General features: G+C 38.9%; 1 pseudogene; it reads right to left on the bottom strand.

Annotated features, from left to right (window-relative positions):
- Nucleotides 1-52,149: 52,149 nt before the first annotated feature.
- Nucleotides 52,150-62,848, bottom strand: LOC148001907 (vomeronasal type-2 receptor 116-like; annotated as a pseudogene).
- Between the last annotated feature and the right edge of the window lie 9,241 nt (nucleotides 62,849-72,089).

Raw genomic sequence — 72,089 nt, 5'->3', positions numbered from 1 at the left:
TTCTTGTTCATAAGATCCCTAAATGGTCCCCCTCATTCTTCTACTACCCCGTTTACTGCTCCTTGACATTAACTTGAACCGACAGTCAAACCTAAGGAGGACCAAGAACTCCTCCTTCCATTTTTGACCAACAAGGCCATCCTCTGCTAAATATGTAGTTGGAGCCGTAGGTCTGTCCATGTACAGTCTTTAAATATAGGTTTAGTACCAGAAAGCTCCGGTTCATTTGCATTGTTGTTCTAATGGGGTTGAAATCCACTTCAGCTCTTGTAATCCTTTCTCAAAATCTAACAGCCAGAGGTCCGTTTTCAGTTCACAAGTATGCCACTAGCACTCACTTCTGTATTTGACATGCTCTAGCTGTGTCTCTCAGGAAAGATCTATACCAGTACCTGCAGCATGCACTTTTTAGCTTAATCAATCTTATCTAGTTTTGGTGGCTGTATATATATATATATATACCTTGTGGTGGCTCCTATAAATATGAGGTTAAGTGGAATTTTAACACAGATTCTGGGCAACTAGGTCAGGAATGAAGAATACACAAAGGACAATGCCAAATAGACTCCCTCCGTTCTTTGAATTCATTGAAGTTGAGGTTTCACAGGACCTCAACCAATTCCACTCCCTGCCCATCCTCCTGAATCTTATGATTGTTCTGAAGAAAGAATCAGGGTAAAACATTCAAAAACCCTCAACAATGGCTCTGGGAACACAGGAAGGTAAATATTAGAAAACTGATTTATAATGAAACCATAGAACCACATTCTATAGTTCTTGTTTTCCTTTGCTTTACTGATCTCTGGTAATTTTTGGATTAAAATAAGGATTTGGGAGTTTATCATTTGAAGTAGGTACAGAGTATTTACACTGTCATATTCACTCTTTAGCTGGCACTCCTTTGTTGCCAAAATCATTGCAAAAAAGGGAATTAGAAAACGGAATTTGTGACTACACATTGAATATATATGTGTCCTATCAAGGAATGTACAATAAGAAAAAGTAATACAATATTCACTCAATTACAGGTCTGAAGGGAAAATACTGGCCTTTGGGAAACAGAGAAAACCTAGGAAATTGAAGTGTATGTCACAAGAATGGAACTTGGATTAGAATTATTATCCAGAAGAATCTCTACTCCACTCCTTGTTCTTAGATCTTTCCTACACATGCCAGCCCCTGAGTAACCTCCTTTCAGAGCATGTAACCACTAATGAATAAAAGAGAAGTGTCTAGCTTTAGAGAGATGTGATATGTAACAGTTTCCACTGTGTCACAGGAGACACTCCTGGAAAGGGCACCCTTGTATCTGGTCAATGTAAGGAAATCTGTTCAGCAGGTAGGCCATGGCCGTTCTCAGTGACATCATCATTAGCCCCTCCCTGAAAAATCTCTTGTATCCTGGAGAGCCCTAGCTTCTTCTGTGAAATCACATGTGTTGTTGTGACAGAATCGGCCTCATGAATATTCCTTCAGTACCTCTAGGGTTTACGAATTGGCCTCTAATTCAGAGTAAACAGCCATTTTGGAAGGAGACAAGGTGGATGAAGAGATCAGAAATGGGGAGAAGGAAGCTGGCCTTCTGTCTTGGTTTAAAAAAAAGGAAGAAATTCATGGTACATGGGAAAGTTCAGTGAGAACTGAGTAGGGGATGGGTGGGTTCGCTGCAGAGATAGCCTTGATCTGAACTTTCCACATTTGGGAATCAGGAGCTGGGAGCCTCTCACTAGCATCTGGCCTTCCCTGCTTGTTATGGTTCCTGGAAGTCAGAGAGTTTATATCATTATTTTTTTATTCCAAAGCCAGGTGTTTGGAAGGGCACAGTTGTTTTCCTGAGAGCTCAGGACTTTTATTCTTTTTGCACAGAAGAGACAGTTCCTTAGGATGAAGGGAGATACAAGTATTGTGTCCTCAGCTCAGAGTAAACTCCTCCATGCTTTGGATTCCTATAATGCAGTTTGTGTCTGACACTGATATCTGGGAGAGAGAGGTGCTTCTAGTTGAGACTTCATCATTTCAGTCTTTTCACTAGTATGACTCTGACTACCATTCCCTGACAGTGACCCTTTAGATTTCTGAGTCAAGGAGAGATTAGCTGGCAGTTTTCTTTTCTTTTATTTCTCTCACTTATCTTTATTCTTTGGCAAATTTTATTGCTTTTTTAAATTGGATATTTCTTTTTTTTTGACCCAATTGATAAGATATAATGGCCCACTTAAACATACAAAGCCGGGTACCATCCATCCCTTAAGAACATTGACAACAACCTGTAAATACACAGAGCAGAATCTTAACATCCCCTGCCATGGCTTCTCCCTTCTCTCCGTCTCCTGTCTCCTCCTCTCTCTCCTCTTCCTTCAAACTTCTCTCCCGCCCATCCTTCCTTCTCCTCCAATGACAGGTCTCCTTCTATCCTGTACCTGCCCCTCACCTGTACTTTACAAATTCAATGGCAAGGTTCTGGTGAAGTCACGTGATTCCTGAGTATGTGACTAGGCAGCTGTCCTTGGGGCACTGGAATTAGCATCAAAATACAGATAACTTCAAGACAAACCACATTTCCCCTTTTTGTCCACTTAAAAAGCCTTTTCACTTATATATAAATTGAGTACAATTATTACCATTCTACAATTTATAAAGCATATGATATTCTCAACACCCAGTCCATCACTATATCAGTTAAACAGAACATTTAGTTATCCATTCCAAATTAAGAAAGCCTTAAAATCTATATCTTGCATAGCTTGTATACTATCTGATAACTATCCAATAAAATATGTATATTCAGAGTTATACAGCCTGATAGGCTATGAGACTATAATCAGTCTTCAACCCCGTCAGAAATCTTGGAATGACCAAATATTTATACACATAGGAAGCCTGACAGGGCTTCCAGAACTGACAGGTTGTAGAGACAAATCTCCACTAGCACAGTCCCCTGTTAGCAGCATGTGAGTTCAAGTCTTCAGCCTTCTGGCCCTAAATCAACTGACAGACTCTTGAAATGCAGATTTTGAAGGGCTGATCACCTTGTCTTGGCAGGGTTTATCAGTCAACTCTTCTGCATAATTTGTCCTTTTCTGGACAGTATTAGTCTGCAGATGAAACAGGCAGTTTTGTCCAGTGTCTGCCTAGCCACAAAGTATTGCCTCACCTGGATGTAGAGATGTTCATATTCTTCGTTAAATCCACCAAAGGGGAACTGGTAGGAGCAGATATGTCTCAACAAAAGATAAATAACTTTAAATCTCAAATTTTGTGGATTTCTGACGTTTTTGAAAACCATCTATCTATAGAAGACAATCTGGACTGTTGTCTCCATATCTTAATATCTTGAAAGTACTCCCACAATATGTTTGCTATTTGGCCCTTAACTCACATGTGTAATCAACTCAGAAGTTTGTAATGACATCAATAGAAAGACTGGCTCTAAACCTTGTACTTTTAAACTTTTTTAACAAATAAATTCTATATCAAAGCAAAGGTATGATTTTAGCTTAGTTAACAAATGAGATTACAACTGTATAACTCATACTACCTAATTCCCCCCTGTTAAATTACAACCATTATTCTCTCTTTCAATGTCATGAATTAGAAATATATAGCTCTGACAAAAATTGTCAGATTCAGTTGTGTTTTTCTCTCTGTAACTTTAGGAACCACTGAAAATTAATTATAACATCGATCAGTATTTTAATACTTTCAAATATGTCACAGTTTAGCTTAGCTTTACTACACTGCGTTCTAGTTCACAAAACTGGAAAATGAAATATCTGTTGACTCTTTGTGGATAACATATGGTGAAATATGTGTTCTCATTTGCCTTGAATTCCCATTTCCCACTTTGGGCAAAATTTCAGTGCGATGAGACTGCACCACTGCCTATCCTCCAATGTCTGTCAATGATTCCTGTCTGCGCGTGCATCAAAGGCCCCTATAAAAAGCTTATCTTATTTTGGTCTCTAAAAGTTGTGAATAAATTCATATACTGAAATATATATGTGTGCAAGGGAGGGAGGTCTACTATACTTGATTCGTATTATTATTGCATACACACTTGTGAATACACATATATTTTGCTTTTTAAAATACTCTTTAAATGAGCCCCTCCTGTCATTCTGGAGTTGTCACTTAATATGGAAAAAGCCTACTGGGCTTCATACTATTTTACCAGAATATTTTTGGTCTAATCATGAAATACTCAGTGACATATTAAACTTATTAACCGTATGAGATTGATGTTTACTATTTCTTTTAACTTTTGAATAAATGTAACATTAGGGATAATCTAGGACGACAATTGTACTTCTTATAGTACAAACTTAACTGCAATTGAAATTTCAAGTTTCGAACACCTCCTTTAATCATCACTATGCTTTGTTTTAGAATACCAGCAAGAAAATTCGAGTTTTTTCTGGTTATGTTTATTGCTACTGATGAGATCAACAAGAATTCTTATCTTTTATCCAACATGTCTTTACTATTTTCCATCATTTTTGGCATGTGTGAAGATACATTGGGAATTGTGGATGAAGTATATTCACAATCAAGCAAAGGTCTGGCTTTTACAGTGTGACTCTAAACAAGCAATCAAAGAATCTGTATTACAAGAATTTCAAGTGTCTCAAAGAAGGAAATTGAAGGTCTCGAAAAATGGTAAGATCGAACCTTGCTGATCCCCGCCTGCAGCCCACTGCTCCCAAACACCATGGGAGAGAGAGCTCACTGCCCGGACAGGTGGGCATTCCTGAGAGTGCAGAGCGGAAGAGACCACCAATACTGCCCACCCCTGCCCACATCCCCGGCCCAAGAGGAAACTGTATATGGCATCTGGGAACCAGAAGATAGGGGCACTGGAGCTGCAGGTCCACTGTGCTGTAGACACTGCCGGGACCTGAAAAGACCAGATCAACAGTTCTCTGCATCCAAATCCCATGGGAGGGAGAGCTAAACCTTCAGCGAGGCAGACATGTCTGGGAAACCAGAAGAGACTACACTCTGCCTACATTTCTGACTCCAGAGGAAAACACCTAACGCCGTCTGGAACCCCGGTGCACGGGGGCTGCCCAAAAAGGTGGCTTAGGCCCTCCTGGTTGCCGCCATCACAGAGAGCTCAAAAGCAACACCCCATGAGCAAACGTGAGCCATGGGAGCACAGATAAGACCAACTTTTGTGCTCCAAGAGACCTGTCTGGTGAACTCAAGACACAGGCCCACAGGAACAGCTGAAGACTTGTAGATAGGAAAAATTACACGCCTGAAAGCAGTTCCCATAACTGGCTGAAAGAAAACAGAAAAACAGGTCTACAGCACTCCTGACACACAGGCCTATAGGACAGTCTAGCCACTGTCAGAAATAGCAAAACAAAGTAACACTAGAAATAATCTGATGGCAAGAGGCAAGAGCAGGAACCCAAGCTACAGAAACCAAGACTGCATGTGAAAGGAAAATTATACAAATTTAAGGTTTAAAAATATAAAATTAAAAGAGTAAGCCCCAAAAGCCACAGACTCAGGGCTAAGCCCTACCGCCAGGAATAACAGGCCATAAAGATAAAGAAAAGGAATACAAAAACCAGCTCAGGCTATCAAGGACTGACCCATAAACCATCCAAAGACATCCCCCCAGCTTACTCAGAGTCATACTTTAACCAGATGTCCTCCAGACCCTGATAAGCCCCTACTTGTGCTTTTCAGCCATTGTGTCCTGCAGAGAGCATTCCAGGAAACCGGGCAGCCCAAGCCTAACCAGAGGTGTTTCAAATACAAATGCTTCATCAATTTTGACAAACTTTTAAAAATAATGAGGACCTAAAGACCCAACCGTTCTCCTGATTTAGTAGCTCTGTTCCAGGAACCAGGGGGCCATAAAACCTTCTGGCGTCCCCTTATCTCCTGGAGCCATAAAACAATCCTGTAACTTGTGGTGCATTCCCCTTTGACATTCCCCCATCCCCTGGTGCTCACAGCCTCTGCCTTTAAATACTCTTTCTCCCAGCCTCTCGGGGTCGACTCCTCTGTCTCCTGCGTGGGATATGTGTCGGCCCGGAGATCTCTGTAATAGGTCTCTGTCATAAATCTCGCCTTTGCTTGTTACATCCAAAATGGTCTCTCTGTGTCTGGGGTCCGCGATTTCCCAAGACTTGAGTAAGGGTCTCTCTGCGTGGGATCTTTCAAATGGGGACTTGTCCGGGATCTTTGTGACCACCCCAGACTCCGAAGACCCCTTGGAGGTGAGTTAGATGTTTGTCTGAGTGTTTCTGTGTGAGCGGCGCCGCAATTGTAAGTCTGTGTCTGTCTCTGTTTTGGTTCTGCCGTGTGTGTATATATGTGTGTCTTAGTACTGGTCAGTGTTAAGAGGTTAGATGTGTATTCCTGCCCTGTGCTAAGAGGGTGGAAGTGCATTCCTGCCCTGTGCTAAGAGGGTGGATGTGTATCCCCACTCGGTGCAGCTGCCTTTATGGTTCGTGATGACCCTCTGCCTGCGGAAGCGGGGGACGCCCCGGGGCCCACAAGGCTACAGCCCCTGGAAGACGTTCCACGGGCGGAGAACAGTCGGGAGAGCCCAACTGTGGGCAGTCAGGAGGACCTGACTGTGGTTTTCTGGAACAAAGGAGACGGAGTGCTCCTTAGTGTCTGCTGTCTGTGTTCTCTTTCTGTGTTTGGTGTTCTTTTTCTTTGCCATGGGGCAGACTGTGATAACCCCTTTGTCTTTGATGGTGGACCATTGGACAGATGTTAGGACAAGAGGACACTCTGGAATCCTGTTGGGAGGTGGAATCAGATGGTTCATCTCATCCCAAAAGCAGCTAAGGTTAAGCTGCAGTTTGGTCCAGGTACTGAAGGTACTAGGCATCTGTGGAAATTGGTTATAGGATGCTTTGTCTTGGTCTTGTTTGTCTGGTTTGTTTTCTGTGGTATTGTGGAGTGTCTTTTTGGCTTTTGTTTCGTTTTTGAATTTGGACTGACGACTGTGTTTGAAATCTTGGACTGACGACTGTGTTTGAAATCATGAAACTGTTTGCTTTGTTCGTCAAAGAGTTTTACTTGGTCCTCTTGGTGCTTAAGTTAAAAGTTAAAAATAATTTGCTTGAGAAAAATTGTTTTCTGCTAGGAGTTTTGTCTTTCTCTCTTGAGCCTCCTCCCCAAGGAGAGATGCCCCTCCCTTTACTCTCCTTGATCAGCCTAGCTGCTGTTAACAGTTGTGTAAACAGACATTAACAAAAAGCTTGAGGAAGAAACCGCTCATAATAAAAAAAAGTTCCCCAGATTAGGCCGCTGGCTATAGAACAAGTATAGTGAGTAGAAAACTTAATTTTATGGACCCCGCTCTAGTAGCAGTGTGTTGGTTGATAGCCAACGTTAATTTTTAAAACATAGTGTTTTATCTGTGCTTGTGCTTGCAACACACAGTAGAGGGGAGTGAAACTAGCTGTGGAGCTGCTACAGCGAGCATGGGGACTTCTCAAGTCTCACCAAATTTTTCTGGCTCTTCAGGCGCTGTTTAAAAGGAAAAGGCTTAAGATAAAAAGAAACACTACAAAGAGATTTCTTAGTGAATTGCTACACCTTGGTTTGCGATCTCTGGGAATCTCACAGTGGACAGCTGAGATAAGCTGAGAAAAGATTTAAATTTTTCTTGGGAGCAAGGAATCTTAAAGGTGGAGTTTCAGCCAGTATGGCACTTAGTACGTAGCTGCCTAAAAGATCAGAAATGCTGTCAACAGGCTATAAAAAAGGGACAGGCTGTGTTAGAAATGCTACAGGAAGAATGATCTAAAAAAGCTAAGAGTGAGGTGGGAGAGGACTCTAAAGAAAACAAGAACAAGAAAGGAATTTCTGCTTTTAGTGGCCAGACCTTCAACTCTTGCTCACAGAAAGAGAGTGCTCATTAGGAAAAGTTCTTTAAGGAGCCTGCCTTATCTGCTGGCCCTATTCCAAGAGAGGAGTCAGTCTCCAACATTAAATTACTTTCCTCACTGGTCATCATTAGCATGGAGAATGCCTTTGATCCTATCCCCACAGCAGCCAGTTCCTGCCCCTGTGGTGGAAATGCCCCAGGTTGGGGGGCAGAGAAGCCCCTAAAATAGTTTCAAAGAATCTACAACAAACTATGAAGAACTTTGTTTTGCCAGTCAAAATTTAAAATTCAGGCTTTGGCTGTGGCCAAGGTCAGGATTAATGTTTTCTTTTCCATGGGCCCTTAGCCCACTGAGACAGTTTGGTGATGGACTACTACTACAGTCCTGATATTCAGAGACATGGAGAGAGCTATAGTTTTTTTTTTTATTAAAGGTTGGTACTATAGTATTAACAATCTCTTTATTAGATATAAGAGACAAGAAGCCCCAGGTGAACTGGTTACAATTCTTTTGTCAGATGCTTAGTATCTAACACCCAGGTTCTAACCATCTCTCCATCCTTTTGTTATTAGTTCTTACTAGAAGCCTAGTGCCATTTAGAGGATGGATCTCTTGAGCGATAAAGCCACAGAGCTGACACTGTAGGGAGGTACTCCTTAAGAGAAAATCTAAGTCCATAGAGACAGCCGGTAACAGATAGGCTGCCCCTCTGCTCACTTTTCTGTTTCACAGACACAAGGTTTTTTTGTCCCAAGAAAGCCTCCTGGCTTAGCTGTGTGACTAAATGCTGTTTGTCCTCTTCAGTGGACCTCTATTCTCAAGATTCTCTTGTTTTCTCACCTTCACATTTGAGATGCTTGTTAGTAACTGTTACAGGTCTTCTTTACCACCGAGGAAAGATGGAATCCTACTAGAGGCCAGAAAAAATTGTTCCAGACATGGATGGAAGGCCCTCACTTCTGCCTGCTCTCTTCAGACGCCTGAAAGTAGGGAGTGCTCCAGGTCTGCTGCCAGACTCCAAGGGTGGGTCTCTGAGGGGCTGAAAAATGCCCCACCAACCTGGCTAAGATAAAGAAAGGAGATGAAGAGAAAGTTACAGAAACTTAAAGGGTTAAGCTAAGTCACTGAGAGTTATTATATATTGCTGAGAGTTAGTATAAGTTACAGAAAAAGTAAGGTTAAACAGAAAGACTAAAAAAAAAGAAGCTAGAGAGCTAAAGAGAGATAAAGGACAAGAGAGGAACATATACTGGCCACAGAAGTTAGAAAACCTAGGAAGACAGTACCTGGCAACAGAAGAGAATTCCTGGCTAAAGATCTGTTTGCCTAATACAAAGAAAAAGGACATTGGGTCAGGGACTGCCCCAGAAAGAACAAGAGGGGCCACTGGAGAGCCTCTCAGTCCTAGAGTGCTGGCTATACACAGAGATAGAAGAGAAGCCCGCCCAGTTGTTTTATGGATACAGAGACCCAACGCTCTGTGCTCTTATGCCCCAGTGGGCCAATATCCAAAGACCTTGAGTGCAAGGGGCTACTGGCAATGAACAATACTTATGGACTACCCCCATCCCTTGCTCATGAAAAATTTGCTCTCCAAAATGGCTTACATGCGCTGAAATGGCTGGGTGAGGCCATTTGTATACATATCTACAGACTGTGTATGTGGAGCTTAAGACCTGTCTCGGTACACCAGTACCTGATGCTGAGAGATATATAGATTAGTGCTGTTCTGCCTAGAACACATCACTCCTGCCAGCCGGGCACTAACAATTATCAACCAATCCAGGACTTAAACTGTGGTAGAGTGGCTGATGTTTTCCCTTTAAATAAAATGTCCCAGAGGATGGGACCACTGGTCTAGATTCTCCACCGGTTGGGGACAATCTGGTCACCTTGCTGCCCAATCCTGACCTGGAGCCACCACAGCACGAGTGTCAAGCACTGGCAGAAGCCCATGGGTGGAGGAAAGACCTCTGCGACTGGCTGATTGACCCCTGCTGAAAGCCGAGGACCTTGTCTACAGATGGGAACAGTTCTCTTCATGAAGGTCAGAGATAAGTGGGTGCTGCCGTGGTGGACAACACAATGTCATCTGGGATGGCTGAACCTTAACCCCCCAGCACATCAGCGCCACAGATGCCTTTGCCATTTCTTAGATGCACTGATGAAGCCAGCAACTGTATTATTCATTGCTCAGGATATCAGAAGGAAGAGATTCAGTGACATGGGACAGTAACAAAACAGATAAAGTGGCTCGGGATATGGCTATACAGGAGCCTATCCTGGGTACAGGCATACAAGAGACAGCCACTGGGAACTGAGATTGGACTAAGGGATGGTCTCACTTAAAATGTACAACAGAAGAAAAGGCCCAAGTTGTTTAAAAGATAAAAGGACAATGACACACTTGGGGAGAAAGCTATACCCCCCAGAGAACAAACAAAAGACTCACTTTGCCAAATAAAGAAATGGACTCATTTAAGAGATAAGAAGTTTGTCCAAATAGTTAAAATATATGTAATAGACTTTAAGATTTTAGCCAAGAGAGACAGTAAAAAAGTATAAGGTATGTCAGTAAGTGAATGCTTAACAAATAAACAAGACAAAGAGACCTAGAGAGTTTAATAAAAAGTGAACTTCACTGAGATAAAACCAGAAAAATATGATCACAAGTATCTCCTAGTGCTTGTAGATACCTTTCCAGGAATAGATAGAAGCTTTCCTCACCAAGCAAGAGACGGCCTCCGTAGTCATCAAGAAGATACTAGAAGAAATCTTCCCCCGGTCTGGAGTGCCCAAGGTAATCTGGTCAGACAACGGCCCTACTTTCGTTGTCAAGGTAAGCCAGGGTGTGGCCAAGTATTTAGAGGTCGATTAAAAATTACATTATATTTACAGACCTCAAAGTTCAGGACAGGTAGAGTAAATAAATAAAACTCTAAAAGAGACCCTGAACAAATTGACCATGGAGACTGGCACAGACTGGGTGACACTCCTTCCCTCTTGCTCTCTTCAGAGCAAGAAATATCCCTTCCAGATTCAGCCTTATCCCCTTTGAGATCTTATATGGGGCCTCAGCTCCCCTGACTGTATTAGATGATGTTACTGAACCAACATGTCATAGTAATAATGATTTATATGCCAGGCTAAAAGACCTACAGGTGATACGAAAAGAAGTTTGGTCACAGCTGACAACAGCCTATACCCCAGAGACCCCTGAGACATCTGATCAGTTCCAGGTTGGAGACTACAGCTACATACAATGACACGGAGCCCAGACACTCGAGCCTCGCTGGAAAGGACTGTACCTGGTGCTGCTGACCACCCTGACAGCCATCAATTCTCAGCCCTCACCAGCCACATACTAGCTGTTGGGGCTGAGAGCTGGGACCTAGAGGGACACTCAACATGTTTGCCCTGCGTTCCATCGGGATAGGTGTGGGAATAGGCTTGATTTCTATTACAAATGATTATTACATATGTTAGTACTCCTAACACTTCTTGGGACTGTGCCTCAGGGATCACAGTCTATATGAGTTTAAAAGTTCTAAAAGCTAGTCATGACCTTGATATATAGGTTTAGATAGTGTCCAGATTAAAATCCTGATGCTAAAGACTTAATAAAAAAAGAGTTAAAAATTACTTAAGACTATCTAGGTGCTATAAGGGCAGCACAAAGACATCTGCTGTTGCCCTACAATACAAGGCTTATAGAGAATTCAGAACTGCCATTGACTCAGATATAAAAAGAGGAAAAGACTTTTTAGCTGACCTCCAAGAATACCTAACCTCCCTCTCAGAGGTAGTCCTTCAAAATAGAAAGAGATTAGACCTGATATTCCTTAAAGAAGGAGTCTGTGTGCTATACTGAAAGAAAAATGTTGCTTCTATACAGACCATTCAAGAGTAATTAAAGACTCCATAAATAAACTTAGAAAAAGGTTAGACAAAAGACAGACAGAAAAACACATCAGAGATGGTTCGAGAGCTGGTTTAATAGATCTCCCTGGATGACTACCCTACTCTCTGCTACAGCTGGGCCATTATTAATAATTTTCTTGGTTTTAGTTTTTGGCCCCTGCGTGACAAACAGGTAAATTGCTTTTGTTAAAAATCGAGTGGGTGCTGTGCGGTTGATGGTTCTGAGACAACAGTACAGTCAGTTAGGACAACTGGTGAGACCAAATACGAGACTTGATATCAAAATTCTAAGATTAGAATTATTTAGTAGAAGAAGAAGGGAATGAAAGGAAAATTATACAAATTTAAGGTTTAAAAATATAAAATTAAAAGAGTAAGCCCCAAAAGCCACAGACTCAGGGCTAAGCCCTGCTGCCAGGAATAGCAGGCCATAAAGATAAAGAAAAGGAATACAAAAACCAGCTCAGGCTATCAAGGACTGACCCATAAACCATCCAAAGACATCCTCCCAGCTTACTCAGAGTCATACTTTAACCAGATGTCCTCCAGACCCTGATAAGCCCCTACTTGTGCTTTTCAGCCATTGTGTCCTGCAGAGAGCATTCCAGGAAACCAAGCAGCCCAAGCCTAACGAGAGGTGTTTCAAATACAAATGCTTCATCAATTTTGGAGATCTCTGTAATAGGTCTCTGTCATAAATCTCGCCTTTGCTTATTACATCCAAAATGGTCTCTCTGTGTCTGGGATCCGCGATTTCCCAAGACTTGAGTAAGGGTCTCTCTGCGTGGGATCTTTCACGTGGCATCATGGGAGCCCAATTCTCCTACCAAAGCAAACACTGAATAGCCAAACACAACAGAAAAGCAAGATCTACATCTAAAATCATATTTGATCATGATGCTGGAGGATTTCAAGAAACACATAAAGAACTCCCTTACAGAAACGCAGGAAAACACAAATAAAAAGTAGAAGCCTATAGAGAGGAAATCACAAATATCCCTGAAATATTTCCAGGGAAACACAATCAAACAATTGAAGGAATTAAAAATGGAAATAGAAGCAATGAAGAAAGCAAAAAGGGAAACAACCCTGGATATATAAGCCAAAGGAAGAGACAAGGAGCCGTAGATACAAGCATCACCAACAGAATACAAGAGATAGAAGAGATAATCTCAGGAGCAGAAAATTCCATAGAAATCATCGACTCAACTGTCAAAGATAATGGAAAATGGAAAAAGCTACTGGTCCAAAATATAGAGGAAATCCAGGACTCAATGAGAAGATCAAATATAAGGAAAACAGGTATAGAAAGGGTGAAGACTCCCAGCTCAAAGGACCAGTAAATATCTTCAAAAAATCATAGAAGAAAACTCCCCAAACCTAAAGAAAGAGATGTCCATAAACATACAATAAGACTACAGAACTCCAAATAGATTGGACCAGAAAAGAAACTCCTCCCGTCATAATAGTCAAAACGCCAATGCACAAAATAAGAAAAAAATATTAAAAGCAGTGAGGGAAAACGGTCAAGTAACATAAAAAGTCAGACCTATCAGAATCACACCAGATTTTTCGCCAGAGACTATGAAAGCCAGAAGATCCTGGACAGATGTCATACAGACCCTAAGAGAACACAAATGCCAGCCCAGGTTACTGTATCCTGGAAAACTCTCAATTAACATAAGTGGAGAAACCAAGATATTCCATGGCAAAATGAAATTTACACAATATCTTTCTACAAATCCAGTGATACAAAGGATAATAAATGGTAAAGCCCAACATAAGGAGGCAAGCTACACCCTAGAAAAAAGCAAGAAACTAATCGTCTTGGCAACAAAACAAAGAGAAGAAAAGCACACAAACATAACCTCACATCCAAATATGAATATAACAGGAAGCAATAATCACTATTCCTTAAAATCTCTCAAAATCAATGGTCTCAACTGCCCAATAAAAAGACATAGGTTAACAAACTGGATACGCAATGAGGACCCTGCATTCTGCTGCCTACAGGAAACACACCTCAGAGACAAAGACAGACACTACCTCAGAGTGAAAGGCTGGAAAACAACTTTCCAAGCAAATGGTCAGAAGAAGCAAGCTGGAGTAGCCATTCTAATACCAAATAAAATCGATTTTCAACTAAAAGTCATCATAAAAGATAGGGAAGGACGCTTCATGTTCATCAAAGGAAAAGTCCACCAAGATGAACTCTCAATCCTAAATATCTATGCTCCAAATACAAGGGCTCCTACATACATAAAAGAAATCTTACTAAATCTTAAAACACACATTGCACCTCACAAAATAATAGTAGGAGATTTCAACACTCATCAATGGACACTCCCAGTCTCATCATAGACAGGTCATGAAAACAGAAATTAAACAGAAACGTAGACAGATTAAGAGAGGTCATGAACCAAATGGACTTAACAGATATTTATAGAACAGTCTATTCTAAAGCAAAAGGATATACATTCTTCTCAGCACCTCATAGTACTTTCTCCAAAATTGACCACATAATTGGTCATAAACAGGCCTCAACAGATACAAAAAGATAGAAATAACCACATGCGTCATATCAGACTACCACGGGCTAAAGCTGGTCTTCAATAACAATAAGGTAAGAACGCACACATATACAGGGAAGTTGAACAATGCCTTACTCAACGATAACATGGTCAAGAAAGAAATAAAGAAAGAAACTAAAGACTTCTTAGAATTAAATGAAAATGAAGGTACAACATACCCAAACTTATGGGACACAATGAAAGATGTGCTAAGAGGAAAACTCATAGCTCTGAATGCCTGCAGAAAGAAACAGGAGAAAGCATATGTCAGTAGCTTGACAGCACACGTAAAAGCTCTAGACCAAAATGTAGCAAATACACCCAGGAAACGTAGAAGGCAGGAAATAATCAAACTCAGAACTGAAAGCAGCCAGGTAGAAACAAAAAGGACCATAGAAACAATCAACAGAACCAAAATTGGTTCTTTGAGAAAATCAACAAGATAGATTAAACCCTTAGCCAGACTAATGAGAGGACAGATAGAGTGTTTCCAAATTAACAAAATCAGAAATGAAAAGGGAGACATAACTACAGATTCAGCGGAAATTCAAAAAATCAACAGATCTTACTATAAAAGCCTATATTCAACCAAACTTGAAAATCTGCAGGAAATGGACAATTTCCTAGACAGATACCAGGTACCGAAGTAAATCAGGAACAGATAAACCAGTTAAACAACCCCATAACTCCTAAGGAAATATAAGCAGTCATTAAAGGTCTCCCACCAAAAAGAGCCCAGGTCCAGACGGGTTTAGTGCAGAATTCTATCAGACCTTCATAGAAGACCTCATACCAATACTATCTAAATTATTCCACAAAATTGAAACAGATGGAGCACTACCGAATTCCTTCTATGAAGACACAATTATTCTTATACCTAAACTACACAAAGAACCAACCATGAAAGAAAACTTCTGACCAATTTCCCTGATGAATATCAACGCAAAAATACTCAATAAAATCTGGCAAACCAAATCCAAGAGCACATCAAAACAATCATCCACCATGATCAAGCAAGCTTCATCCCAGGCATGCAGGGATGGTTTAATATATGGAAAACCATCAACGTGATCCATTATATAAACAAACTGAAAGAACAAAACCACATGATCATTTCATTAGCTGCTGAGAAAGCATTTGACAAAATTCAACACCCCTTCATGAGAAAAGTCCTGGAAAGAATAGGAATTCAAGGCCCATACCTAAACATAGTAAAAGTCATATGCAGCAAGCCAGTTGCTAACATTAAACTAAATGAAAAGAAACTTGAACTAAAATCTGGTACTAGACAAGTCTCCCCATTTTCTCCCTACTTACTCAATATAGTTCTTGAAGTCCTAGCCAGAGCAATCAGACAACAAAAGGAGATCAAAGGGATATAGATTGGAAAAGAAGAAGTCAAAATATCACTATTTGCAGATGATATGATAGTTTATTTAAGTGATCCCAAAAGTTCCACCAGAGAACTACTAAAGCTGATAAACAACTTCAGCAAAGTGGCTGGTTATAAAATTAACTCAAATAAATCAGTAGCCTTCCTCTAAACAAAAGAGAAAGAAGCCGAGAAAGAAATTAGGGAAATGACACCCTTCATAATAATCCCAAATATTATAAAATGTCTCGGTGTGACTTTAACCAAGCAAGTAAAAGATCTGTACAACAAGAACTTCAAGACTCTGAAGAAAGAAGTTGAAGAAGACCTCAGAAGATGGAAAGATCTCCCATGCTCATGGATTGGCAGGATTAACATAGTAAAAATGGCCATTTTACCAAAAGCGATCTACAGATTCAATGCAATCCCCATAAAAATACCAATCCAATTCTTCAAAGAGTTAGACAGAACAATTTGCATATTCATCTGGAGTAACAAAAAACCCAGGATAGCTAAAATTATCCTCAACAATAAAAGGACTTCTGGGGGAAATCACTATCCCCGAACTCAAGGAGTATTACAGAGCAATAGTGATAAAAACTGCATGGTATTGGTACAGGGACAGATAGACAAGTGGAATAGAATTGAAGAAACAGAAATGAAACCACACATCTATGGTTACTTGATTTTTGCCAAAGGAGCTAAAGCCATCAAATGGAAAAAAGATAGCATTTTCAGCAAATGGTGCTGGTTCAACTGGAGGTCAGTATGTAGAAGAATGCAGATCGATCCATGCTTATCACCCTGTACAAAGCTTAAGGCCAAGTGGATCAAGGACCTCCACATCAAACCAGATATAATCAAACTAATAGAAGAAAAAGTGGGGAAGCATCTTGAACACATGGGCACTGGAGAAAATTTCCTGAACAAAACTCCAATGGTCTATACTCTAAGATCAAGAATCAACAAATGGGATCTCATAAAACTGCAAAGCTTCTGTAAGACAAAGGACACTGTGGTTAGGGCAAAACGGCAACCAACAGATTGGGGTAAGATCTTTACCAATCCGAGAGCTGACAGAGGGCTTATATCCAAAATATACAAAGAACTCAAGAAGTTAGACCACAGGGAGACAAATAACCCTATTAAAAAATGGGGTTCAGAGCTAAACAAAGAATTCACAGCTGAGGAATGCCGAATGGCTGAGAACCACCTATAGAAATGTTCAACATCTTTAGTCATAAGGGAAATGCAAATCAAAACAACCCTGAGATTTCACCGCAAACCAGTGAGAATGCCTAAGATCAAAAACTCAGGTGACAGCAGATGCTGGCGAGGATGTGGAGAAAGAGGAACACTCCTCCATTGTTGTTGGGATTGCAGACTGGTACAACCATTCTGGAAATCAGTCTGGAGTTTCCTCAGAACATTGGACATTGAACTTCCTGAGGACCCAACTATACCTCTCTTGGGCATGTACCCAAAAGATGCCCCAACGTATAGCAAAGACACATGCTCCACTATGTTCATGGTAGCCTTATTTATAATAGCCAGGAGCTGGAAAGAACCCAGATGCCTTTTTTTTTTCTGGAGCTGGTGACCGAACCCAGGGCCTTGCGCTTGTTAGGCAAGCGCTCTACCACTGAGATAAATCCCCAACCCCTCCAGATGCCTTTCAACCGAGGAATGGATACAGAAAATGAGGTACATCTACACAATGGAATACTTACTCAGCTATCAAAAACAATGACTTTATGAAATTCATAGGCAAATGGATGGAATTGGAAAATATCATCCTGAGTGAGGTAACCCAATCACAGAAAAACACACATGGTATGCACTCATTGATTGGTGGATATTAGCCCAAATGCTTGAATTACCTTAGATGCACAGAACAAATGAAACTCAAGAAGGATGATCAAATGTGGATGCTTCACTCCTTCTTTAAAAGGGAACAAGAAAACCCTTGGCAGGGAATAGAGAGGCAAAGTTTAGAACAGAGACAGAAGGAACACCCATTCAGAGCCTGCCCCACATGTGGTCCATACATATACAGCCACCAAACTAGATAAGATGGATGAAGCAAAGAAGTGCAGGCTGACAGGAACCGGATGTATATCACTCCTGAGAGACACAGCCAGAATACAGCAAATACATAGGTGAATGCCAGCAGCAAATCACTGAAGTGAGAATAGACCCCCGTTGAAGGAATCAGAGAAAGAACTGGAAGAGCTTGAAGGGACTTATGAACAACAATGCCAAGCAACCATAGCTTCCAGGGACTAAGCAACTACACAAAGACTATACATGGACTGACCCTGGGCTCCAACCTCATAGGTATCAATGAATATCCTAGTAAGAGCACCAGTGGAAGGGGAAGCCCTTGGTCCTGCCAAGACTGAACCCCCAGTGAACATTATTGTTCGGGGGAGGGTGGTAATGGGGGAGGATGGGAAGGGGAAGCCGATATAGAAGTGGAGGGGGAGGGGTTAGGGGAAAGTTGGCCCGGAGACCAAGAAGGGGAATAATAATCGAAATGTAAATAAGAAATACTCAAGTTAATAAAGATCAAAAAAAGAAAAAAGATTTAATGCCAGGCATGTAATAGACTTGCTAGTAAGGGAGAGCCAGCAGGATAAGAGCAAAAACTTCTTTCTTCCATGTCCCTATATAGGCTTCTGATAGAAGGAATTGCCTACATTGTAGCTGGATTAAATACCTGGAATTCAAGGTGTGTTTTTGTATTTTACAAATTCAGACTAAAAGTAGATCTTCTAACTTTGAATGAAAGTGGAAGTCCTTCAAAAGTATGCCCATTATTTTATGGTTTTAGATAATTCCAGTTGTAGTCCAGTAGGCAACCAAAAATAGCCATCACGAGTCTACATCTTGTCAATTTGAAACAATATCATATTTCCTTATATTGTGAATAATTTGTAAATGAAAATAATAACCATATTATAATGGTGCCTTGAGAAAATAGAATGATCCTACATACAATTAGAAATACACTATATATTTAAAAAAGTCATAGGTATACTGAATGAGATATAATTATCAATTCTACAATCTCAAGCACGTAATACATTTAGAATAGGTGGAAATGGTTTTTATGGCACATTCTTTTAGTATCTCAAATTTGAAATGAATATGAAAACCATTGATATTGTCTTAATTACTATTATATTGCATGATAAAGAAATTGATGAAAGAAACAAAAAATCTATAGAAACACTTTGTTAACAAAATACGAAGAATTATTGATTTCAATTATTAATCTTTTTTCAACATCAGGTTATGGTTATAAAGACAGCCATGTGTAAATACAAACTTAGGTTGTATTTATAAATACCTTCTTCACTACCCTGTCTTATTTTCTTCACCCATAAGAAGCACCTCATTAGATACCAATCTCCATGCCTGATGGGTTTGCAGGCTTTGTCATTCTGCATGGGTTTGCTATTTTCCCTTGACTATGACGGCAAAGATTTCTTCATCTTTTCCCAGCTGAAGCTGTCTCTGGTGTCTACCTCCTGTTCTGAAAAGTTTTGTGGGAGAGCACCCAACTCTCTTCTAGAAACTCAGAGTCAAAATGACCTAGCTGACTGCATATTCTTGACACTTGTTAAACTGCCTTCTTGTTTCTCCCTGCATCAGCCAACCGGGATGTGGTTTTTTTCTTGCATACTTTGTCTTTAAAAAGAAATATGATAATTTGCATTTAGAGTTAGTCTATTGAAAATGTTTCCTTCCAAGCCTTGATGATTCTGAGTAGTCTTTCCATTTTACCCTATAATATCATGAAGCCACAGCTTTACCTTTTTCAAATTCGAACAAGTTTGAGCAACTTATACATTTCATCATGGACTATGACCCTGATGTGTGTAAATTACTTTCAAGCGTGCAACCTGAGGCATTCTACAGGGAACCAAGACAAAGAAACTCAACACAACATTTGAGGCCCCTGTGATACACTTGTGTAAATTTCCTATACAAATTGTCATCTATTTTGTCACTTCTAGAAGTAATACTGGATATAGCACCTTCTCTTTGAACTCATAATGGTCATTTTTTTGATACTGGTAACAGAAATCAAGGTTCTAGTGAGATGTCACCAAATGACCCTTTACTCAACTGTATGGTTGTATTGTAGCCACCATTAATTTGTCTCTTTATATTCATTTTTGTTTATGTGTTGTTTATCTCTGTCCCTTCTGATCATTCTGTTACATGTCATTGTGAATTGAGAATTAGGTATTAAAACTAATAAGCAGCTCACTTCTTTGGGATATTGTCTTTACTAATTCTTGAAGAACGATAAAGACAAGGAGGTGTGTGTGGATTCTACGAGTTAGAATGGTCTTCTTTTGATGCTGAATGGCTGAGTGCAGGGACATAAAACCACTGGAAATCTGGAGAAGTACGGCTGGGTGTCATAAGAACTCCTGGCCATTCTAATTAGTTTCCTTACATAGATGTGTGCTTAGGTTTATATTGACAGGTTCCTCTCTGGCCTGGACCTGTTTCCTTAAAATTATATCTGTGACAACTTTAGAAATAACCTTCCTCCAAAAAATAACAGGGACCAAACCACCATCACAAGAGTACACATGGATGGACCTATGACTCTTGCCACATATGTAGCAGAGGATGGATTTGTCAGGAATCACTGGAAGGAGAGGTCCTTTGTCCTGACAAGGCTCAATGACCCAGGGTAGGGGATGTCAGGGAGTGGAGTGGCTGGGTAGGAGTTTAAAGGAGAACCCGCAAAGAAACAGGGGAAGGGGAGTGCGATAGTTGGTTCCTGGAGGTGAAACAGGGAAAGGGAATAACAATTAAAATGTAAATAAAAATAAATAAATTTTATCAGTCTTCCAGTAACCAAGCCTGAAGGGGAAAAAGCCGTAAAATTCTACACATTTATTAAGACGAGGAAGCACTACACCTATCCTCTTTCTCTTTAGGATTGGTGCCCTCATCCTGGGCATCAGCCATGCCCCAAGTGACCTTTCCTCCTCGTTTATTGTCTCCTTGAATAACTACAGTTGATACAATTATGCTCCTTGTTGCCTGAACACCACCAATATGCCTTAAATCTGTCCAGTTCCTGCCATTATTTGCCTCCAGTTATCCTCTGATTTTACTCTTTTTGGGATCAAAATATCTGAGTGAGGAGCCCCTATACTGAGTTATGATATGTGTTTCCTTCTGGACCAGTGTCCAATACTGCTAGAGCACACAGAAACCCCCTTTCTCTGAGAAAAACCAGAGACTCATCTCTATCTTAGAAAATGTTTTTTATGTTCATCAGCACAATGACAATTATTGTCAACAGTTACTGGCCACCCTGTTCATATCAGAAGAGAGGGCCTGAAAAATTTTGGACGGTAAAAACATGGTTCAGGGTCCATATATGGATCTCTGACTGATAACACAATTGTATTGAGAGTCTGTCTCCATTCAACTTACCTCCCTTACGAGTCTGACCTTGATCAAGGTACTGGGTGCTGGACATCTATTTCCAGACTTTCTGGCTGGGCTCCAAGCAGCACCTCGGTGACCAGAAAACATGTAAAATGTAAGTGTGTTCACACAGGGTACCTCAGAACAACCTTCTACTTTTATAAAGTAGTTCCTATGCACATATCATATCCCTATACCAATAGTCCCAGATGTCGTGGAGACTAGGCAGATGTTCAAGAGTGCTTTTGTCACTCAGTTGGCACCAGATATTTGATGTAAAAAGTTTAGAGGGATGTGCAGGTATGGATGAGTCTCAGTGGTTAGTGGTAGCTTAAAATGAGTGTGATAATAGAGATTTGATTGAGAGCCAGGAGGACAAGAGATTTACCAAGGCCATTAGTGGCAATCCTTGCAGTAAATCTGAATGATATACAAGTTTGGTGAAACAAACAAGAAAAGGACCAGGAGACTACCAAGAAACCATTGGAGAAAGACAAACATGCCTCCTGAAAATAAAGTGTACATTGGAAAAATAAGTCCTGTAATTGGAAGTAAAAGGTAAAGTGAGTACTACAGTAAGAAGAGTGTTGGGGCCCAGGCTACAATACTCCAGGAGCCTATGGTAAAACTTAAAATTGTGGAAAAGCAATTGAGTTCTTACTGGTCACTGGATCGACATATTCAGTCCTCAATAATCCACTACGACAATTACCTGATCAAAAGATAGCATTCAAAGTATCAAAAGGAAAACGTCCTTAATGTCTCTGAAGCAGCAAACATTCCATTGACATAGGCAAGGGGATAATAACTCACCTGTTATTGATCATTCCAGGTTGCCCCCACCTCTTCCTGTTTCCTTCTGGCATGAGAACTTTGCATAAACTGAAAGCAACCATCATCTTTCCTAAGAATAAGACACAGTTAGACTTCTAGACACTAACAAAGAAAACACTGTTTTTGTTTACCAAAAGAATATCTTCTTTGTGAAAGTCCTGCTCCCTATACAAAAGGTAGTTGGGCTATCTTTCAGATTTGTAGTGAAGAATCCTAGGTATATTGGCAGACACTATCCTCCCAGACCAGGCCCTAAACACAATCCCATAATTGTTCAACTGACCAGTTCATTTGTGCATATGCAGATTAAATAATTCACAGTCTGGAAACAAAGGGGGAGTTACAGTCTATATCACCCAGGTAAAAAAGATGGGAATCCTGATATCCTGCCAATCTCACTGGTGTATGCTGTCATTACCTGAGAAGAAACTGTGACCATTGACTATGTAACTATCCAAGATCTGAGGGACTTGCACTAGAGGGTAGAGACTACCCACCCCATAGTTCCGATCTCATATGCACTCAGAAGTCTGAATCCTCCAGAGAAAAATATATAGACTGTCTGGTACTTGAAAGATGCATTCTTCAGGTTCTCTTTGGCAGAGGAGATAAAATTAAATTTTGAATGACAGTTACAGAGGAAGGTAAAAGTGGACAAATAACTTAGACCCTATTCACCCAAGGTTTTCAAAATTCTCCAGTCCTGTCTGTTCTGGCCTCAGAAGTTTCCCAGGTCGATACTCTTACAACAGATAGATAACCTCCTCCTCTCTCCTGAAACTCAATATAATTGAACAAGGGCCACTGAGGCACTGCTCCAAGAGTTATAATCACTGAGCTAGCAAGGGTGAGCTAGGAAAGTTCACCTTTTTATATTAAGAGGACACCCATCTTGGCAAAAATCTGGGGGAGGCAGAAGAAACCTGTATCAGAGAATGGTTGCTGTTGTCCCACTGGTCCCTACTCAAAAGGTTGATAGACAGGTTTGAGAGATTCTTGGTATGAGTGGGTATTGCTCTGCCTGGATACCATGGTTTTGGAGAAATAGCAAAGCCTGAATACCCCAGAACACATGAGGGTACTAGGACCAAATCTGCGTGGAGACAAAAGGTATGGAATTTGATACTTGATAGTTCAATTTGGTTACAGCCCTAGCATTTCAATGTTCCTCAGAGTGTTTTCATCTGTTTATCCATGAAACAGATGAAAAGACACTGCATGAGGGATTTACAAAAACACTTTAGGGCCATGAAAATACCTTGTAGTCAACTGTCCAAACAACTGGACCCTGTAGCCTCAGGATGGATCACTTGTCTAAAGGCTACATTAGCTGCCCCTATTCTGTGAAAGAAGTAAAGAATTTAATTCTGGGTCAGCATTTTATACTCCTGTCATCCCAGAGAGTTGAAGCTTTTCTACAAGGAACACCAGAACCTGGCTTCTATTTTTTTATTATCTTTATTAACTTGAGTATTTCTCATTTACATTTCAATTGTTATTCCCCTTCCCAGTTTCTGGGCAAACATCCCCCTAACACCTCCCCCTTCCCTTCTCTATTAGTGTTCTCCTCCCCATCCTCCCCCCATTACCACCTTCCCCCCAACAATCAGATTCACAGGGGGTTCAGTCTTGGCAGGACCAAGGGCTTCTCCTTCCACTGGTGCCCTTACTAGGCTATGCATTGCTACCTATGAGGTTGGAACCCAGTCTCAGTCCTTTGTGTAGTTGCTTAGTCCCTGGAAGCTATGGTTGCTTGGCATTGTTGTTCATATGTGGTCACAAGCCCCTTCAAGCTCTTTCAGTCCTTTCTCTGATTCCTTCAACGGGGGTCCCTTCGCACTTCAGTGGCTTCCTCCTGGCATTCGCCTATGTATTTGCTGTATTCTGGCTGTGTCTCTCAGGAGTGATCTACATCTGGTTCCTGTCGGCCTGCACTTCTTTGCTTCATCCATCTTATCTAGTTTGGTGGCTGTATATGTATGGACCACATGTGGGGCAGGCTCTGAATGGGTGTTCCTTCTGCCTCTGTTCTAAACTTTGCCTCCCTATTCCCTGCCAAGGGTATTCTTGTTCCCCTTTTAAAGAAGGAGTCAAGTGTTCGCATTTTGATCATCTGTCTTGACTTTCATGTGTTCTGTGCATCTAGGGTAATTCAAGCATTTGGGCTAATAGCCACGTATCAATGAGTGCATACCATGTGTGTTTTTCTGGGATTGGGTTACCTCACTCAGGATGATATTATCCCGTTCCATCCATTTCCCTATGAATTTCATAAAGTCATTGTTTTTGATAACTGAGTAATAGTCCATTGTGTAGATGTACCAAATTTTCTGTATACATTCCTCTGTTGAAGGGCATCTGGGTTTTTTCCAGCTTCTGGCTATTATAAATAAGGCTGCTATGAACATTGTGGAGCATTTGTCCTTGTTATTTGTTGGGGTATCTTTTGGGCATATACCTAAGAGAGGTATAGTGTCCTTTGCCTTACAGAAGCTTTCCAGTATTATGAGAACCCATATGAACATAGAGAATGTCTTGGCTCTCTGCGAAGATATTTGGATTCCCCTATGATTTGCTATGCTTCCCTGATATGGGCATCAAAGAGATGTCCACATTGAGACTGAAGGTAACTAGATCACTGACCTCGATGCCCAGCAAGTGTCCCTAAGACCAGTGATGCTACTGACCTTCTGGTGACAATCCCAACCTGAGACTTCATGATATAAATAACATGTGAGTATGCAAAAGAATCAAATGGATACCTTGTAGCCACAGGTTGGTACTGAACAACAGAAGGAAAGATCATTCTTCCAGAAACAATTGGCAGTTTTCTGGTAACTCAGCTTTACCAGGCTACTTGTCTTGGTTCCACAGAACTCTATGAATTGCCAGGACCAATGTGTGGTATACCCACCTACATTGGACAGCATGACAGGAGATGTCTAAACCAGATGTCAAGTTTAAACTTATATAAATACAAGACAGAGTTCGTTTGACAGGAGAATTCCATATGAGTGGCCAACAATATGATGAATTATGGGAACGTGATTTAACTGGCATATAGACTGCTAGGATAGGATAAAAGTACGTGCTTGTTTTTATTGATACCTTTTCTTTGTGAGTAGAATCTTCTCCAACAGATAGAAACTGCTGAAAGAGAAACTAAAAAGCTCTGCTAGGAACTTTTTCCCTAATTTTCCCTCTAACTAAGAATGCTGTCATGAAATAGCCCAGCTTTTATAGCCAGAACCTCTGAATTAGTAGTCAAGTTTTATAAATATTGTGCAATCTTTGTTGTGCATACATAACTCAGAATTCTGGGCAGGTGGAAATGATGAACATGACATTAATTGAAACACTATGAAAATTCTCAGTAGACTCCAGGGAAGTATGGAAAGCAGTTTTTTTTCTAATTGGGCCTGCTACATTCCATGAGGGAGGGATTCATCCATATAACAGTATGTTTAGAATACACCCCAGATTGTTTCTAATACTCAGAGATTAGCAGTTGGAAGAACTCTTCAACCATTTCATTCTTAAAATTCAGGCCTTCCAGTTTTCCATGAAATCTATACTTTGTCCTTCAGGGAAAGGCAGTGAATGTGTAAATCCACCAACAATATCCCATTGTTTGGGCCAAGTGGTAGTCAAACTGCATGAGCCAAATGGTCATTCAAAATATAATGAAGTCAATTTGCAATGAACCTATGTGATGATTTTTTGGACTTCTACAGCTATGAAGGTAGGTGGAATCATAACATGGATTCTGGAAAACTATGTCAAGAATGTAATATCCACAAATGACAATGACAAATAGACTCCCTCCTGTTCTTATGAACTTGTCGAAGTTGAGGTTTAACTATACCTCAAGCCATTCCTCTCCCTACTCATCCTCCTGAATCTTATGTTTTGCCTGAAGAAAGAACCACGGTAAAACATCCAAAACCCTCAAGTCTGGCCCTGGGAACACAGGAAGGTTGATATTAGAGAACTGAAATCTAATGGGACTACAGAACAGCATTCTATAGTCCATGTTGTCTTTGCTTTATTGATGTCCGATAATTTTTGGAAAAAATAAGGATTTTGGAGTTTAACATTTGAAGTAGGTACACAGTATTTACACTGTTATATTCACTCTATAGCTGGAACCACTTTGTGCCTAAAATCATTGAAAAAAATGGAAGTGGATAATGGAATTTTTGAGTACACGTTCAGGAATATATATAAAGTCCACTATCTAGGAATGTACAATAAGAAAATGTCATAAAATATTCAGTCAATTAAAGTTCTGTAAGGAAAATTCTGGCCTTTGAGAAAGAGAGATATCCAAGGAAATTGAACTGTAGGCCACAGGAATGGAACTGGAAATAAAATTATTATCTAGAAGAATCTCCTCCAGTCCATGTTCCTTGATCTTTTCTACGCATGCCAAGCCACTGACTAACTTTCTCCATTCAGAGCTTGTAACCACTAATGAAGCAAAGAGAAGACCCTAGCTTTAGAGAGATGCAGTACATAAAGGTTTCCACTGTGTCACAGGAGACACTCCTGGAAAGGGCACCCTTGAATCTGGTCAATGTAAGGAAAGCTGTTCAGCAGGTAGGCCATGGCTGTTCTCAGTGACATCATCATTAGGCCCTCCCTGAAAAATCACTTGTATCCTGGAGAGCCCTAGCTTATTCTGTGATGTCACAAATGTTGTTATGACTGCAACTGCCTCTCAGATGTTCCTTCATTACCTCTAGGCTTTACTAAGTGGCCTCTAATTCAGAGTATACAACCATTTTGGAAGGAAAAAAGGAGGATGAAGAGATCAGAGATGGGGAGAAGGAAGCTGGCCTTCTGTCTTGGTGTAAAAAAAGGAAGAAATTCATGGTACATGGGAAAGTTCAGTGAGAACTGAGTAGGGGATGGGTGGGTTCGAGCAGAGATAGCCTTGATCTGAGCCTTCCACATCTGGGAGTCAGGAGCTGGGAGCCTCTCAGTAGGATCTGGACTTCCCTGCTTGTTATGGCTCCTTGAAGTCAGAGAGTTTATATCATTAATTTTTTTTATTCCAAAGCCAGGTGTTTGGAAGGGCACAGTTGTTTTCGTGAGAGCTCAGGTCTTTTGTTCTTTTTGCACACAAGAGAAATTTCCTTAGGATGAAGGGAAAGACAAGTATTGTGTCCTCAGCTCAGAGTAAACTCCTCCATGCTTTGGATTCCTATAGTGCAGTTTGTGTCTGATACTAATATCTGGGAGAGAGAAGTGCTTCTATTTGAGACTTCATCATTTCAGTCTTTTCACTAGTATGACTCTGACTACCATTCCCTGACAGTGACCCATTAGATTTCTGAGTCAAGGAGAGATTAGCTGGCAGTTTTCTTTTTTTTTTATTTCCCTCATTTATTTTCATTTTTAGCAAATTGTATTGCTTTTTAAAATTGGATATTTCTTTTTTTTTTACCCAATTGCTAAGATATAATTGCCCACTTAAACATACAAATTCCGGTACCATCCATCCCTTAAGAACATTGACAACAACCTGTAAATACACGGAGCAGAATCTCAACATCCCCTGCTATGGCTTCTACCTTCTCTCCGTCTCCTGTCTCCTCTCTCTCCTCTTCCTTCAAACTTCTCTCCCGCCCATCCTTCCTTCTCTTCCAATGACAGGCCTCCTTCTATCCTGTACCTGCCCCTCACCTGTACTTTACAAATTCAATGGCAATGGTCTGGCGAAGTCACCTGATTCCTGAGTATGTGACTAGGCAGCTGTCCTTGGGGCACTGGAATTAGCATCAAAATACAGATAACTTCAAGGCAAACCACAACATTTCCCCTTTTTGTCCAGTTAAAAAGCCTTTTCACTTATATATAAATTGAGTACAATTATTACCATTGTACAATTTATAAAGCATATGATATTCTCAACACCCAGTCCATCACTATATCAGTTAAACAGAACATTTAGTTATCCATTCCAACTTAAGAAAGCCTTAAAATCTATATTATATCTTGGATAGCTTGTATACTATCAGATACTATCCAATAAAATATGTATATTCAGAGTTATACAGCCTGATAGGCTATGAGACTATAATTAGTCTTCAACCCCATTGGAAATATTGGAATGACCAAATATTTATACACATAGGAAGCCTGACACGGCTTCCAGAACTGAGAGGTTGTAGAGACAAATCTCCACTAGCACAGTCCCCTGTTAGCAGCATGTGAGTTCAAGTCTTCAGCTTTCTGGCCAAAAATCAACTGTCCAACTCTTGAAATGCAGATTTTGAAGGGTGGATCACCCTGTCTTGGCAGGGTTTATCAGTCACTATTCTGAATAATTTGTCCTTTTCTGGACAGTATTAGTCTGCAGATGAAACAGGCAGTTTTGTGTAGTGGCTGCCTAGCCACAAAGTATTGCCTCACCTGGATGTAGAGATGTTCACATTCTTCGTTAAATCCACCAAAGGGGAACTGGTAGGAGCAGATATGTCTCAACAAAAGATAAATAACTTTAAATCTTAAATTTTGTGGATTTCTGACGTTTTTGAAAACCATCTATCTATAGAAGACAATCTGGACTGTTGTCTCCATATCTTAATATCTTGAAAGTACTCCCACAATATGTTTGCTATTTGGCCCTTAACTCACATGTGTAATCAACTCAGAAGTTTATAATGACATCAATAGAAGGAATGGCTCTAAACATTGTCCTTTTAAACCTTGTACTTTTAACAAATAAATTCTATATCAAAGCAAAGATATGATTTTAGCTTAGTTAACAAATGAGATTACAACTGTATAACTCATACTACCCAATTCCTCCCTGTAAAATTACACCCATTTCTAAATTCCTCATAAAAAAAACTTCGAATAATCAATTTCAGCCTACCAAAGTCCAGGGAACTGGGGCGACGACTCCCCATAACTTAGCTGTACATGGGGGTTGAGATATCCTTGGGGGTAGGAGGTAGGAAGAATGAAGGAAATGCTGTAGCCAATGTGTCCTGACTGGACCCAGCTGAAAGTGCTTGAGACCAGAATTCCAAGTAGTCACACTGTGTAAAATACAACTCTCAAGACAAAAGTTAAAATCGAGATATCGTTTTGTTTGATTCTCCTGAATAAATTTTTCAGGCAGTCTACCGCTATCAAATCTGACCAGTATGACTCTGTGAGGTTTCCAGAGCCTAATCACACTTTTTAAAAACAGAAAGACAAAATCTTTCTCCCAAAATACTGTGTTCCTTAGTCTGTAACCAGAAAAGCTTGTATCTTGCACTGTCTCCCAGAGTAATAATATAATCCTAAAACTCAAAGTCACACCCATCATGAAGACTAAACAATTTTTTAAAAAGGAAGTCCCAAACCTTTCCCTAAATTCATGTTGTTTCCTTCTATTGACTTCAATAATTACCAATGTATAAAATATCGACTTTTGGCCTTAGCATCGTATAGAAAACAACTGCACTGTCCTCATGAGTCAATGTTTATGCCATGGCTTGGGGACAGCATTTTACTACATGCCTCCATGACTTTATTAATCTGTTTTAAAATCAATACCTTGTTAGTGATTGTATCACCTCACTGTTGCACATTTAGTCTATTAATATGTTATTTCAATATTTGCAGTTGTTATTTCTATCTGAAGATATAGTTAAATATATTTACATTAAACATTTTATTATTTATCTTTGAACAATTAAAACATTTTTTTCTCACAGAAGGACATGTGAGCTATTGTAAGGTTGATCTTCTCTCTTAAGTATTGCTTACATTTCTGTGGTTCATCATGAGTCAAGAAATATTTTAACATTTATAATAAACTACCAGTTCTATTTTAATTTTCATGCTTTAGAAAGGTTATTTGGAGAAATATTTCATTTAAAAATTTGAATTGTCTTGAAATCTGTCTTACAAACAAAATCAATATCAGGAAGAGATGGACAGATCTTTCCAATCATTAATTAGATATTAATATGTTTCTAATGCCCTGAAAACAAAATATTTAACAATAATGTGAATTAAAGTCTTATGTGAATTATTAGTATATCTCATGTGCAGAATTTATTATAATAAAGCTTTCTTGTCCTAAAATTATACAGATGTTTTCAGATATCCAAAATAATATCAGAAGCTTTACTTTTCTTTAAATGTTCTATGCTCACATTCTCTCTCTCTCTCTCTCTCTCTCTCTCTCTCTCTTTCTCCCTCTCTCTCCCCCTCTGTGTGTCTGTGTTCCTGTGAGTATGTGGTTTAAGAATATATGCATATATTTCAGTGTGCCATATTAGTTTAAGAAGGAAACTTCCGGTGTCTTTTTCCTTCTAGGATATATGATTTCTGAGCCCTGATCTATATTTTGACCCATAGATGATTAATTTTACATTCTGAACAAAGCCTTACATTTGTTTTTTCTTGTTACATTACAACCATTATACCAGGGCTGTTTTTTTTCATATTCTAAGATGCTTTTGCATAATTGCTAGCCTCTGCATAACAAGATACAAAATCCACTAGTGTAAGTTGTCCTTGTTCATAAAATTCAACTGAGCTGCAATATAACATTAAGGTATGGAAGAATCTTCAGAACCACTCACACACATGCACAAACACACACACACATACACACACACAGCACACACACATGCAAAGACACACACACACACAGACAAAGGCACATGCAAAGGCACACACACATAGGCGCACACACACAAACATATACACACAGACACACACACAGAAACAGACACACTCACTCACATCATTTTCAAAGTAATAGGTTATGCTTAGCAGTTGATTAATAAAAAGGAAAAAAGAAAAATATAATTAATGAAACCTCTGTGGAAGAGATGGCTTGTGAAGTGGTTTTCTTTGGTTTGGGTTTAAGGTTGTTATGGATAGGGAGAGAGCACATGTGCTGTGTTTCTCATTTAAGGGACAGTTTCTTAGATACTTAAAGTCCTCATCAGAGATATCTGATAATATAGAAACTATCTTCATAAACATATACTTATCTACTCACTGTCTGGTTATTTATTAGATTTCCAGTACATCAGTGGCTTCCTCTCAGATGACTATGCTTCGATTTCATGCTCTATTCTTGCAGCTGTCTTCCTAGGTCTCTGGAGCAGATTCTAAATGTGAGAGGCCGTGGAGAGCTAAGAGTACAAGTACCTTGTATTGTCTTGGGATGTTAAGAAATGGGGTCTTGTTTCTGAAATATTCATTTTGGACTCCTAGATCCATCACCATAAAAGATTTCAACACTCTATGTCTGTGTGCCATCTAAGTATATACAAACCCTGATATGATAAGAGTGCTCACTACTTTTAATTTTTATACAAATAATTGTGCTGCTTCTCACCCTCATTTTCCTGGAACTGTGCATAGGAAGCTCATGGAAGTCAGGCTGTGATGATGGACATCCAGGTGGGGAGGAAGCAAACGTCTCTGCTCTATTTAAAAAAATTTTTTTATTTATTATATCTAAGTACACCGCAGCTGTCTTCAGACACACCAGAAGAGGGCATCAGATCCCATTACAGATGGTTGTGAGCCACCATGTGGTTGCTGGGATTTGAACTCAGGACCTCAGGAATAGCAGTCGGTGCTTTAACCACTGAACCATCTCTCCAGCCCTCTGCTCTCTTTTTTAGTGCCCTCCCTGACCACCCTCTGCCTTAATGAAAGAGAAATCAGGATGCCGAGCTCTAGTACCCAAGGCTTCGCAGTCACCCTTTATCAAACACAACCTGTTACAGTTATGTTTGATTTTTCAGTACCCAAGATCTAAATTCTAAGTTAAATTTGTTAGAATGAGTGCCTTCCAGACTTATCCTATGGGAAGAAAATAAGTTACACATTAGAGGAGTTGTTACAGATTATAAATTGTAAATAATGATTAGATCATAGCAATTTTGTATTCATGAGATCAGGTTATTTTATAGCATTTTTCTCTCTGTGCATTCTATAGCCTCTATATGTGACAGCAACAAACTTCGATACGGTGAATGACGTAATCAGCAAGTTACTCGCAATGATCAGAAAGCATGTAAGTTACTTTCAATCTACTTTGAGTTAAAATTGAATTTTGCTTTTGAGACCCACATACGTGGAAATTTGTAAATACAGATGAAATTTGATCATGATACATTTACAAATCATATTTTACAAAAGCCTCGTTTTTAATCTGAAGTTATCGAAGACATGATAATAGCCCTTTGAGTGACATTTTTTCTTGAATTCGTATCTAGTTTTAAGTGAAATGAAACTCATAGCCCAATGGTTTGAGCTGTATGTGCAGTTTCACTAGATAATACATATCCTCTGTAATAAATTGTGATTAATTTGTCATCTGCTCACACCTAATTTAAAGAATGCCAATGTAAGAGGGAATAATTTTTTTCTTCGTTTTTTTGAATTAGACTATACTGCCTATTTGGTATGTAATTCTGTAGTCTTTCCCATTTCTTCTTGTTTTTATTTCTCTTGTGTGAATGTGTAAGTGTACAAGTTCTAGTGTGTTTATTTTTAACTTTTCATAAATTTTAATAAATGAATCTATATTTCTATGTCTTTTCTGCATACATATCTGTGTATATACGGTCTTTCTATTTTTAAGTGCGCATGTGTATCTCTTTGTAACCCTGTGTGTGTGTGTGTATGTGTGTGTTTCTCTGAGATTATGCATCCCTGTCTTTGGCTTTGTGTGAGTTTGTACAATGAGAATCCACATGTCAGTCTACCTCTCTGACTTTATGCCCCTCTGCCTCTCCCTCCCTCCCTCTCTCACTCCCTTTCTCTTTCTGATTCATTATCACCTCTCCTTGTATGTTGGGGTGTAGAAGGATATCTGGTGGTGTGTCTGCTTGAATGCTTTTTGTCTGCTAGGTTAATACTTAAAAACTCTATGGGACAATGTCATTGGTTTTTAATAGGAGTCTACAAGAAAATAAAATTAATAATAATTCCAGTTAGAGCCACTCCCTGATTGTGCTCAATATTTCAACAAAATGTTCTATTTAGATGATTATTTCAAATGGATCCATAACACTGTGTGCAGTAATTATGTTCTAGAACTTCTTTTCAGCGTCGGGCTTATTTTCCAGGATAGACACATGTCCTTCATCTCCACAGACTGGACATCTCTCATGAAATTTTTCCACTGTCTTAATAGTGGATTGATATTGCTATCATTGTGTTTTTGTTCCATTTTTAGGAAAGAAAATGTGAAAACAGTCTTTGAAGTATGCTGGCTCTTAAAGGTTTTGTAATCCTCTTCTACAACGTTCCCTGAGCTATAGAGATTTTTGCTATAATATACATGTACTCACAAGGTTATACAAAAAATATTTTGTGTCCAGTTTTTGTTTTCGGTAATGGTCTCCATTTTCCGTACAAAGAGGCTTCTTTGATGAGGGATGATGGCCCCACTTATTGGTAGATATACTGCTAATATATAGGATGTATAAGGAACATGGCTGATTTAGTAAAATAATGGGAAAAATGTTAAGGTTTTTGACATCACTAGTTCAATAAATATGACTAAATTTCTTGCACCAGCCATGGTTTCATTCATATTGAGAGAAATTCTTCCGATTGTGTAAGTATTTCATGTGCAATCTTCCAAAATATAGATGCTTTAGGTAACATCTGGATTTTTGGCAAAGTTGGGGGCTTATGTGCCTGTTGCCAAAAAAATTTTACAGGGATGTCTCAGCAATCAACTGGTTGTAGATGGACACGTCTAAGAAGCCTCCATCTTTAAATCAAGCTTCTAAGGTAGATAAAGCAGTAGGCAGGTTGACATGTTAGGGAAGCAAATGATAGTTGTACTCACCTGTAACACATTTGAAATATGACAATAACCAGTGTGGCAAGATGTCAGAATAGGTGCTATAAGTGACATTAACAGCTCAGTTGTAAACAACTGTCCTTTGATTAGACTTAAATGTATTTTCTTTACCACAGAATTGAACATGCTTCTGGGTCTTCATTTGGTTTCTCAGAAACCTAAGGTCCCCTTTAAAATTCAACATATTATGTCTTATTATTTCTCTTTAGGATGGTCAGTGCCGGTCCTTTGACTTGTCCAAGTCACACAGTTTCATTCCTCTCTGACAAAGAGTTCACAGCAGAGAAACACCTAAAGAAAAGTTCAACATCTTTAGTCATAAGGGAAATGCAAATCAAAACAACCCTGAGATTTCACCTCACACCAGTGAGAATGGCTAAGATCAAAATCAGGTGACAGCAAATGCTGGCGAGGATGAGGAGAAAGAGGAACACTCCTCCATTGTTGGTGGGATTGCAGACTGGTACAACCATTCTGGGAATCAGTCTGGAGGTTCCTCAGAAAATTGGACATTGAACTACCTGAGGACCCAGCTATACCTCTCTTGGGCATGTACCCACAAGATGCCCCAATGTATAACAAAGACACATGCTCCACTAAATTCATAACAGCCCTATTTACATTAGCCAGAAGCTGGAAAGAACCCAGATGCCCTTCAACAGAGGAATGGATACAGAAAATGTGGTACATTTACAAAATGGAGTATTACTCAGATATCAAAATCAATGACTTTATGAAATTCGTAGGCAAATGGGTGGAAATGGAATATATAATCCCAAGTGAGGTAACCCAATCACAGAAAAACACACATGGTATGCACTCAGTGATAAGTGGCTATTAGCCCAAATGCTCGAATTACCTTAGATGCATAGAAGTAATGAAACTCAAGAAGGATGACCAAAATGCGAATGCTTCACTCCTTCTTTAAAAGAGGAACAAGAATACCCTTGGGCGGGAATAGGGTGGCAAAGTTTAGAACAGAGGCAGAAGGAGCACGCATTCAGAGCCTGCCCTACATGTGGCCCATACATATACAGACACCCAATTAGAAAGATGGATGAACCAAAGAAGTGCATGCCAAAGGGGCCGGATGTAGATTTCTCCTGAGAGACACAGCCAGAAAATGGCAAATACATAGGCGAATGCCAGCAGCAAACCACTGAACTGAGAACGGGACCCCCATTGAAGGAATCAGAGGAAGGACTAGAAGAGTTTAAAGGGGCTCGAGAACCCATATGAACAACAATGCCAAGCAACCAGAGCTTCCAGGGACTAAGCCAGTACCCAAAGTCTATACATGGACTGACCCTGGGCTCTGACCTCATAGGTAGCAATGAATATCCTAGTAAGAGCACCAGTGGAAGGGGAAGCCCTTGGTCCTGCCAAGGCTGAACCCCCAGTGAATGTGATTGTTGGGGGGAAGGTGGTAATGGGGGGGGAGGATGGGGAGGGGAACACCAATAAAGAAGGGGAGGGGGAGGCGTTAGGGGGATGTTGGCCCAGAAACTGGGAAGGGGAATAACAATTGAAATGTAAATGAGAAATACTCAAGTTAATAAAGATAATAAAAAAATAGAAGCCAGGTTCTGGTGTTCCTTGTAGAAAAGCTTCAACTCTCTGGGATGACAGGAGTATAAAATGCTGACCCAGAATTAAATTCTTTACTTCTTTCACAGAATAGGGGCAGCTAATGTAGCCTTTAGACAAGTGATCCATCCTGAGGCTACAGGGTCCAGTTGTTTGGACAGTTGACTACAAGGTATTTTCATGGCCCTAAAGTGTTTCTGTAAATCCCTCATGCAGTGTCTTTTCATCTGTTTCATGGATAAACAGATGAGGAACATTGAAATGCTAGGGTTGTAACCAAATTGAACGAACAAGTATTAAGTTCCATACCTTCTGTCTCCACGCAGATTCTGTCCTAGTACCCTCATGTGTTCTGGGGTATTGAGGTTTTGCTATTTCTCCAAAACCATGATATCCAGGCAGAGCAATACCCACTCATACCAAGAATCTCTCAAACCTGTCTATCAACCTTTTGAGTTTGGACCACTGGGATAACAGCAACCATTCTCTGATACAGGTTTCTTTTGCCTCCCCCAGATTTTTGCCAAGATTGGTGTCCTCTTAATATGAAAAGGTGAACTTTCCTAGCTCACCCTTGCTAGCTCAGTGATTATAACTCTTGGAGCAGTGCCTCAGTGGCCCTTGTTCAATTATATTGAGTTTCAGGAGAGAGGAGGAGGTTATCTATCTGTTGTAAGAGTGTCAACCTGGGAAACTTCTGAGGCCAGCAACAGACAGGACTGGAGAATTTTGAAAACCTTGGGTAAATAGCGTCTAAGCTATTTACCCACTTTTACCTCCCTCTGTAACTGTCATTCAAAATTTAATTTTATCTCCTCTGCCAAAGAGAACCTGAAGAATGCATCTTTCAAGTACCAGACAGTCTATATATTTTTCTCTGGAGGATTCAGACTTCTGAGTGCATATGAGATTGGAACTATGGGGTGGGTAGTCTCTACCCTCTAGTGCAAGTCCCTCAGATCTTAGATAGTTATATAATCAATGGTCACAGTTTCTTCTCAAGTAATGACAACATACTCCAGTGACACTGGCAGGATATCAGGATTCCCATCATTTTTACCTGGGTGATATAGACTGTAACTCCCCCTTTGTTTCCAGACTGTGAATTATTTAATCTGCATATGCACAAATGAACTGGTCAGTTGAACAATTATGGGATTTTGTTTAGGGCCTGGTCTGGGAGGATAGTTTATGCCAATATACCTAGGATTCTTCACTACAAATCTGAAAGATAGCCCAACTACCTTTTGTATAGGGAGCAGGACTTTCACAAAGAAGATATTCTTTTGGTAAACAGAAACAGTGTTTTCTTTGTTAGTGTCTAGAAGTCTAACTGTGTCTCATTCTTAGGAAAGATGATGGTTGCTTTCAGTTTATGCGAAGGTCTCATGCCAGAAGGAAACAGGAAGAAGTGGGGGCAACCTGGCATGATCAATAACAGGTGAGTTATTATCCCCTTGCCTATGTCAATGGAATGTTTGCTGCTTCAGAGACATTAAGGACGTTTTCCTTTTGATACTTTGAATGCTATCTTTTGATCAGGTAATTGTCGTAGTGGATTATTGAGGACTGAATATGTCGATCCAGTGACCAGTAAGAACTCAATTGCTTTTCCACAATTTTAAGTTTTACCATAGGCTCCTGGAGTATTGTAGCCTGGGCCCCAACACTCTTCTTACTGTAGTACTCACTTTACCTTTTACTTCCAATTACAGGACTTATTTTTCCAATGTACACTTTATTTTCAGGAGGCATGTTTGTCTTTCTCCAATGGTTTCTTGGTAGTCTCCTGGTCCTTTTCTTGTTTGTTTCACCAAACTTGTATATCATTCAGATTTACTGCAAGGATTGCCACTAATGGCCTTGGTAAGTCTCTTGTCCTCCTGGCTCTCAATCAAATCTCTATTTTCACACTCATTTTAAGCTACCACTAACCACTGAGACTCATCCATACCTGCACATCCCTCTAAACTTTTTATATCAAATATCTGGTGCCAACTGAGTGACAAAAGCACTCTTGAACATCTGCCTAGTCTCCAGGGCATCTGGGACTATTGGTATAGGGATATGATATGTGCATAGGAACTACTTTATAAAAGTAGAAGGTTGTTCTGAGGTACCCTGTGTGAACTCACTTACTTTTTACATGTTTTCTGGTCTCTGAGCTGCTGCTTGGAGCCCAGCCATAAAGTCTGGAAATAGATGTCCAGCACCCAGTACCTTGATCAAGGTCAGACTCGTAAGGAGGGTAAGTTGAATGGAGACAGACTCTCAATACAATTGTGTTATCAGTCAGAGATCCATATATGGACCCTGAACCACGTTTTTACTTTCCAACATTTTTCAGTCCCTCTTTTCTGATATGAACAGGGTGGCCAGTAACTGTTGGCAATAATTGTCATTGTGCTGATGAACATAAAAAACATTTTCTAAGATAGAGATGAGTGTCTGAGTTTTCTCAGAGAAAGAGGGTTTCTATGTGCTCTAGACAGGTCTCTATGTGCTCTGGACAGAGGTCCAGAAGGAAACACATATAATAACTCGGTATAGGGGCTCCTCACTCAGATCTTTTGATCCCAAAAAGAGTAAAATAGGAGGATAACTGGAGGCAAATAACGGCAGGAACTGGACAGATTTAAGGCATATTGGGGGTTTTCAGGCAACAAGGAGCATAATTGGATCAGCTGTAGTTATTCAAGGAGACAATAAACGAGGAGGAAAGGTCACTTGGGGCATGGCTGATGCCCAGGATGAGGGCACCAATCCTAAAGAGAAAGAGGACAGGTGTAGTGCTTCCTCATCTTAATAAATGTGTAGAATTTTACTGCTTTTTCCCCCTACAGGCTTGGTTACTAAAAGACTGATAAAATTCATTTATTTTTATTTACATTTTAATTGTTATTCCCTTTCCCTGTTTCACCTCCAGGAACCAACTATCGCACTCCCCTCCCCCTGCTTCTTTGAGGGTTCTCCTTTAAACTCCTACCCAGCCACTCCACTCCCTGACATCCCCTACCCTGGGTCATTGAGCCTTGTCAGGACAAAGGACCTCTCCTTCCAGTGATTCCTGACAAATCCATCCTCTGCTACATATGTGGCAAGAGTCATGGTCCATCCATGTGTACTCTTGTGATGGTGGTTTGGTCCCTGTTATTTTTTGGACGAAGGTTATTTCTAAAGTTGTCACAGATATACTTGTAAGGAAATAGGTCCAAGCCAGAGAGGAATCTGTCAATATAAACCTAAGCAAACATCTATGTAAGGAAACTAATTAGAATGGCCAGGAGTTCTTATGACACCCAGCCGTACTTCTCCAGATTTCCAGTGGTTTTATGTCCCTGCACTCAGCCATTCAACATCAAAAGAAGACCATTCTAACTCGTAGAATCCACACACACCTCCTTGTCTTTATCGTTCTTCAAGAATTAGTAAAGACAATATCCCAAAGTAGTGAGCTGCTTATTAGTTTTAATACCTAATTCTCAATTCACAATGACATGTAACAGAATGATCAGAAGGGACAGAGATAAACACCACATAGACAAATAAATGAATATAAGGAGACAAAATAATGGTGGCTACAATACAACCATACAGTTGAGTAAAGGGTCATTTGGTGACATCTCACTAGAACCTTGATTTCTGTTACCAGTATCAAAAAATTACCATGATGAGTTCAAAGAGAAGGTGCTATGTCCAGTATTACTTCTAGAAGTGACAAAATAGATGACAATTTCTCTAGGAAATTTAGACAAGGGTATCACAGGGGCCTCAAATGTTGTGTTGAGTTTCTTTGTCTTGGTTCCCTGTAGAATGCCTCAGGTTGCACGCTTGAAAGAAATCTACACACATCAGGGTCATAGTCCATGATGAAATGTATAAGTTGCTCAAACTTGTTAGAATTTGAAAAAGGTAAAGCTGTGGCTTCATGATATTATAGGGTAAAATGGAAAGACTACTCAGAATCATCAAGGCTTCGAAGGAAACATTTTCAATAGACTAACTCTAAATGCAAATTATCAGATTTCTTTTTAAAGACAAAGTATGCAAGAAAAAAAAAACCACATCCTGGTTGGCTGATGCAGGAAGAAACAAGAAAGCAGTTTAACAAGTGTCAAGAATATGCGGTCAGCTAGGTCATTTTGACTCTGAGTTTCTAGAAGAGAGTTGGGTGCTCTCCCACAAAACTTTTCAGAACAGGGAGTAGACACCAGAGACAGCTTCAGCTGGGAAAAGATGAAGAAATCTTTGCCGTCATAGTCAAGGGAAAATAGCCAAACCCATGCAGAATGACAAAGCCTACAAACCCATCAGGCATGGAGATTGGTATCTAATGAGGTGCTTCTTATGGGTGAAGAAAATAAGACAGGGTAGTGAAGAAGGTATTTATAAATACAACCTAAGTTTGTATTTACACATGGCTGTCTTTATAACCATAACCTGATGTTGAAAAAAGATTAATAATTGAAATCAATAATTCTTCGTATTTTGTTAACAAAGTGTTTCTATAGATTTTGTGTTTTCTTTCATCAATTTCGTTATCATGCAATATAATAGTAATTAAGACAATATCAATGGTTTTCATATTCATTTCAAATTTGAGATACTAAAAGAATGTGCCGTAAAAACCATTTCCACCTATTCTAAATGTATTACGTGCTTGAGATTGTAGAATTGATAATTATATCTCATTCAGTATACCTATGACTTGGTTAAATATATAGTGTATTTCTAATTGTATGTAGGATCATTCATTTTCTCAAGGCACCATTATAATATGGTTATTATTTTCATTTACAAATTATTTACAATATAAGGAAATATGATGTTGTTTCAAGTTGACAAGATGTAGACTCGTGATGGCTATTTTTGGTTGCCTACTTGACTACAACTGGAATTATCTAAAACCATAAAACAATGGGCATACCTTTGAAGGACTTCCACTTTCATTCAAAGTTAGAAGATCTACTTTTCATCTGAATTTGTAAAACACAAAAACACACCTTGAATCCAGGTATTTAATCCAGCTACAATGTAGGCAATTCCTTCTATTGGAAGACTATATAAGGACATGGAAAAAAGAAGTTTTTGCTCTTATCCTGCTCGCTCTCTCTTACTAGCAAGTCTACTAAATTACTGGCATTAAATCTTTTTTTTATGATCTTTATTAACGAGTATTTCTTATTTACATTTCGATTATTATTCCCCTTCTCAGTTTCCGGGCCAACATTCCCCTAAACCCTACCCCTCCACTTCTACATGGGCTTCCCCTACACATCCTCCCACATTACCACCCTCCCCCCAACAATTACATTCACTGGGGTTCAGTCTTGGCAGGTCCAAGGGCTTCCCCTTCTACTGGTGCCCTTACTAGGCTATTCATTGCTACCTATGAGGTCAGAGTCCAGGGTCAGGCCATGTATAGTCTTTAGGTAGTGGCTTAGTCCCTGGAAGCTCTGGTTGGTTGACATTGTTGTTCATATGGGGTCTCAAACCCCCTCAAGCTCTTCCAGACCTTTCTCTGATTCCTTCAACGGGGGTCCCGTTCTCAGTTCAGTGGTTTGCTGCTGGCATTCGCCTCTGTATGTGCTGTATTCTGGCTGTGTCTCTCAGGAGAGATCTACATCCGGTTCTTGTCGGCCTGCACTTCTTTGCTTCATCCATCTTATCTAGTTTGGAGGCTGTATATGTATGGGCCACATGTGGGGCAGGCTCTGAATGGGTGTTCCTTCTGTCTCTGTTCTAAACTTTGTCTCCATATTCCCTGCTAAGGGTTTTCTTGTTCCCCTTTTAAAGAAGGAGTGAAGCATCCACATTTTGATCATCTGTCTTGAGTTTCAAGTGTTCTGTGCATCTAGGGTTATTCAAGCACTTGGGCTAACAGCCACCTATCAATGAGTGCATACCATGTGTGTTTTTCTGTGATTGGGTTACCTCACTCAGGATGATATTTTCCAATTCCATCCATTTGCCTATGAATTTCATAAAGTCATTGTTTTTGATACCTGAGTAATATTCCATTGTGTAGATGTACCTCATTTTCTGTATCCATTGCTCTGCTGAAGGGCATCTGGGTTCTTTCCAGTTCTGGCTATTATAAATAAGGCTGCTATGAACAGAGTGGACCATGTGTCTTTGTTATTTGTTGGGGCATCTTTTGGGTACATGCCCAAGAGAGGTATAGCTGGGTCCTCAGGTAGTTCAATGTCCAATGTTCTGAGGAACCTCCAGACTGATTTCCAGAATGGTTGTAACAGTCTGCAATCCCACCAACAATGGAGGAGTCTTCCTCTTTCTCCACATCCTCGCCAGCATCTGCTGTCGCCTGAGTTTTTGATCTTAGCCATTCTCAGTGGTGTGAGGTGAAATCTCAGGGTTGTTTTGATTTGCATTTCCCTTATGACTAAAGATGTTGAACTTTTCTTTAGGTGTTTCTCAGCCATTTGGCATTCTTCAGCTGTGAATTCTTTGTTTAGCTCTGAACCCCATTTTTAATAGGGTTATTTGTCTTCCTGTGGTCTAACTTCTTGAGTTCTTTGTATATTTTGGATATAAGCCCTCTGTCAGCTCTCGGATTGGTAAAGATCTTTCCCCAATCTGTTGGTTGCCACAGTGTCCTTTCTCTTACAGAAGCTTTGCAGTTTTATGAGATCCCATTTCTCAATTCTTGATCTTAGAGCATAAGCCATTAGTGTTTTGTTCATAAAATTTTCTCCAGTGCCCATGTGTTCGAGATGCTTCCCCACTTTTTCTTCTATTAGTTTGATTTTATCTGGTTTGATGTGGAAGTCCTTGATCCACTTGGCCTTAAACTTTGTACAGGGTTATAAGCATGGATCGATCTGCATTCTTCTACATGTTGACCTCCAGTTGAACCAGCACCATTTGCTGAAAATGCTATCTTTTTTCCATTTGATGGCTTTAGCTCCTTTGTCAAAAATCAAGTGACCATAGGTGTGTGTGTTCATTTCTGGGTCTTCAATTCTATTCCACTTGTCTATCTGTCTGTCTCTGTACCAATACCATGCAGTTTTTATCACTATTGCTCTGTAATACTGCTTGAGTTCAGGGATAGTTATTCCCCCTAATATCCTTTTATTGTTGAGGATAGTTTTAGCTATCCTGTGTTTTTTGTTATTTCAGATGAATATGCAAATTGTTCTGTCTAACTCTCTGCAGAATTAGAGTGGTATTATTATGGGGATTGCATTGAATCTGTAGATCGCTTTTGGTAAAATGGCCATTTTTAATATGTTAATCCTGCCAATCCATGATCATGGGAGATCTTTCCATCTTCTGAGGTCTTCTTCAATTTCTTTCTTCAGAGGCTTGAAGTTCTTGTTGTACAGATCTTTTACTTGCTTGGTTAAAGTCACACCGAGATATTTTATATTATTTGGGACTATTATGAAGGGTGTTGTTTCCCTAATTTCTATCTCGGCTTGTTTCTCTTTTGTTTAGAGGAAGGCTACTGATTTTTTTTTGAGTTAATTTTATACCCAGCCACTTTGCTGAAGGTGTTTATCAGCATTAGTAGTTCTCTGGTGGAACTTTTGGGATCGCTTAAATATACAATCATATAGTCTGCAAATCGTGATATTTTGACTTCTTCCTTTCCAATCTGTATCCCTTCGATCTCCTTTTGTTGTCTGATTGCTCTGGCTAGGACTTCAAGGAATATATTGAATTTGTAGGGAAAGATTGTGTGCTTTGAGCTTTAGTAAGGTTTCTTTTATGTATGTAGGTGCCCTTGTATTTGGAGCAAAGATATTAAGGATTGAGAGTTCATCTTGGTGGATTTTTCCTTTGATGAATATGAAGTGTCCTTCCTTATCTTTTATAATGACTTTTAGTTGAAAATCAATTTTATTCAGTATTAGAATGGCTATTCCAGCTTGCTTCTTCTGACCATTTGCTTGGAAAGTTGTTTTCCAGCCTTTCAGTCTGAGGTAGTGTCTGTCTTTTTCTCTGAGGTGTGTTTCCTGTAGGCAGCAGAATGCAGGGTCCTCATTGTTTATCCAGTTTGTAAATCTATGTCTTTTTATTGGGGAGTTGAGGCCATTGATGTTGAGAGATATTAAGGAATAGTGATTATTGCTTCCTGTTATATTCATATTTGGATGTGAGGTTATGTTTGTGTGCTTTTCTTCTCTTTGTTTTGTTGCCAAGATGATTAGTTTCTTGCTTTTTCTAGGGTGTAGCTTGCCTCCTTATGTTGGGCTTTACCATTTATTATCCTTTGTTGTGCTGGATTTGTACAAAGATATTGTGTAAATTTGGTTTTGTCATGGAATATCTTGGTTTCTCCATCTATGTTAATTGAGAGTTTCGCAGGATACAGTAACCTGGGTTGGCATTTGTGTTCTCTTATGGTCTGTATGACATCTGTCCAGGATCTTCAGGCTTTCATAGTCTCTGGCGAAAATCTGGTGTGATTCTGATAGGTCTGCCTTTATATGTTACTTGACATTTTTCCCTTAATGCTTTTAATATTTTTTCCTTATTTTGTGCATTGGTGTTTTGACTATTATGTGATGGGAGGAGTTTCTTTTCTGGTCCAATCTATTTGGAGTTCTGTAGGCTCCTTGTATGTTTATGGGTATCTCTTTCTTTAGGTTAGGGGAGTTTTCTTCTATGATTTTGTTGAAGATATTTACTGGTCCTTTGAGCTGGGAGTCTTCACTCTCTTCTATACCTATTATCATTAGGTTTGATCTTCTCATTGAGTCCTGGATTTCCTGTATATTGTGGAGCAGTAGCTTTTTCTATTTTCCATTATCTTTGACAGTTGGGTCGATGATTTCTATGGAATTTTCTGCTCCTGAGATTCTCTCTTCTATCTCTTGTATTCTGTTGGTGATGCTTGTATCTACGGCTCCTTGTCTCTTCCTTTGGCTTTCTATATCCAGGGTTGTTTCCATGTGTTCTTTCTTCATTGCTTGTATTTCCATTTTTAGTTCCTTCAACTGTTTGATTATGTTTTTCTGGAATTCTTTCAGGGATTTTTGTGTTTCCTCTCTATAGGCTTCTACTTTTTATTTATGTTTCCCTGCGTTTCTCTAAGGAAGTTCTTTATGTTTTCTTGAATTCTTCCAGCATCATGATCAAATACGATTTTAGATCTAGATCTTGCTTTTCTTGTGTGTTTGGATATTCATTGCTTGCTTTGGTAGGAGAATTGGGCTCTGATGATGCCATGCAGGCTTGGTTTCTGTAGCTTGGTTTCCTGCACTTGCCTCTCGCAATCAGATTATCTCTGGTGTTACGTTGGTTTGCTTTGTTCTCACAGTGGATAGACTGTCCTATAAGCCTGTGTGCCAGGAGTGCTTTAGACCTGTTTTCTTGTTTTCTTTAAGCCAGTTATGGGAACAGAGTGTTCTGCTTTCGGGTGTGTAGTCTTTCCTGTCTACTGGTCTTCAGCTGTTCATGTGGGCCTGTGTCCTGAGTCCACCAGGCAGGTCGCTTGGAGCACAAAAGTTGGTCTTACCTGTGGTCCCGTGGCTCAAATGTGCTTGTGTGGTGTTGCTTTTGAGGTCTCTGTGAGGGTGGCAACCAGGAGTGCCTAAGCCACTTTTTTTGGGAGACCCCGTGCACCGGGGTCCCAGATGGCATTAGGTGTTTTCCTCTGGAGTCAGAAATGTGGGCAGAGTGTAGTCTCTTCTGGTTTCCCAGGCATGTCTGCCTCTCTGAAGGTTTAGCTCTCCCTCCCACGGGATTTGGATGCAGAGAACTGTTGATCTGGTCCCTTCAGGTCCCTGCAGTGTCTACAGCACAGGGGACCTGCAGCTCCAGTGCCCCTATCTTCCAGTTCCCAGATGCTGTATACAGTTTCCTCTTGGGCCAGGGATGTGGGCAGGGGTGGGCAGTATTGGTGGTCTCTTCTGCTCTGCACTCTCAGGAGTGCCCACCTGTCCGGACAGTGAGCTCTCTCTCCCACGGGGTTTGGGAGCAGTCAGCTGCGGGCGGGGATCAGCAAGGTTCGATCTTTCCATTTTTTGAGACCTTCTTCAATTTCCTTCTTTGAGACACTTGAAATTCTTGTAATACAGATTCTTTGATGGCTTGTTTAGAGTCACACTGTGGTTTTTACATTATCTGTGACTACTGAGAAAGGTGTCATTTTTCTAATTTATTTCTCAGACTCTTTATCCTTTGATAGAGGAAGGCTACTGATTTGTTTGAGTTAATTTTATTTCAAGCCACTTTGCTGTTCTTAGTAGTTCTCTCGTTGAACTTTTCAGATCATTTCATTATATTATCATATGATCTGAAAATAGTGATATTTTGACTTGTCATTTCCAATTTCTATCCCTTTGACCTCCTTTTGGGGTCTGATTGCTCTGGCTAGGACTTCAAGGAATATATTGAATTTGTAGGGATAGATTGTGTAGCCTTGCCTATTTCTTGATTTTAGTGGGATTGCTTCAAGTCGCTCTCCATTTATTTTAATGTCGGCTACAGGTTTGCTGTATATTGCTTTTACTATGTTTACTAATAGGCCTTGAATTTCAGTTCTTTCCTAGACTTTGAACATGGTGTGGTGAAGAATATTGTCAAATGCTCTCAGCATTTGATGAGATGATCACATGCTTTTATTCTTTGAGTTTTTTCATATAATGGATTTCTTTGGTAGGTTTTTATGTATTTAGCTATCCTTGCACTCCTGAGATGAAGATACTGGATCATGCCATAAGGGTTGTTTTGATGTGTTCTTGGATTCAGTTTGTGAGAACTTTGTAGAATATTTTCTCCTCAATATTCATAAGGGATTTGTTTTCAGAAGCTGTCTTTCTTTGTTGCAATTTTTATATGGTTTATGTATAATCATAATTGTGGCTACATAGAAGGATTTGGGTAGTGTTCCTTCTGTTACTGTGTCTGTTTTCTGGAATAGTTTAGACAGTATTGCTGTTAGGGTTCTATGAAGGTCTTTTACTATTCTGCACTAAACCCATCTGGTCCTGGGCTTTTCTTCATTGGGAGACTTTTAGTAACTGCTTCTATTTCTTTAGGAGTTATGGGATTGTTTATATAGGTTAAATTATCCTGATTTAACTTTGGTACCTTGTATTTGTCTAGAAAGTTGTCCACTTTCCAGATTTTCCAGTTTTGTTGAATATAGGATTTAGTAGTAGGATCTGATGATTTTTTGAATTTCCTCAGAATCAGTGGTTATGTCTCCTTTTTTATTTCTGATTTTGTTACTTTGGTTGCACTCTCTGTGCCGTCTGATTAGTCTGCCCAAGGGTTTATCTATCTTGTTGATTTTTTCAAAGAACCCGATCCTGGTTTTGTTGATTCTTTGTATGGTCCTTTTTGTTTCTATTTGGTTGATTTCAGCCCTGAGTTTGATTATTTCCTGCCTTCTACTGTATTTGCTTTTGTTCTGTTCTAGACATTTTTTGTGTGCTGTCCAATTGCTATATATATGCTCTCTCCAGATTCATTTTTGGAGGCACTCAGAGCTTTGAGATTTCATCTTAGCACTGCTTTGATTGTGTCCCATAACTTTGTGCCTTCATTTTTATTAAATTCTAAAATCTTCAATTTCTTTCATTATTTCTTCCCTGACCAAGTTATCATTGAGCGAAATGTTGTTCAACTTCCATGTATGTGTCGGCTTTCTGTAATTATTGTTGTTATTGAAGACCAACTTAGTCTGTGGTGATCTGAGAAGATGAATGGGATTATTTCAATCTTCTTTTATCTATTGAGGCCTGTTTTGTGACTGACTATATGGTGAATTTTGGAGAAGCTACCACGAGGTCCTAAGAAGAATGTGTGTGTGTGTTTGTGTGTGTGTGTGTGTGTGTGTGTGTGTGTGTGTGAGTTTGTTTTAGGATGAAATGTTCTATATATATTTGTTAAATCCATTTGGCTCATGACTTTTGTTAGTTTCTTTATGTGTCTGTTCTGTTTCTTTTTCCATGATTTGTCCATTTATGAGAGTGTGGTGTGGAAATCTCTTACTATTATCGTGTGAGATGCAATGTGTTCTTTCATCTTTAGTAAGGTTTCTTTTATGAATATAGGTACCCTTGCATTTAGAGCATAGATATTGAGGATTGAGAATTCATGGTGGTGGATTTTTCCTTTGGTGAATATGAAGTGTCCTTCCTAATTTTTATTGATATCTTTTGGTTGATAGTTAATATTATTTGGTGTTAGAATGACTACTGAAGCTTCTTTGAACCATTTGATTGGAAAATTGTTTTCTATCCTTTCACTCTGAAGTAATGTCTGTCTTTCCCACTGAGAAGTGTTTCCTGTATTCAGCAAAATGTTGGGTCCTCTTTACGTATCTATTCTGTTGTTAGTCTATGTCTTTTCATTGGGGAATTGAGTCCATTAATGTTGAGAGATATTAGGGAGCAATGATTGTTGTTTCCCAGTATTTTTGTTGTTAGAGCTGGAGTTTTGTTTGTGTGGCTATCTTCTTTAGGGTTAGTCGACATTACTTTCCTGAGGTTTTGGGTGTATTTTCTCACCTTGTTTTGGAGTTTTCCATCTACTATCCTTTGTAGAACGGTATTGTGTAAATTTTGTTTTGTCGTGCAATATCTTTGTTTCTCCATCTATGGTATTTGAGAGTTTTGCTGAATAAAGTAGACTAATTTGGCATTTGTTTTCTCTCAGGGTTTTTTGTCATATCTGCACGGGATCTTCTGGCTTTCATTTTCTCTGGTACGAAGTCCGGTGCCATTCTGATAGTTCTGCCTTTATATTTTCCTTGACTGTTTTCTCTTCCTGCTTTCAATATTTGTTCTTTGTTTTGTGTATTTGGTGTTTTGACTATTATGTCAGAGGAGGACTTTCTTTTCTTCTCCAATCTATTTGGAGTTCTGTATAATTCTTTTAATATTTATGGGCCATTTCTTACTTTAGGTTCTGGAAGTTTTCTTCCATAATTTTGCTGAATATATTTACTGGCCCTTTAACTTGATAATCTTCCTTCTCTTCTATACTTACTATCCTTAGGTTTGATCCTGTCTTGTACCTTGTTTTGGGTTAGGAGCCTTTTGTGTTTCACATTGTCTTTGATGGTTGTTTCAATGTATTCTACGGTATCTTTTGACCCTGAAATTTACTCTTCAATCTCTAGTATTCTTTGGGTATTGCTTGTGTTGATGACTCTTCATCTCTTCCCTAGATTTTCTATCTCTATGGTTGTCTCTTTTTTCATTTTAATTCGAATACAAGGGACCATGACTGGTGGAACAAGTGATGGTGTTCGTTCGAGAAGATTCCAGAAGCCACCAAACTTTCTAATCAATATTGACTACAGGAAAATGAAGCTTTCAAAGCTGAGAGAATCTTTGTTTTTACTTGTAAGATATTCTCTAATCTCTCATGTTAGTCATATGTTAACTATTTAGCAGAAGATTTTGTTTTGATGAACTTATAGGTCTCCCATATGCCTTGTTCTTACAGAGAATACAGGAATTTGGCAGCAACTCCACCCAGCTTCCTAGAGAACAGTTATGTAGTTGTGGCTGCTGCTTTTTTTTCTTAAGGGATTTATATGTGGTATTGTTTGTTCACATTAGGAAGTACACCTGTGTAGTGTGCAGTTTCAGGCCAGAATCCCTTAGGGATGCTTGGGCAGAAAAATTGAATGTTCAAGGTTAGTGTGAGTTCTTGAGTTTGAGCCTAGATTTGAATAGTAAAACTTCACTTTGGAGAAAAAAACAAGTAAATCAGAGAACTTATTCATAGACTTTTGGTTGTCTTTTTATTTGTTTTGTTTTCCCTATAATTTTAAATCATGTATATGTGCTGGAGAGAGACTCATATGTCCATGGGTGTATGAGGATAAAAGTGGGAAATGATAACTAAGAGGTGTACTAATAGAATCTTCGGAGCCCTCGAACACAATTCCCTTCATTGCCAAACTATCTCCCCAATCCAAAACAAAAAACATTTGAAAATATTTCTATTCATATTAAAGGTACAGATGCTCACAATTACTAAAGGGATCTAGCATCACTCAGCTCGATTTTGACTTTGTTTCTCATAACACATCCTTGCCTCATTCTTCCAATTGAGAGAATTTTGATCAAGTACTGCCATGCCTCCAGTGATCATTAGGCTTCAATTAAAAAGAAACTACTTAAGAAAACACTTCAATCATATTATTTTGTTCTTAAGACTCAGTCCTTAATTTGAGTCAAATTTGGCAGCAAGTTTGAAGCCAATTTCTGTCACTGTGCTAAACACTAACCAAAGGAATTTGGGGGATTTTAGGGTTCTTTTGGCTTCCTACTTATAGTCTGATGTGGGGATAAATTAGGCAGGAACTAAATTGTACTGTCGAGAAATAAAGTTACTGGCTTGCTCAGCCTGATTTTCTATACTGCCCAGGGCTGATGGACTAAGGGGTGCATTACCCACATTTGGTTGTTTCCTGCTGCATTCATCATTGATCAAAGAAATACCCTAAAATCAAGTTCACATTCCCTCCTCTCAAGTGACTCTAATTTGTATCAAGGTGAAAAAATTAACGAACACAATGTTTTGTGTATGCTTTCTCAAAGGAACCTGTGTGGATACATGATGTGAAATTCATAAAGAAGAAATAAAAAGGTAAAAAGTTAAATTAAATTCAATGAAAAAAAAGAACTTGGTGGAAAAGACATCTGAGGAAGAGACATTTGGATAGATCTTTAAAAAATGTGCAAATGATTTGAAAATACTTGAATCCCGTGTGAATGTTCATCAGAAGTTGAATTTGGTGACAATATGCTCACTGATTAAGTACAATTCCCCAAGAAATTATTTAACACGGTTTTGCATCAGACTAACAAACTTACTTCACAGCCAGGGACGTGTGACAGTGGGCAGAAAATGGGGACTACATGTATTCTATTTGTATTGTAGGAGTTGTGTTAGTCTCCAGCTAGAAGCTTTACCTCTAAAGACTAGAACTGAAATTGCTAGATATTATATTACATGCTACTAGAGGAAAGGGGAAGGGAATGAAGATGCATCCTCTTAAAAGTTTTTCCCTCATCCAAGGGACAGGGAAAAGTGCAAAAGTTGAAGGAAAAGATCTTGAAAATCAAAGGATGAGGATGTTGGCTTTGAACACAAATATTCTGAAAGGAGCATAGGTATAACAAAAAGCTTTGGGAATATGTCTCTAAAAGTACAATCCGATGAAGAATCATTACACTGTGTATGCCAGTATGGAAAGTAGTAAGCTTAAAAAATTTTTACCTTAAATAAAAATTAACAGGAAAGTACATGGGAGTGTTTGTCATTGCAAAGGAAAGGAACAAAGATTTTTCCATGTAGTACCAATTAATGAGTCATCAGAATATAAATGTATGCAAATTTAGATGGAATCTACAGCTTATATTTCAAAATGTATATGTATATAAAATACATATATGAATTCAGTAATATTGATTGATATAAGAGCCCATGTGCATTTCAGGTGTGCAGGGAGAGATACAAGTGATTTGTTGGAATCAGGAAATATAAAGAAAAAAGCAATTAAATTACAGTCTCAAAATTAAACTATCAAATCAGCGTGAAAAATAAAGGAAGAAGCAATATTTTGTGAAAAATGACACTGTATTTCACCAAATAATGTTGGCAAATAGCAATGAGTGTTTGCCTTTACTTCTTTGTCTATGTAATATTAAAGTGAATAATATTTTGTTACTCCTACTTTGACAAAATGTGTAATGAGATTCATCATCTAAAGTGATTTATTTGTTCCTCGATTTTGGTGACGTAATTGTGATAAAGTTATTGTGTGTTCCATTAATTTCATTACTGTTTTTTCTCACTGAAAGAAACACATTTCATAATGAAATGCTGTTTTCATATAACATTCAAGAGCCTTATAGAACAGACATAATCTGAACCCCACAGTACTTTTCATATACTGTACTCTTCTTAGTATGTTATTGGATATTCTGAATATCTTCATAGTACATTATAAAGCTATTCCAGTATGTCAGGGCTCTGGGATATCCATCAAGAATATTCAATGCTGTAACTGTGCTCCACTCTCTACTATGATTCAATCTTGTTTCTCTTTTCAAATCAATGCCTTTTATTGCATCAGTGATCTAAGATACTCATAGTCCCATCTAAGCCAAATTATCAATTTGCTAATGTCTTAGGTTCTGTTGCTGTAACAAAACACCATGGTTAAAAGGAATATATGAGACAAGTGTTATTTCCCCCTGTCTCTTGGCCATACATAATTGAATAATGCCAAGATAAGAACATGGATGCAAAGACTCAACAAGAGTCCATGGAATAATGCTGATTACTGGTTTTATGTCCATCCTATCTACGGTCTTCTTCCTTATAACTCCCAGAAAAACATGCGCAGAGTTGGCATTGCCCAGAGGAAGCAAGGTCACCGTATACTAATCCCTAATTAAGAACATTCCTTAAACACATAACCACAAGTCAAAGTGATGGTAGGTCTTCCTCATTTGAGGTTTCCTGTTCTCAATATGTTTACATTTGTGAGAGATCATTTGCAACCAAAACTTACTATTTGGTATTATTTTAATCAATACCGCTCTGCGGTGTAAATACTATCTGTAGGTATACTGCTTAAACTTTTTTTATGATTAAGGAATACCTTTGTTAAGACAAAGTAAAACAGATAAGTTGAGTATCATCTAATATTTTGAAAGTATCAAACTTTTGATAAAGCAATTTATCTTTTTATTTCTTTAGAAAATTTAAATCTGGTCGAACTGAAAGAACATAACATTTAGGGACAAAGATACACCCTAGTAACCCTGCACTAGAAGCCAAGATAGAGAAAACCTCCACAATTATCATAACCTTCCCCCTCGTGCTGTGGTAAACAGGGAGGAAGGTGATCCATACACTGTAGAACACCAACATACTGAATGTAAGGAACTTGGCTTCATTGAATCTATCAGGAAGGTTCCTTGCCAAGAAAGCCACAGTGAAACTCCCTAGACCCAAGGAGCCCAAATATCCCAGGACAAAATAGAAGGCAATGATGGAGCCTTTGTTGCAAATAATGATGACCTTCCCATGTTCTGATTGTATATCTCTGTCAATAAAGGGAGGAGCTGTCACCAACCAGATTCCACAGAGAACAAGTTGGATTAGAGTACACATGGGAATAGAAAGTTAATTGCGCCTTTTATCATCATCGTTCTTATCTTTCTCCCTGGAGTAGTGAGCTTGAAAGCTGTAACCACAGTTATGGTTTTGGCCAACAAGGTAGAAATAACCACTGTGAAAAATACTCCAAATGTGGTCTGCTGCAGGACGCAGGTGGCCTGGTTGGGATGTCCAATGAAGAGCAATGAGCAGAGAAAACAGAAGGCTAGAGAGATGAGCAGGATGTAGCTGAGAATGCGGTTATTGGCTTTCACAATGGGAGTGTCCTTGTCCTTCACAAAAGTGAGTAGGACTAGAATTGTGATGGCTGAGAAGGACAGGGCCATGCAGCCTAAAGCCATGCCCAGTGGATCTTCATAAGCTAGAAATGACACAGTTCTTTGGAGGCACCGTGTTTGCTCTAAGTTGACATATGAATCATCAGGACATCTTACACACTGCTCCATATCTGCTGGCAAACAACCATAAACCCTTATAAAATATCATATTTCTGCAGTCAATAATTTTTTATTTGTAATATTCAGAGTATGTATAAATAAATAATTTGATGTTTAGCATCTATTACATTTCTTATTGCTCTAGGGACCATTAACTTAATATTCCTTTCTATTCACCTATGCTTTCAGGTGGAACAAATCATCATCATAGGGAATGGAACAAAAGTACTTATTAAACCAAGAAGAAAGAAAAATGTGATTAATAATATTTATAATCTCAGGTTATTTTATTCCTCAAACCATAAATTTACTGCAGACAGACAAATGTAATGTGCAGATATAGTTGTTGATGCCATTGCATGAAAGACACGATGAACTTTGTTTGCTTTGAGAGTTGTGCACTGTGTCTATACCTATACACAGGCACCAGAGCATATAATTCCTTATGCAAAAATCGTTCACATAAGGGAATATTGTCCTTCTTGAAGAAGTATGCCTCATAGATCTGTGCATATCTCTCTTGTTGTATAATCTATTTTTCTCAAGTACACATTCCAAGGTTATGGATATTGAAGGTTATGGCATGAATGTTATGGATATTGACATTCATCCTTCTTTGCTTAGGTAGACAGTGATTAGTGATAAGCACTGTCCCATCTGTTGCTGCATTCCTGAAATATTCACCCTTGTTCAAACTTTTAGAAGAAATTCTTAATCCTTTAAGCCATGTAATGTATTAACATATATTTCGTTAAAGAACAACTGTTATCCTGAGCATCTGGTCTTTGTCAGGCACTAGGCTGTGTTATAGAGGGAAAGACTGTGGACTGATAATGTAGTCAAGATTCTTTGTACAAAGGATCAAAGAAGAATAAACATCTGCAAAGATTATGGTTAAAATTATTGTTTTTAAAAGTGTTACACATGTATGTTACTGTAAACATTTTCTGCATAATATAAAATCAGTAGCCACTATATTGTGAGAGACATGAGTTGTTTGTAGAAGAAACTGCAGTTTATTTCCTTGAGTGCAAAAGATGTTGACATTATTCAATCATTGAATTCTGATACATGGAGATTTTAGGTCTTCAGTTTCCATCTAGGCCATATCATATTTCTAGTTTTGAAATAGAAGATATTTTTATTCAACAATTTTCTCCTTCATGCAAGCATGTACCTGTATCGTTGGAAACCTCATTTTCTGGGCACTGGACACAATCAAAGCAGCAGTCTGCTGTTCCTTTCCGATGGATTTTCCTGAAACCAGCAGTACATGTCACACTACAGATGGAGGAAGGAACCTGAGGTAATACACACACACACACACACACACACACACACACACACACACACACACACAGAGACAAATGTGTGTTTCAGTGTAGTTCATGTATATATAATATATAAAATGACCTATAGATTGGTATATGTGACATTATGTGACTTGGCTATAAATATTTCCCTGATAATTTATTATTATATATTACCTTGCAGTGCACTGAAATTTATACAATATTTAATATATCATGTAATATTATATATGTAGCATTTCAGTTATAGCAATTTAAAATTTTTCTTCTTAAACTTATTGATCAAAAGGGAAGGCTTGTGTGGCATCAGTTTCTATCTCAAGATTTATAAGTAAAAAAAAAAATTAGACCAGTGAGTTGCATGGAGAGGATACACCAAGTAAGAGCTGTTCAAATGAATAAGAACAAAGTATGATATGTAAGACTCTCATACAATTAATGAACTTTTCCTAAGTTTAAAAGAAAACCTTGAATCTCCACCCCATTCCCCCTCCCTCTGCTTTTATGAGAGAGCTTCCCCACCAACCTTCCCACTTTGGCATCGCTACTCTAACATTCCCCTATGCTAGGGCATCCAGCTTCCACAAGATCCCTCCCACTGATTGCAGAAACGGCAATCTTGTGGAGAGGAGGGGAAACCAGGAATGGGGATAACATATAAAATGTAATAAAACATAATAAATATTAAAAATATATAAATTAAATAAGCATTTGGTCTTAGTTTCATGGGTATTATTTCAGTGCCTCATGTTTTAAATTTATATATATATTGAAAAAAATAACACTTGTGGCATACCTCCAATGTTCCTCCTGTGGCCCATTCCATGTCTTCAGATATATGAAGTTGTTGACTCTGTGTGAAATAAGGAAAATAGCTTCCTATTTTGACTTTTAATCCAAGGCCTTGTGGAAAATTCCAAATGATGAAAATGTCATAATCTACACACTCATTTTCCCTGTGATTCATGTTTACCAGTTCTCCAACAGGGTTAGTAAATACCCTGGTTTTCACCAAGGAAGCCACCTAAATGAGATGAATCATTAGATGATTACATATGCATATCAATGTAGGCAATGCTAAATTGAGAATGTAACATATTTTTTAATGTCTTTCAAACAAGACAGGTGTATGAAAGTAATCACATGTAGTAAAATACATTATACCTCCTAAATCACTTAAAATTAATATACTTCATGTTTGATTGTAAAACATACTAGTAAAAACAATTACCAGAAAACAAGTAACATGGTATCTGTTTGTCTGTGTATGTGTGTGTGTGTGTGTGTGTGTGTATGTGTGTGTTTGTGTGTGTGCATGTTTCTCAAAATAATATTTAAGAACTGTAGCCACATATGTAAGAATTAAGTAGAAGTCTAAAATTCTGGAAGTTGTGGAAATAAAGAATGGTAGTAGGTATTTTTATATACATACTGTATAAATATATGAAATGAACATAAACTTACTAAATTGTGTACTCTTAATCATTTGTGATTTTATAAATAATTGTTAATTTAAATGAATAACTATTAATCAAAGCACATGTACTGATTCTTGAGAAAATATTCCTGAGAAAAATTTTAATCCTTGTCAACACTCAAGATTTTTTTCCTCTTGGCTCCTATTTTAAATTTGAACTCATGTGGCAAAATGTTGAAACACATTTTCAGAAAATTCACTGATATTCATAAAAATATATTGTCTCCTATTAAAAGTTATCACTGTGCATGATATACATACATGTAAAAGATTTATTTGAGAGTTTTGCAATGCAGAGATCTTTAGACTAATAGAATAATCTCTAAAATGTATGTGAGCGTCTCAGGGACATGAAAGATCACATTGATATATCTAAGTATAGTGAAATATATGAAGCTTTACCTGCTGACAGTCAATGAATACTCCTTTGGCTTTTGCCAGTTTCTGAGACTCTACTTGTTGTAAAATGAGTTCATGGTAGGTGTGGGCCACAGCATACACAGCATTATACAAATTGTAACCTTCTTTGCTCAGGACCATGTCAAATGTGTGCTGTGCTAACCATTCCAATGGGTTGTTGAAAGTAAAAGAATCCATTTTGCTATTGTTCTTCGAGATTGAACAATTAAAATGATTCCACCCCAGCATAGACTGCAAAATGTCTACTGGATACTTAGAAGTGTTTATTGTTTGCATAAAATTTCTGAATTCTGCAATTTCTCTGTGGCAGTGTGCAAAAGTGACAGTCCCGTGGAAGAAATCAAGGCTGAAATCTTTTATATCTGTGATAACATCCCATTGCGAGTTTGTGATCCAGATTCTCTGCACACCTAAGTTTCCCCATCTCCTAAAGCTGACTTCTAGAGTAGAGTTCATTTCACCATAAATGATAACAACTTTTGCTGTAGATGTCATAAGTTGTTGGTCATAAATCTTAACCCTTGACATGTATAGCTGCATGTTTTCTGGGATCATATTCACAAAAGCTAAACAGACCGCATGCCTTTGCATTTCTTCTCTCAGGTCTGAGAGAAACTGATACCTTGGTCATTATCTGTAATGGCCAGTCCTATCCAAGTCCATTTAAAATGAAGCATCAAGGATGTCATGCCATGGGACAAACACGTGTCCTTGGATGCCACCTGATGGACATAGGGAAACTGGTCATGGTCACTCAGGTTAGGGTTAAATGGTCCAAAGAAGATCTGAAGAGTGTTTAAGAGAGGACAAAATATCCCCATGAGGAATATGATTGTTAGGATGTTTGGAGTCATATACAAGTAATGTTACTCACCATTCATAACTCAGTTTAAGGATAGAATGATTATACTACAGTATTCTATATTTTCCTATTATATTCTAGACTATTTTCGACAAGTCTGAGTATTCAATTTTGCCTGTTAGACCAGTAATTTAAATATATATATATAGATGTGTGTGTGTGTGTGTGTGTGTGTGTGTGTGTGTTTGTGTAATAGTATACCAAAAGGCAACAGTCAAAGCACACAGCGTCTTCATGTCTGCTAGGATCTAGCCTGGAGCAGTTGTGAAACCTGTTTTTTATGCAGACAAACATAACACACACACACATTTACACCTATGTGTATATTTTAAGACTTCTGCTGTCTGGAGATTCACTTAATTATATTCATCAGTTCCTTCCCATTCATCCTATGTTCTCCCTGGATACAATAGGAGAATTCTGGCCTCAAGCTCTACATCTGATGTCTGAAAACTTTTGATCAAAACATTTCCAAAAACATGTTTTGAAGATCATGTTCTCCATCCACAACAACCATGATTTCATTCATATCTGTGACACAAATCTTCCAAGGGGCAATCTTCTTTCTGACAGCTTGAACTAGATCACGTGTAAACAGCCATATGTGTGAACCCAGTAGATTTCAACAGAACTTCTATAGTAAGACTAGAGTTGAGAAGTTATAAATGATCCATATCATTCAGGCTTTGAGTTGAATCATGGGACATTTTGTCTTCCGTTTTCTATTGAAGGGAAGCACAGTCTCACAGGCAACATTGAGTCAGGAGTTGAGCATTTTCTCTGTTCATATCCTATTGTATGAAAGTCATGTTTACAATATCTTCTCAGTCTCCTATGATTCCTTTTAAATGGAGAAGGTGTCATTATGTTAAATCCAATAATGCCTGGAATTATACAGATGCATTACCCATGCTGTCCAATATCTGTTCCAATGCAGACATTTAATGAGTTATAATGCTGATCGATTGCCTGATAATCAGTCCTTGGCAGTCAATGCCATTTGATAAAATATTTTTTGGTTGAGTTTGTTCATACCACATTAAGATGAATGAGAACAATTGCATATGTTCTATTTGAAGGAATGAAACAAATTATGTATCATTTATGAGAGAGAATTTTATTGCTAATGTTATATATACTTTATGTTATTTTTATTTTTGTCTAGTTGGTATTTGTTTTGATATAGTACTGTCTCAGACTACATTGCAACGACACAGATGTATGTCTGATATGCTCATATATGTAACTTGTTTAATTACAATGAGTGACACAGAGGGAGCATTGAATATGATTTATAATTTTTGAACTACCTTATTCTTATGTCCATAAGGGCCACACTGAATTCTATTCCAATAGAAATAAAGTGGAAATTTTCCTCTATTTTCAGGATAATTGGTACTTCCCTGGCTTATAATAAAATCTTGCTATGGTGTTTATGAACTTTCCTACTTACTGTGGATAGAATTTGTTCCATATTTTGGTGAAATTATGTCTTCGACAGTGTAAGTATTTTTCCAGTACTTTTGCACACCTAAAAATGGGTTGAGTGTCCTAATGCGAATTTCTATTATTTTCTATACTTTATGGTAATGCCATGTCAAATGATTTGGGAACATGCATGGAGGCTGACTCTTCACTCTGTTGTGACTGCAATTAAAATGCCATCCTGAGCTGTGTGAGTCTTTTGGAAGTTATTTGGTGCTCATATGCATTGGACTGAGATCCTTACTGTACTCATTATATCAAGCATACAGGTGAAACATGCAGATCCTTCAGTAATGTCGAATTTGCTTTTGTCACGTTTGAGAGGTGAGGCTCCATACTGTTTTCACAAGAGACAATCACTATGTTATTTGGAACACAAATAGTACTTCGGAACTCTCTTTCTCTTTTTGCCTAAATCACACGTTATAGGCTTGATATGATGAAAAGAATGCACATCACACACTACAGTGTCTCCCTTTAAGTTATTCTGTAGCATGGCCATCTTAATATTTGAACAGTAATATTCGATGGGTGTCGCACCCACCTCGACCGGCAAGGAAGACACAACACCGTTGGATCCTTCTCAATCAGCCTTTATTGCAGGAACACCTTATTGATGATACAGGGACCCCGGGGAACAAACGCACTCGCCTTAAATACAAGACAGGCTGTGGCTGTAAATTTGTCCACTGGGGATTGGTGGAGCATGAAATACCTATTTAGCATGAATATCACCCTGGCCTTGTAGGTGCTGGGGGTCTGCCAACACATGCGCTGTAGGTGTTTACCACAAACGACCACCGGATGTCGGTGCCATCTTTAGCCGCTCCCTACATCTCCCTCTTTTTTGTTTTTTTAAAAATGAACCCATTAGGTGGAGGTAGTAGTCTGAGAGAGGTCAGACATGCCTCACAGAGTGCCCAGGTCGGCCATGGCGAACCACTCTTGCAGTTAGGACTGCACCCCAATGGCTAGAGATGCCTTATGTACAACACACCGTCCTGGGCTATACGTGTGTGTTTAATATTAGGGGAGAAGCAGAGCAGAGGGGATAGGACCAGCCCGAATATTCAAACAGGGCAAGGCCACCTCTGTCTATGACTGGTCTAGATCTGGGTGTCACGTCAATACACGTCATTGCTCCTGTCTTAGGTCATTCCTCTCTAAAAACTCGGCCTTACCCGTCACTGGAAATTAACCCTATCGCCACCAGGCTCCTGTCTTAGGTTGGTCCGAGCCTGAGGAAAGTTGCCCGTCTCTGGATACAATGACTTCACATGACAGTGACAAAATATGATCTAGGGCGAACTCTCAATCTATCAGAGAGGCCAGCCATACACTGGGAGAAGCACCGCTTTCAATGGCCGCCATAGCTTGGTAAACAATCGCTTTGTGTCTGGCATGCTCTCGTTGTAAATGGCAAAAAAGCCATAGACATACTCCACATCCCAAGAGGACAATGGCCCCCCAGGCAAACATGCCAGTCCAATCTTTAAAAAATGAGAAAGCATTAGTGATCCACGAGGTATAATCTCCAAACATGATGGGTTCCATTCTGGTGTTGTTAAGGACAGCAATCAGCAATTGTCTCGATAATTGTTCCGCTTCCATGGACCAGTTTCCTTTCAAATAATTTGAGATTTCTTTGCTCTGTTGAAAATACTGAGAAAAGTTAGCTTGCAATGGAGTAACACATAAGCCTCTAAGAGAGGAAACGCAGGACAGCTGTGTCATATAATATAATGCCTCAATTTGTTCTTGAATCAAATCTATTCGTTGGTTAGCTAATAGAAAGCCAGATGCCAAGTGGGCATTAAATTCTTCTTATATCTCTAATGTCACTGTGGTTCTTTCCACAATCTGATTGATAGTCTCAGCTGTCTGTATTTGATTAGTCATAGGTGTAGTAGCAGCATGGCGATCCGCAGCAGAGCGGCCATGCATATCCAAAATTAAGAAATTTAGAGTAAAAAGAGCTAAAGACAACTGTTCTCTTGGTGTTTTGCCATAGGCAATTCCTCCTTTTTGTTTTTGTAAGAGCTCTTTTAAAGTTCGATGTGCTCTTTCTACAATTCCTTGACCTTGGGGATTGTATGGCAATCCTGTATATGTTTGACCTGTATTGTTTGGCAAAATGTCTGAAAAGACTTTGTAGTGTAGGCAGGTCCGTTGTCTGTCTTGAGGCTGTCAGGCTTTCCCCAGGCTGTCCACGCCTCTAAGCAATGACTAATGGCATTATGAGCCTTTTCACCAGTCATCAGAGTGGCATGTATAATGCCAGAACAGGTATCAACAGAAACATGTGTATATTTTAAATTTCCAAATTGAGATATGTGTGTGACATCCATCTACCAGAGTTTTAGTGGAATCAGACCACGAGGGTTAACTCCCACCTGAGGAGGGTGGTGAAACTGAACACAATTCTGGCAACGTAATACTACATCACGAGCTGTAGCTCTAGAGATTTTAAATTTTTGTTGAAGAGTGAAAGCAGGAACATGAAACTTTTGATGAAATTCTCTAGCAAGATCAACTGGAGCTGCATGAAAAATAAATTCTCTGCGAGTACTAGCATCCACCAAAGCGTTATTACTGGCCATGGGACCAGGCAAATTAGTATGAGCTCGAATATGTTGTATGAAAAACTTATTTTTTCTGGCCCAAATTAATTTTTGTAATTCTAAAAGAATTTGACATATAGTACTTGTCGACCTAATTGGCCCTGTAATTTTAAGTGAGCGCACAGCGTTAACTACATAAGCAGAATCAGAAATTAAATTGAAAGAATCATGAAATCTTTTAAAAACTTCCAACACAATTTTACATTCTGTAATTTGGGGGTGCCTGGCTTCTAGGATAAGAGTTCTATAAAAATATTATCTCAATTTAGACCTGTTTCTCTAGGTTGGCTCATGTCACATATTGTCTAGAATGACTCTATCTAAATTATCAGTTTTATGTCAACTTCTTGTTATAGATGTTATAATTTTTTAACCATATCCAATAACTTAAAGGCCAATAATCTATGACCAAGACATGTAGAATATATTTATATATTTAAAACCAGTCAGAAACAAAATTGAAGTGGTTAACATGTGTCTTTAATATTTAGACCAAGCACCATTTTTGTTTTTCTAGCTGTGATTTTAAAAGAAACACCTTGTCACCTGCTAAGTCTAATAACAAGTCAGGGATTTTTCTAAGAGAAACAGCCATCAGCTCCCATACCAAGAAGCTGAGGAGCTGCTGGCGCCTTTAAGATCAGCTCCTGCAGATGCTCTGCCCCCGGGCAGCTTCTCCAGCTGACCTAGGCTCTTTGCTGCAGGTACAGGGCTCCAAAGGCCGATTGAAACTGCTTTTTATTCATTTGTTCTCTTTTCAGAAACGAGTTAAGACCAAATCAAGGTGTGAATGACCGGCAGATAAAGTTTTTACCATTTTTTCTTTTGAACATGAAACATAAAACATTTAAACAATGAGAAACAAAAACCACAGACATAAACTGACAGACATGGACAGCTTGGTGCACCAAGGACAGACAATAGACAGAGGGAAAAAACTAGATGGTGTCCCACTGAAAGGACTCAGATATCTTATCTATGGAGTTCAGAACCAGAAATAAGCATTTCTCTAATAGGAGCCAGCAGAGAGGCAGGACATCTCCTACCTTTCTTCTGTTCCCAGGAGAGCTCTGAAAGTTTTTCTCTTTCTCCAAAGCATCTGTGGAGAGTCTTGGAGGACTGTTTTTCCCAAACCCATTCTCTCTTATGTTTAGGGTGTAAACTGTCTCTAATCAGGGTCCAAAGACTAAAACATAACTCTAAAAGAATGTATACACAAAAACACTTTACCATTACCTTGTCTCTTTTTTATTACAAGTTTTACTCATGCTAGCCCAAATCATCGAGGCCTTTTCTAGCCCATCTTACCCCAATACGTCCCTGTTTTATGGCTCCAGGAGATAAGGGCCAAAAGGTTTTATGGCCCCTGGTTCTTGGAACAGAGCTACTAAATCAGGAGAAGGATCGGATCTTCAAGTCCTTATTATTTTTATCTCGTCCTGTTGGAGTAAAAGTTGGTCAGAGTTGATGAAGCATCTGCATTTGAAACATCTGGTTAGGCTTGGGCCTGGAATGTTCTCTGTTTTAACTTTTACCTTTGGCTGTTGGCAGTTTTGTAGTCTGAGGGGCTTCTCTGTCCCCCAACCTGGGGCATTTTGACCACAGGGGCAGGAACTGGCTGCTGTGGGGATAGGATCAAAGGCACTCTCCATGTTAATGATGACTAACGAGAAAAATAACTTAATGCTGGAGACTGACTCCTCTCTTGGAATAAAACCAACAGATAAGGCAGGCTCCCTGAAAGAACTTCTCTTAATGAGCACTCTCTTTCTGTGAGCAAAAGTTGAAGGTCTGGCCACTAAAAGCAGAAATTCTTTTCTTGTTCTTGTTTTCTTTAGAGTCCTCCCCCACCTCACTCTCAGCCTTTTCAGATCATTCCTCATGTAGCATTTCTAACGCAGCCTGTCCCTTTAAGGTTCTTTGTTCTCAAGCAAAATTTAAATCTTTCCCAGCTTTTCTTAGCTGTCCACCTTGAGATTCCCAGAGAGCGAGCCAAGGTGCAATGGCAATCGCACTCACTAAGAAATCTCTCTATAGTGTTTCTTTTTATCTTAAGCCTTTTTCTTTTAAACAGCTCCTGAAGAGCCAGAAAAATTGGGTGAGACTGAGCAGTCTCCATGTTCACTGTAGCAGCTCTGCAGCTAGTTTCGCTCCCCCCTACTGTGTGGGCTGGGAGCACAAGCACAGATAAAACACTATGCTTTAAAAATTAAGGTTGGCTATCAACCAACACACCGCCACTAGAGCGGGGTCCATAAAATTAAGTTTCCTTTCACTACACCTGTTCCATAGCCGGAGAGAGGCAGGCTCTGGTTAAACTCCCCCAGTCTCCAGGGGTGAGACAGTATCTGCCAAGAGCCTCAATTTGAGCGATAACAAAAGCTGAGTTGACTCCATAGGTTTTGACTGACTCTGTTAATTGTTTTATTGTCTTAAAGTCAACAGGTTCATGATGTCGCTGCCCGTTTGCATCCAGAAAAACTGGAAAACTCAATCCTAACTCTTTCCATACTTCCGGGCAAAAGGAAGTACTTCCTGCAGGCTTCACCATTGTTTTACCTTGTAAGTTATACGGGGGTGCAGGAGGTGCTGTTGGCATAATTGCCTTCTTATTTAAGTCCTTGGCTTGTTTCTGCACAGCGTAAGTGTTTGGCCAGTCAGAATGATAAATCTCTTTCTCATAATGAGCTACCTCCTCCTCAAGGTCAGCTAAGTCACTATCACTAAACTCTGAATCACTAGACATCTCCAAGGTCAATGCCTTTAATGAGGGATAAAATTTTTTTTTTGTTCCTAGATCCTGATTACTATTCTCGCCTTTGTCTATCCTCTCCTTGATCTTTTCTGCCTTTTCTTTTACCTCTTTTCCTCCTTTTCTTTTCTTTCCTTCCTTCAAAACTTTCTCTCCTTCTGACATACTCTCCTGTTGCTCTGTAAGGATTCTCTGATCTGTCCTAACAGCTTCTTCACATCGTTTATCTTCCAAGCAGGTACGGATCATACGCCAAAGCGGCCTTGTCCCTGGTTTAAGCTTGCACACTGTAGTCTCCTTATCCAGATCTTTTCCCAGCTTCTCCCATGCTCTCAAAGTGAGCGACCCTGACACTATAAACCACGGGGCACAACGGTTACACTCATGAAGAAAACTCAGCAGATTTTCTTTTCAATTTTAAGCTTACGCTAACCAAGAAGCTCCTGAAGTGCTGACAGGAGCGGGGTGGAGTGTGAGCTTCCCATGCTTTTACGACCTTATTTACGATCGATTTACAAGCAAGGCGAACTGGCGAGCTGGCGTGTTTATTTACACACGATCTTGTGGCTCATCATGGACTCTTCCCAACAAATGCATTCGTGCCCTGGATGGTGGCAATTCAGACAGAAGCAACACCACAACACAAAAAGAGTATAAGGCAAAAGTGCTAGTCCAACCCACAAAGGATCAAATGGAAAAGACAACATTACCGTGCTCCACAAACCCCTTTTTGCCTCTAAACCAAGGCTATAATTGTCTCTGCTTTTCCAGAGAACTTTATTGTCCTACTAGGGAAGTTTTACAATCCCTTATCCTGGAGCTTTATCGTCCCAACTTCAGGAACTTTACAGTTCCACTTATAGGAACTCTATTGTCCCAATTCCGGCAACTAACTGCCCCTACTGGGAACTTACCGTCCTGAGGCTGAAAAAGTTCTGGATCCAGACGAGAAAAGATCTCGGGTCCCCGTACGGGCCACCAGTTGTCGCGCCCACCTCGACCGGCAAGGAAGACGCAACACCGTTGGATCCTTCTCAATCAGCCTTTATTGCAGGAACACCTTATTGATGATACGGGGACCCCGGGGAACAAACACACTCGCCTTAAATACAAGACAGGCTGTGGCTGTAAATTTGTCCACTGGGGATTGGTGGAGCATGAAATACCTATTTAGCATGAATATCACCCTGGCCTTGTAGGTGCTGGGGGTCTGCCAACACATGCACTGTAGGTATTTACCACAAACGACCACCGGATGTCGGCGCCATCTTTAGCCGCTCCCTACAGATGGGTATATAAAATAAAAATTTGCTTTCATGTTTAACAGAGAATATTCCATTGTCTCCTTCTAGTTCGTTGTCCCTTGTTTTCTTGTGGAATTTTATAACTGATTCCTTGTTATGTTACGTGGAACATGTGATAACCTCTATTCCATTTCATTTCATAGAATAATATTACAAGTATTGGTGTTGTGCTTTCATTACATGTTTGATATCATTCATTAGAAAGATGTTCTTTTGCTGCTTGTTGTCCATTAATCATATGCTGATTTTTGTTTCTTCAATCACTTAAAACTTATTGATACATTTCTGACATAAGAGGTAGTCAAACATTGAAGTAGTTATGAATATCTGAACTAAATACTCTACATGGATGGAAAGGCTGCTTCTTTCATGACCAAAATATGAAATAACAAAGATCTCATTGATTAAGCACAGATATTTGCAAGGCACTGTGATGTTCCTTGTATATCCATGCACCAATAAATACAACCTCAGTATCTTCATTACAATGGAATTAATTATAATTAATCTAATTTATGTAGGAAATAAACATTCCATTCAGTTTGATGAAACGAAATCTAACTGGTTATTACTTGATTATAAATAAGATTTTTAACACAATGGATCATAACTGACAGGACATATTACTTCTGTAAACTAAAAGTACATAGATAGGCAGATTTCTGCTGCTGATTTTCCAAGTTGTCCCATTATAACCTTTCATTTTAAAATTTTTTAAAGATTTTTCCATTTCTTATTGGTTATATTATTTACTCATATTTTCCCTCCATCTTAATTAAATTGGGTATTTCCTATTTACATTCAATTGTTATTCATTTTCCTGGATTCCAGGCCAACATCCCCGTAACCCCTCACCCCTTCACCTTCCTTTCTCTATGGGTGTTCCCTTCCCATCCTCCCCCCATTACCGCCCTCCCCCCAACAATCACATTCACTGAGGGTTCAGCCTTGGCAGGACCAAGGGCTTCCCCTTCCACTGGTGCTCTTACTAGGATATTCATTGCTACCTATGAGGTCAGAGTCCAGGGTCAGTCCATGTATAGTCTTTGGGTAGTGGCTTAGTCCCTGGAAGCTCTGGTTCGTTGGCATTGTTGTTCATATGGTGACTCAAACCCCTTCAAGCTCTTCCAGTCCTTTCTAAGATTCCTTTAACGGGGGTCCCATTCTCAGTTCACTGGTTTGCTGCTGGCATTCGCCTCTGTGTTTGCTGCTTTCTGGCTGTGTCTCTCAGGAGTGATCTACATCCGGTTCCTGTCGGCCTACACTTCTTTGATTCATCCATCTTATCTAGTTTGGTGGCTGTATATGTAAGAGCCACATGTGGGGCTGGCTCTGAATGGGTGTTCCTTCTGCCTCTGTTCTAAACTTTTCCTCCCTATTCCCTGCCAAGGGTTTTCTTGTTCCCCTTTTAAATAAGGAGTGAAGCATTTTCATTTTGGTCATCCTTCTTGAGTTTCATTACTTCTAGGCATCTACGGTAATTCGAGCATTTGGGCTAATATGCACTTATCAATGAGTGCATACCATGATGTTTTTCTGTGATTGGGTTACCTCACTCAGGATGATATATTCCATTTCCACCCATTTAGCTATGAATATCATAAAGTCACTGATATTGATAGCTGAGTAATAGTCCATTTTGTAGATGTACCACATTTTCTGTATCCATTCCTCTGTTGAAGGGCATCTGGGTTCTTTCCAGATTCTGGCTAGTAGAAATAAGGCTGCTATGAATTTAGTGGAGGACGTGTCTTTGTTATACGTTGGGGCATCTTTTGGGTATATGACCAAGAGAGGTATAGCTGGGTCCTCAAGCAGTTCAATGTCCAATTTTCTGAGGAACCTCCAGACTGATTTCCAGAATGGTTGTACCAGTCTGCAATCCCACCAACAATGGAGGAGTGTTCCTCTTTCTCCACATCCTCGCCAGCATCTGCTGTCACCTGAGTTTTTGATCTTAGCCATTCTCACTGGTGTGAGGTGAAATCTCAGGGTTGTTTTGATTTGCATTTCCCTTATGACTAAAGATGTTGAACTCTTCTTTAGGTGTTTCTCTGCTGTGAACTCTTTGTCAGAGAGGAATGAAAATGTGTGACTTGGACAAGTGAAAGGACCCGCACTGACCATCCTAAAGAGAAATAATAAGACATAATATGTTGAATTTTAAAGGGTGCCTTAGGTTTCTGAGAAACCAAATGAAGACCCAGAAGTATGTTCAGTTCTGTGTTAAAGAAAATACATTTAAGTCTAATCAAAGGGCAGTTGTTTACAACTGAGCCGTTAGTATCTCTTATTGCACCTATTCTGACATCTTGCCACACTGGTTATTGTCATATTTCAAATGTGTTACAGGTGAGTACAACTATCAATTGCTTCCCTAACATGTCAACCTGCCTAATGCTTTATCTACCTTAGAACCTTGCTTAAAGCTGGAGGCTTCTTAGAAATATCCATCTACAACCAGTTGATTGATGAGACATCCCTGTAAGATTTATTTGGCAACAGGCACTTAAGCCCCCAACTTTGCCAAAAATCCAGATGCTACCTAAAGCCTCTATATTTTGGGAAATTGCATATGAAATACTTTCACAATTGGAAGAATTTCGCTCAATATGAATGAAACCATGGCTGCTGCAAGAAATTTAGTCAGATTTATTGAACTAGTGATGTCATAAACCTTAACATTTTTCCCATTATTTTACTAAATCAGCCACGTTACTTATACATCCTATATATTAGCAATATATCTACCAATAAGTGGGGCTGTCATCCCTCATCAAAGAAGCCTCTTTGTACGGAAAATGGAGACCATTACAGAAAACAAAAACTGGACACAAAATGTTTTTTGTAAAACCTTGTGAGTACATGTACATTATAGCAAAAATCTCTATAGCTCAGGGAACATTGTAGAAGAGGATTACAAAAACTTTAAGAACCAGCATACTTCAAAGTCTGTTTTCAAATTTTCTTTCCTAAAAATGGTACAAAAACACAATGATAGCAATATCAATGCACTATTAAGACAGTGGAAAAATTTCATGAGAGATGTCCAGTCTATGGAGATGAAGGACATGTGTCTATCCTGGAAAATAAGCCCGACGCTGAAAAGAAGTTCTAGAACATAATTACTGCACACAGTGTTATGGATTCATTTGAAATAATCATCTAAATAGAACATTTTGTTGAAATATTGAGCACAATCAGGGAGTGGCTCTAACTGGAATTATTATTAATTTTATTTTCTTGTAGATTCCTATTTAAAACCAATGCCGTTATCCCATAGAGTTTTTAAGTATTAACCTAGGAGACAAGAAGCACTCAAGCAGACACACCACGAAATACCCTTCTACACCCCAACATACAAGGAGAGGTGATAATGAATCAGAAAGAGAAAGGGAGTGAGAGAGGGAGGGAGGGAGAGGCAGAGGGGCATAAAGTCAGAGAGGCCGACTGACATGTGGATTCTCATTGTACAAACTCACAGAAAGCGATAGACAATGATGCGTAATCTCAGAGAAATACACACACACACACACACACACACACACACACACAGAGTTACAAAGAGATACACATGCACATTTAAAAATAGAGAGACAATATATACACAGATATGTATGCCGAAAACACAGAAATGTAGACTCATTTATTAAAAATTTATGAAAAGTTAAAAATAAACACACTAGAACTTGTACACTTGCACATTCACACAAGAGATATAAACACAATAAGAAATGGGAAAGACTACAGGAATACTTACAAAATAGCCAGTATAGTCTAATTAAAAAAAAAAAAGAAAGGAAATTATTCCCTCTTACATTGGCATCTTTTAAATTAGGTGTGAGCATATGACAAATTAATCACAATTTATTACAGTGGATATGTATGATCTAGTGAAACTGCACATACAGCTCAAACCATTGGGCTATGAGTTTCATTTCACATAAAACTAGACACGAATTCAAGAAAAAATGTCACTCAAAGGGCTATTATTACGTCTTCTATAACTTCAGATTAAAAACGAGGCCTTTGTAAAATATGATCTGTAAATGTATCATGATCAAATTTCATCTTTATTTACACATTTCTACGTATGTGGGTCTCAAAAGCAAAATTCATTTTAACTCAAAGTAGATTGAAAGTAACTTACATGTTTTCTGATCATTGCGACTAACTTGCTGATTACGTCATTCACTGTATCGAAGTTTGTTGCTGTCACATATAGAGGCTATAGAATGCGCAGAGAGAAAAATGCTATAAAATAACCTGATCTCATGAATACAAAATTGCTATGATCTAATCATTATTTACAATTTATAATCTGTAACAATTCCTCTAATGTGTAACTTATTTTCTTCTAGGAGTCTAAAATGAATTTTTCAGAAACAAGACCCCATTTCTTAACATCCCAGGACAATACAAGGTACTTGTACTCTTAGCTTTCCATGGCCTCTCACATTTAGAATCTGCTCAAGAGACCTAGGAAGACAGCTGCAAGAATAGAGCATGAAATCGAAGCATAGTCATCTGAGAGGAAACCACTGATGTACTGGAAATCTAATAAATAACCAGACAGTGAGTAGATAAGTATATTTTTATGAAGATAGTTTCTATATTATCAGATATCCCTGATGAGGACTTTAAGTATCTAAGAAACTGTCCTTTAAATGAGAAACACAGCACATGTGCTCTCTCCCTATCCATAACAACCTTGAACCCAAACCAAAGAAAACCACTTCACAAGCCATCTCTTTCACAGAGGTTTCATTAATCATTTTTTAAATTTTTCCTTTTTATTAATCAACTGCTATTCATAACCTATTACTTTGAAAATGATGTGAGTGAGTGCGTCTGTGTCTGTGTGTCTGAGTGTCTGTGTGTATATGTGTGTGTGTGTGTGCCTTTGCATGTGTCTGGGTGTGTGTGTGCCTTTGCATGTGTGTGTCCTGTGTGTGTTTGTTTGTGTGTGTGTGTGAGCGGTTCTGAAGATTCTTCCATACCTTAATGTTATATTTCAGCTCATTTGAATTTTATGAACAAGGACAACTTACACTAATGGATTTTGTATCTTGTTATGCAGAGGTTAGCAATTATGCAAAATGAATATTAAAAAACAGCCCTGGTAAAATGGTTGGAATGTAACAAGAAAGGAACAGATGTAAGGCTTTGTTCAGAATGTAAAATTCATCATCTATGAGTCAAACTATAGATCAGGGCTCAGAAATCATATATCCTAGAAGGAAAATACACCTGTAAGTTTCCTACTGAAACCAATATGGCACGCTGAAAAATATGCATATATTCTTAAACCACATACTCACAAGAACACAGACACACACACACACACAGGCACACACACACAGAGGGGAGGGAGAGAGAGAGAGAGAGAGAGAGAGAGAGAGAGAGAGAGAGAGAGAGAATGTGAGCATAGAACATTTAAAGAAAAGTAAAGCTTCTGATATTATTTTGGATATCTGAAAACATCTGTATAATTTTAGGACAACAAAGCTTTATTATAATAAATTCTGCACATGAGATATACTAATAATTCTCATAAGACTTTAATTCACATTATTGTTAAATATTTTGTTTTCAGGGCATTAGAAACATATTCATATCTAATTAATGATTGGAAAGATCTGTCCATATCTTCCCGATATTGATTTTGTTTATAAGACAGATTTCAAGACAATTCAAATTTTTAAATGAAATATTTCTACAAATAAGTTTTCTAAAGCATGAAAATTAAAATAGAATTGGTAGTTTATTATACATGTTAAAATATTTCTTGACTCACGATGAACCACAGAAATGTAAGCAATACTTAAGAGAGAAGATCAACCTTACAATAGCTCACATGTCCTTCTATGAGGAATAAAATGTTTTAATTGTTCAAAGATAAATAATAAAATGTTTAATGTAAATATATTTAACTATATCTTCAGATAGAAATGATAACTGTAAATATTGAAATTACATATTAATAGACTAAATGTGCAACAGTGAGGTGATACAATCACTAACAAGGTATTGATTTTAAAACAGATTACTAAAGTTATGGAGGCATGTAGTAAAATGCTGTCCCCCAGCCACGGCATAAACATTGACTCATGAGGACAGTGCAGTTGTTTTATATACGATGCTAAGGCCAAAAGACGATATTTTATACATTGGTAATTATTGATGTCAAGAGAAGGAAACAACATGGATTTAGGGAAAGGTTTGGGACTTCCTTTTTAAAAAATTGTTTAGTCTTCATGATGGGTGTGACTTTGAGTTTTATGGTTATATTATTACTCTGGGAGACAGTGCAAGATACAGGCTTTTCTGGTTACAGACTAAGGAACACAGTATTTTGGGAGAAAGATTTTGTCTTTGTGTTTTTAAAAAGTGTGATTAGGCTCTGGAAACCTCACAGAGTCATACTGATCAGATTTGATAGCGTTAGACCGCCTGAAAAATTTATTCAGGAGAATCAAACAAAAAGATATCTCGATTTTAACTTTTGTCCTGAGAGTTGTATTTTACACAGTGTGACTACTTGGATTCCTGGTCTCAAGCACTTTCAGCTGGGTCCAGTCAGGACACATTGGCTACAGCATTTGCTTCATTCTTCCTACCACCTACCACCAAAGATATCTCAACCCCCATGTACAGCTTGAAGAAGTTATGGGGAGTCGTCGCCCCAGTTCCCTGGACTTAGGCGGCTGAAATTGGTTATTCTAAGTTGTTTTTATCAGGAATTTAGAAATGGTTGTAATTTAACAGGGAGGAATTAGGCAGTATGAGTTATACAGTTGTAATCTCATTTGTTAACTAAGCTAAAATCATACCTTT

This window comes from Rattus norvegicus, chromosome 12, assembly GCF_021556685.1.
Source record: "Rattus norvegicus strain SHRSP/BbbUtx chromosome 12, alternate assembly SHRSP_T2T, whole genome shotgun sequence".
In the NCBI taxonomy this organism is placed as follows: Eukaryota; Metazoa; Chordata; class Mammalia; order Rodentia; family Muridae; genus Rattus; species Rattus norvegicus.
The sequence above is the reverse complement of the archived record's forward strand: the minus strand, read 5'-3'. Positions and strand labels throughout refer to the sequence as shown.